General features: G+C 33.1%; 3 protein-coding genes across 6 annotated transcripts; all 3 read left to right on the top strand.

The window, feature by feature from the left end:
- The first annotated feature begins 558 nt into the window (after positions 1-558).
- LOC133671194 (telomere repeat-binding protein 5-like) lies at positions 559-6,958 on the top strand. Its single transcript, XM_062091858.1, has 10 exons — positions 559-1,100; positions 2,400-2,597; positions 2,706-3,561; positions 3,664-3,873; positions 3,971-4,111; positions 4,202-4,281; positions 4,633-4,874; positions 5,385-5,699; positions 5,863-5,926; positions 6,536-6,958. The coding sequence occupies exons 2-10, from the start codon at positions 2,517-2,519 to the stop codon at positions 6,680-6,682; spliced, it is 2,136 nt and encodes a 711-aa protein (XP_061947842.1). The 5' UTR covers positions 559-1,100; positions 2,400-2,516; the 3' UTR covers positions 6,683-6,958.
- Positions 6,959-9,774: 2,816 nt separating this feature from the next.
- LOC133674677 (scarecrow-like protein 14) lies at positions 9,775-13,292 on the top strand. 3 transcript variants are annotated; one of them, XM_062095900.1, is made up of 3 exons: positions 9,775-10,236; positions 10,348-10,366; positions 10,612-13,292. In XM_062095900.1, exon 3 carries the CDS (start codon positions 10,612-10,614, stop codon positions 12,889-12,891), a length of 2,280 nt encoding a protein of 759 aa, XP_061951884.1. In that variant the 5' UTR covers positions 9,775-10,236; positions 10,348-10,366; the 3' UTR covers positions 12,892-13,292. The 3 variants fall into 3 exon arrangements, with proteins under 3 accessions (XP_061951884.1, XP_061951880.1, XP_061951877.1); XM_062095896.1 differs by having other exon boundaries at positions 10,590-13,292; XM_062095893.1 differs by having other exon boundaries at positions 9,775-10,366.
- A 9,371-nt stretch (positions 13,293-22,663) lies between these two features.
- On the top strand, positions 22,664-26,343 carry LOC133706343 (scarecrow-like protein 33). 2 transcript variants are annotated; one of them, XM_062131864.1, is made up of 3 exons: positions 22,664-22,908; positions 23,225-25,730; positions 25,915-26,343. In XM_062131864.1, the coding sequence occupies exon 2, from the start codon at positions 23,254-23,256 to the stop codon at positions 25,639-25,641; it is 2,388 nt and encodes a 795-aa protein (XP_061987848.1). In that variant the 5' UTR covers positions 22,664-22,908; positions 23,225-23,253; the 3' UTR covers positions 25,642-25,730; positions 25,915-26,343. The 2 variants fall into 2 exon arrangements, with proteins under 2 accessions (XP_061987848.1, XP_061987840.1); XM_062131856.1 differs by having other exon boundaries at positions 22,664-23,023.
- The last annotated feature ends 34,605 nt before the right edge of the window (positions 26,344-60,948 follow it).

Below are 60,948 nucleotides of genomic sequence, written 5' to 3'. Positions count from 1 at the left end.
ACAGGTGAAAGGAAAAAAAAATAACAGCCAATTCTTTCTACAAAGTCAAATACAAGATTAAAGAATTTAATATTATCAAACCAATCTTTATCTGAGTAACAACTGATAAACGAGTTTGGTGTTTATATTACTATTCAAGATTCAAATGCTAATAGAAATTGTGGAAAAAAATCTTGCGAGCATACCTGCCCAGATAGCATGAAATTCAGAATTGTATTCAAATCTCATGGAAGAGATACTTTGATTATTGGTTGCGAACTATGAATTTCCTTTTCTGATCCACAATAACAAAACACAGCCAGAAATTGAAGGATTCATCAACCTGAAAGATTCGAGCAATACGCATACTGGATTCATTTGATAATATATTGTTTAGATTTAATATTATTTGGATTTAGTTACACATAACATAATTAGAGGCTATATTTTCAGTGAGTTTCCATCAATATAAATTCTGTATCTGAAGGGATTTTTACGTGGTGACAACTATAGCAATTAGCATGGCCTATATATGTAAACAGAATTCAAATAGATGGGTCAAAAACAACACCACGAAACAAATTCAAAAAGAAAAAAAAATAGCAGAGAGAGAGAGAGAGAGAGAGAGGCCGATGTTTTTCTCAGTCGTGTGGATGATAGAATGCCAAAGAAGGGCAAACCAATCATGAAGAACCGGTCTTTAGGTAGTTTCGATGACTGGCTATAGCAAGTCATTTGGAAGAACTAACCGATAGGTCCCGTGACCAAGGGTCAATGGTATATGAACTGGGGTTTAAGCAAAACTTCGGGTGGTTTTAGAGGGTTTTGCAATCAGAGAGAGAGAGAGAGAGAGAGAGAGAGGAGTTTTTTTTTTTTATATTCTTTAGTAAGAGAGAGAGATAAAATTGGATCAACGTTTTTTTGGTGAAAGGAAAATATGGGATAGAAAATGAGAGAAAGAAAGTGTCGTGTAAGGGACAAGACGATTGTGCTCCTTTTCTTCTTTGATCTTTGCATTCTCTTCTAAATTTTCTCTCAGAATCTTCTTCTTCCTGCAAAGGGAAAAAAAGGGGTCGACTTTGAACCGAAAAAAGAAGAGATTTTTGGCTGTTCAATAAGAGGTGAGTGACCATTTGGATTATTTTGTGGATTTTGTTTCACCAATTGTCTGAAAGTTTGGTGTTTTGAAGAGTTTTTTCTGGTGGAACTGTGCTTTGTTTTGTTTGGTTGATGTAAAATGGGATTTTGACGGAAAACTCGAAGCAAGAATGACTCCTACATTAATCCAAGTTCTGAACTTTTTTTTTCTCTCATTTTCCTCTTGTAATCTTGAAACTTCAAGTGGGTTTCTTTTCTTGCTCTGATCATCTCCCTCCCTCCCTGTTCTTTCATGGATTTGCGTCTCAATCGACAATTCTGTTTTCAACATGTTTTCGATCTGAGATTTCTTGAGTGATTTATTGTTGCGAAATTGTTTTTTTTTTCTTTTTAAAAATACAAAATTTCTCCTTTTAACTTAAGAGGTGATGATAAAGATTCATTTTTTAACAAGTTTTTGGTTCTTAATGGTTGATCCTTGTTGAAGGTCTTAGATCCTCTGGATTCATCTGGTCTGAATAGCTCTCAATTCCTTCTTGAGTGTCTGAATTTCAGTTTTCGGGATTTTGTTACTTGGATTCTTTTTATCAGGGTTTTGTTGTGGTTTTAGTTTATTTTTTTTTTAAAAAAAATTAATCATATTCCTCATCGAACAGTGAAAATTTTGATGTCCCGATTATGACATCAAGTCTCGATTTTTTTTGGTCGTTTTTATGTATAAATCTTGGTTTTAGTTTATTGATCCCTGAGAATTTCTCATGCCTTTTCCTCGTGACAATTTTCCTCAATTTTTTTTCCTGGTTTATCCGGTTAATTTTTTTTGTGTACTTGCTGTTTGTGGTTAGATCATGAGGATATGATTAGGTAATTTTTCCAAGTTTTGTGCTTGTGTGTGGTGGATTCTGTATGGATTGAGTTGGGTTGCAAGGGATAAGAGCCTAAAAATAATGATCAGATGCCAAAATTCTGATGCAAGTTTGCAATTCACAAATCCAGTGTTTATTCATACCAGGACAAAAAATTCTGATTATTGCAAACAGCACCTGTATGCAGTGACCCTTGTTTGTTGAGAATTTGCACGCAGGATTGATCTTTTGTTTGATGCTGGTTTATGGGTTTCATTCTAAACTGTGTATCGTGCGATTTTCTGGTAGAGAGAACTTTTTTCATCATGGCTTTTTTTTTCCCTCTTCTTTTTAAAGTTTAATTTCTGGTGCTGAGTTTGTAGCCATGGGTTTTTGGCTTTGTACCTAATTGTCAGTTTTATATTCTATTCATTGGATAAGTCATCTCTTGATGATCTCATTCATATTTGTTGCCAGGGTTTTATCGTTGGGGTTTGAAAGCTTGAGTGATTGGGCAAATTGTGCATTTTTGAAAATTTGAACCACAAATGCTGTTACTCTGTACGTGATGTGTCCTTGGTATGATCTCTGAGTATGGTGTTGCAGAAGAGATTAGATTACGGATTCAATGGCTATCAGGTTCCTCACATGCCCCGAGCTACCAGATCAGCTAGGGTAACGTACTCTCTACTTTCTTGTGCTGCCAGATGTTCCAATTATGTTTTTCCTTACCTTTTATTTTCCCTCTGTTGCCAAAACTCAGTCTTTTTTTGTTTTGTTTAGAGGAGGCGTTCCTTTAAGAAGAAACATGAAGAGAATCAGATGTGTGCATTTGACTTATTAGCCATCGTAGCTGGAAAGTTATTGCTTGATAAAGAAAGTGCTCCCAGTTCTAGTAATACATCAGCGGACAAAGATCAGTGTGCAGTTGTTAATAGTGCTGTAAAATATGAATGGCAGGATGAAGAAAAACCTTTGAAAGTAGAAGCTTGTGATCAGGGAAGTGCTGCCAGGAATTTCTTTGTTTCTGATCTATCACAAGTTCATGGACAAGGTTGCAGTTCCAAAGAATCTCTTGTCACTCAGAATAACCTCAATTTAAGATTAGCTTCTGCACTAACAAAGTCAGACTGTGTAGGGAGGTCCAATGCTGAGAAGTTGAGTAATGACAAAAGCAAGAATGATATAGGTACTTTTGCCAGCAAAGTAGAGGGAGTTTCCTCTGAGTACAGAGAATTTGGTGACTGTAAATTAGAGGTTGAAACCAAAAGAGCAGTGAAAGATGAGCCTGGTAAGTCTGGGGTGGTGCTAAGCAGCACTGCGGCTAACATGTGCAGTTTAGATGATCCTGTGGTTCTGGATGCAAAACCTCCTGCACTGGCCAGTTTGGACAGTTGCACCAAGGTGCCTCTGTGTAGGAGCCATATTCCCAATAGTTCTTTTCCCACAAATCGGGATGATGTAAATGTAGTTAGTAGAGATGATGACGATAACTCCTCTGGGTGCACTCACCCTATCACCAAAACAAAATTCTTTAGGCCAGCACCACGTATCGGAGATCGAAGAATCAGGAAAATTTTGGCTTCTAAATACTGGAAAGTAGCTCCAAAATTCAAGGATGCTACAGTTTCTAACTCTGGTAAGTAGTTTTATTTACCAGCTGATTTATGTTTCTTGTTTGCATTACAATCCAAGATAAATTGTTTGTTGTTTTTTAATGCAAATCTTCTGATGTGTCTAGATGGGGATTTGAAGCCTGTTTTCCACAAGAGGAAGAACTATTACAGACAACAAAGGTCTGAAAGGCTATATCCTTTCAAAAAAAGGAAGCACTATGCCTATAGTTCACCAGCAAATCTTGACGGGGGACTAAGTTGCGAGTTTGTATCTGATTCACCTCGAAAGGGCAGCAATGGAGATGCTTCTGGTTCCTGTTCAAGGATGCATGGAGGTCTCTTTACTTGATTTTTGTTCTGATATTTGCATCAGATTCTGGGATTTATTGCCCTTTGTTAGCATTTGCTAAAAAAATCCTCGTTCTTAAACAGTGACTGGGGCATCATCTTCATTTGTGGCTCAACACACTTCATTCCAACCCAGGGATTCTCGTGGTATGAGAACCTTTAATGGAGGGGCATCATCTTCATTTGTGGGTCAACGCACTTCATTCCAACCTAGGGATTGTCATGGTATGGGGACCTTTAATGGATTGATTGATATGTACTCTTTTGACTTAATTGGTGAGGATCTTACGAGAAGGTGTCTTTCCTTTTCCTCAGTGAAGCTCAGGATCAAGTCTTTCAGGGTGCCAGAGCTTCTTGTTGAGATTCCAGAAAGTTCAACTGTTGGCTTATTGAGGGTATCAATCATTGACTACAACAATTACGATAATTGCATTTTCCTTGCCCTTCTTAGTTGCATATATAGGTATATGTAGACAAGAAATTGCATATGCACGCTCAAGTTTTACTGTCTGTACAGCCCCGGTGTGCTGTCAAGACTTGCAACATTGTTGGCATGTATCTGTTTTTACGTTTATATATGTGTTTATTCATGCTCTATACCACCCAATCCTCTGATGGGTCATGTGATAACAATTTGCTATGTGAATTGTAGATCTCTTTCATCAGATAACTGACATGTGAATTGTAGATCTCTTTCATCAGATAACTGACCTCTAGTGTGTATTCTAATGATATGTGTTTTGTAGAGGACAGTAATGGAGGCTGTGACTGCTATACTTGGTGGTGGTTTACGTGTTGGTGTACTTCTTCAAGGAAAGAAGGTTAGGGACGACAACAAAACTTTATTGCAGACCGGGATTTCTCACAATAACCAGTTGGATTCTTTGGGTTTTTGCTTGGAGCCTAATCCTTCACAAACCCCCCCTTCTTTGTGTCCTGAAGATTCTCCCTTTCTACTTCAATGTGACACACCAGACCCTATAAGCAGGTAATTGGAAAGTACTCTGACCTACTTAGAAATCAGCCTTTCAGGTTTTAAGAAGTAGCATTTCTTTTTTCTTTAATTTTTGGGAGACAAACCACAAGAAATGAAGACCGAGAAACCCTAGTCAATTTGCACCCAAAACTGTTTTTACCTTAGAGTCAAGAATGCAAAGCTACTTGCTGTCATTGATGTTCCTACGGACCTCAGAGTGGACTTCTGTAGTACTTTCAAATGTGTTAATTGGTGGCTTTGTTCATGATGTTTAAGCAGATTGACATAAGGTAAGTTGATTTGTAAAGAAAGAGTCCGATGCCAAGGAGAGTTAAAGGCAATATTGTTTTTACATTGCATGATAATTATTGGTATAATTTATGTTTCTAATAGGTCTGAAATTTTGGATTGAGACAGTGTAGCAGATTATGGTGTCGTTGAATTCGGACTCTTTGGCTTCACCCAAATCCAAAGAGATCAACTCAATTGCTAATCAGCTTATGGTTTAATGCTCTTTACCAGGTGTCCTCCCACTGCTGGTGTGGTGTGTCAGGGCATTTGTACTGGTTCTCCAGAGCCCCATGCGAACAATTTAGGGAATTGTATTGAAAGTGACCGTGATTCTGCATCCTCTCCTACTGACACTTCAATGGACAAAAGCACAAATTCAAAAGCGCTAGTTGCAGTACCAGCTATGAAAGTAGAGGCGCTAGCTGTGGTTCCAGCACACCAGAAATCCAAACAATCCGAGATTGTGCAGCGCCGAATTCGTCGACCTTTCTCCGTTGCTGAAGTTGAAGCATTGGTTCAAGCAGTTGAGAAACTTGGAACTGGAAGGTATGATTCGATTGATAATGTTTCACTTGGCCTGGTACAGAGCTTGATCAAAATGCTGTCTCAGTCTTAGCACCTTTATGTGCATGCCAGTTTAGAACATGATTCTCTCTTGCATTACAATTCTTTATAAAATGAAAATTTTAATGTTCTTATTGATCTGCAGGTGGCGTGATGTTAAACTGCGAGCCTTTGATAATGCAAAGCATCGGACATATGTGGATTTGAAGGTGGGTTTTATTTTCTCACCTTGATACAAATTTACTACAGTACAGTTTGCGATGGTCTTCGTGCATATTGGACGTTCTGTTTGTTTACTGAATTGGATTTCTTGTCAGATATTTGGTTGTTACTTTGAGGGTGTTTGATTGTTCCTAGATTGCATTATTTCAAGTAAGCTCTTTCAAAATTTAAAAATGTCAGACTTTATGGCCTGGGTCCACCCACAATGGCACGTAGCTAGTTTAATATGTTCAACAAATAGTTGCTTGTATAACAGTTAAATGATCAGTTAGGGCTTTTCACCTTTCTAGGTTTATGTCCCAAGAGGAGTCTCAATTCTAATCTTAGACGATGTCTCTTTGTACACTTTTCTTCTGCTTGTCTCTCCTCTCCTCCTCACCTGTCCTCGTGGCTAACATGCCCTTTGCATAATTACACCCTCTCCACTTTTGTGTTGCACAAGTTTTCGACATCTTAGATGGCCCAATTGAATCGTCCTGGAAAGGAAAAGGTCAACTCGAGAAGCTCTTTGTATTCTAATGGCAGATTGCTTGAAGAGTACTGGTTGTCATGTGCATGTGGTTTTATTTGTTGATGGGTGTTTTTTGATGGTACAGGATAAATGGAAAACACTGGTGCACACGGCAAGAATATCCCCTCAGCAAAGGAGGGGAGAGCCTGTTCCCCAGGAGCTCTTAGACAGGGTCCTAACTGCCCATGCTTACTGGTCCCAGCAGCAAGCCAACCAACAGTTCAAACACTAGCATGCAGAGACTTGCCTTCTCCTCGGAGAGCTGGCGGAACATGTTGAACGAAGCCAGGACTAGTGGATTCAGAAGGATTTCTAATTAATTTTTTTTCTTTATTATGTGTATTTTTGTGATCATCGTGTAAAAAGTTGATGACAAGGGAGAAGTGTTGAAGCAAATCTATGTAATATTCTTGTGCTCTACGCCATTCTTTTCCTGCTTGGGAAGTTTGGCCCTTGTAAATGGTCAATGGAATAAGAGCTTCCTAACACAAATCATTCGGTAAAAGAATGTTATCTCTTCGTAATTTTTATATTTTTTTGGTCTTGGTGGGACTGAAGAATGGAATGGGGATGCCTTGTGATCTCATTATGAAAAAGTAATTTGAGTAATTGTCATTCAACACGATAGAATCGGCACTAAATCACATTCAAATTAAGTTAATTCAATGTGATTAGGAGATGGTTTCAATCCAAATTTATATTAGTAACAAAAAACCAGTAGGTATTTTTTGTTGTGTTGCGTGGATTGACCCGTATTGGCTTCTTCAAATGTTGCAAAATTGGATGATTAATTGGACCTCCATTAAAAGTGTATTTGGTATTCAACTAGTTTTTATAGTTATGGTTTGAAAAAAATTATTTGATAAAAAATATTTTTAATTGAGGTTGGTTTGGTTTAGTGGCTGTTTGGTTAAAACTTTAGTTGAAATTGAGATTAAATAAAAATCAGTTCTGTGACTTTAATTATTTGCAATGTAAAAAATAGATATTCAAACACTATTAATGTATTTTAAAGAGAGAGAAAATTCATGACTTGATATTATAAAAAGAAATTAAAAAAAAATTATGATAGTCAATTCCCAATAATCCAAACATATAAGGATGAAATTAAAAAAAAATAACAAAAATTTTTTTTAAAGAAATAAAGAACCACAAATCCAGGTGACCAAAACTCGCGAACGAGATAACCCAGTAGAAGGATAAACAATGGGTTGACTTGTGACTCGGGCTTAGAGCGGGCTGGTGGGGTTTCAAAAGAAATTTAACGAGAATTAACCCGGTGTAAAACGATTAAAAACACGTGTTGACATGTGACCTGGTCAAACCGTGAAAAACCTAGTTGGAATCATGTCAAAATTCGTTGATTATTTTTCTTATTTTATTTTATTTTAAAATAATATTATTTTTATTTTTTTATAAAATAAAAAAATATTTGACCTGGGTTTACTTGAGTCAACCCACCTGACACATGACTCGATATTCAAGAAAATGAGAGGACAACCTAAAGTTTTGAATTAAATGGAAAAATAAAATAAATCAAATTTGCAAAAGAATCCAAAACAATAATTTAAATCAAGAGAATGTGAATCAAATTTAAAAAATAAAAAATCAAGATCATGGATCCAATGATGATATTGAAAACAAATTAAAAGTTAAGAAAAAGATTAAGAATCAAAATTATAAATTAAAATATTGAGGGCTTAACCTTAAATATCATCAAACTTTAAATTGAAGGGTAAAATTGAAAAGAAAAATAAAATTAACAAAAAAATCCAAAACAAAAAATAAAAATCAAGAAAATGAGAACCAAACTTGAAAAAAAATAAAAACCAAGATTATAGATTAAAGGATGAGGTTGAAACAAATTAAAATTTGATAAAAGAGCTAAGAATCAAACCTTGAAATCAAAACATTGAGGACTAACCGTAAATATCATCAAACTTTGAATTGAATAGTAAAATTAAAAAGAAAAATTAAATTTACAAAAGAATCCGAATAAAAATTAAAAATTAATAAAATAAGAACTAAACTTGAAGAAATTAAAAATTAATATTATAGATCTAATAATAAAATTAAAAATAAATTAAAATATGATAAAAAACTAAGAATCAAACTTAGAAATAAAAAAATTTAGAGCTAAATATAAAATTTAATAAAATAAAAAGAAAATTTTGATTTTTTTTCATGGCCAACATGAAATTCGATGAGGGAGGAGAAAGAGAATACAAAAAAAAAAGGAATGGACAACCGATGACAAATCATTATTGAAAACATCACATGCATCGCCACACGTGGAAGAAAGCATCAAGGAGCTTTAAACACTATAACAGAATATGATGTTTTTCAATCGAACACTGGCTCACATGCATCAATTTCCAGATTAACTAGTTAAGCACTATTCTCAAGTCACAAAGCTAAAATAATATAAAAATTAATAAATAAAATAAATTATAAAATTTAATTATCTATCAACTTAATATTAATTAAAAAAACCCGGAGTTATTCATGTTATTCCACCAAATAAAAACAAAACACACTAAATAAATAATAAATAATGTCCTGTGAGAAGAATAAAAGTAAAACTCACGACTCTTTTAGTTTAGAGATAGGGTGAGAGACTCACGTGTATCAATCGTTAAATTGTCGGCCCCACAAAATACTGGTGGTTTCGTTAACATAATGAATTAATGCTTGCGTGTGTTGGAAAATGGAGTCCTTCGATTCGGGTTTTATGCCCAGCACCTTTATCACAAAAATATGCACACGTTTTGGAATCTTCATCATCATCATTTAGTTATTTGTTTTCCATCAAATTATTTTTTGAGTTTTATATGATATTCCAACTAATTTACTTATATTTTAATTAATTTTATAATTTTTAAAATTAATAATGATATAAATTTTTAATAATCAACATATGAGCAATTACATGGCTAATCTGAAATTACAGAAAAAATAAATTTCTTAATCTCCTCGAAACTTTGAACTTACCGTGGATTTAATTCAAGGTTAAGGAAGATTGGAGCTTGATGTCAATATCCATGACTAAAACTAAGTTTGGAAGTAATGAAACCGACAACATGAGCCTGTTTGTTTTTGCGTTTCAAAAGTATTTTTGATAAAATTTGAAAATTTTTTATTTTTTTATTAACTTCAAATTAATATGTTTTTGATGTTTTCAAATTATTTTGATGTGCTGATATCAAAAATGATTTTTAAAAAATATAAAAATATCATTGACATGTGTTTTGGCACGAAAAATTATTTGAAAAGCAACCACAACTACACTGGCAAACAAACCCTTATCTTCGTATCGATAAGAGAGAAAGTCGAAGATGACGGAAATATATATTTAGAGCCTTATTTAAAGAAAAAAACAAAGTTTGTGGTTTTGTAAAAACGAAACTACATCGTTTGGTTCCCCTGGATTGAAACCTGCAACCCTGGCTGGGTCCGGTGACTGCGCTTATATTATTACCAAACAGAACCGGACGTCCCCATTGCCGCGAAGTCCGTGAAAGCCCGAGAAACGCATCAATCAGTAGAGTGGCTGCTACAAATAACTCATCATCACTCCATTAATGCCCCGTCGGGTCTAATATTGAGCCACGTGTAAAAGACAATGACTCACTTCGGTGTTCATCCTGCTATTGCAAGTTGGTGAAACAAGCAGTTGCTACAACATGGGAGATGTGATTGATGGGCCAAGGAGGCAAGTCTACAGTCATACCGGCAATGGCCGGTATATTTTACATCTTGGGACTCATTTTGTCCGGACCTAAATAGGTAAAGAAGATATTGTAGATTGATTGTCCTCCTCCTTTTATCAAGGAAGGCGCGCCGTCACTCATTTGCCACTCCCTTGATCTTATTCTTCCTTCCTTTCTTTCTTACCAGGGTTGACTCCGTTTCTCAGGTATGTCATATTCTCGCTTTTACTCGTGTTTATTTTAGCTTATTACCTGAGATTTCGGGTCCTGTAATAATTGTATTCTTTATGGGGCTTGTCACTCTTTAAAATTACTGTCCTTCACTGTTTTTTATGTTTTACTTGTGGTTAGTTTTAGTTAATGAAAAAGATTGAAATTTTATATGTTTAAAGAGCTCAAAAGACCACTAATTCTTGTATACTGATTCAGTTGATTTGGGGCTCGATAATAGATGGGTTCGGATTCTCGTTTCACTGAGTTCCCTGGTTCTAATAAATTTGAGGATGAGATCGTGTTTCCGGATTCTAATCAGTATCACAATGTTTCTAATGGATTCAAGTTTGAAGATTTAGACTTCGACTGTGTAGAAAATCCACTTGTTTTGCCTGACCCAGATCCGGGTAGCTCTGCTTTGACGTCGATCACAGCCATCGATGAAGATTCTCCTTCTGATGATAATGACTCGGAGAATCTCCTCAAGTACATAAACCAGATGCTTATGGAAGAGGACATGGAAGAGAAGCCCTGTATGTTTCATGACCCGTTGGCACTTCAAGCTGCTGAGAGATCGCTTTATGATATTCTTGGTGAGAAGAACCAGCCATCCTTACCCCATGACTTTCCTTCGTATGGTGACCAGTTTTTGGTTGATAGCCCGGATGATGGTTTTTGGAGTAGCCGCGGTGATTATAGCAGCAATAAAAGTTCCTTTTCTAATTCTGTCAGCTCGGTAGATCCTCAAGGGAATGGTGAATTTGGGGAATTCAAACCGTTGTTTATGCAAACGCCTCTTCCTAATAATTTTGTTTTTCATTCTGCTGCAAATTTCAGTTCAGAATCATCATTCAAATTACACAATGGGTTAGCAAGTAATGGTGATAGGGCCACGAAGCCCTCTGCGGGTAACATTGTGGCACCAAATTTGTTCAGTGACAGTGATTTGGCGTTACAGTTCAAGAGAGGTGTAGAGGAAGCTAGTAAGTTCCTTCCCAAGGGCAATCCACTGATTATTGATTTGGAGACCAGTGCACTGGCTCCAGAGATGAATAGAGATGTCCCAAAGGTGGCAGTGAAGGCCGAGAAGGAAGACAGGGAGTTTTTCCCTGAATGGTTGACGGGAAAGAAGAATCATGAGCGTGAGGATGAGGATTTTGAGGAAGAAAGAAGTAACAAGCAGTCTGCAGTTGATGTAGATGAGAGCGAACTGTCAGAGATGTTTGATATGTTAGTAGGAGTTGGGGAAGGATGCCGACCTCTTGGGTGTATACTTGATCAGGCTGAACAGTGTGAATCAAGCAAGACAGTGCGGCAGAATTGGCAAACAAAGGGATCCAGTGGTAGCAAGACTCGGGCTAAGAGACAAGGAAATAACAAGGAAGTTGTTGATTTGAGGACTCTTCTAGTTCTATGTGCACAAGCAGTCTCCTCAAATGATTGCAGAGCCGCTAATGAACTACTGAAGCAGATCAGGCAGCACTCTTCACCTCTCGGTGATGGGTCTCAGAGGCTGGCTAATTGTTTTGCTAATGGCCTCGAAGCACGTTTGGCTGGAACTGGTACCCAGATATATACGGCACTGTCTACTGAAAAATGGTCGGCTGTGGATATGTTGAAAGCTTATCAAGCTTATGTTTCAGCTTGCCCATTCAAGAAGATGGCAATCATCTTTGCAAACCATAACATACTGAAAGTAGCCGAGAAGGCATCGACACTTCATATAATAGATTTTGGTATATTGTATGGTTTCCAGTGGCCTCCCCTCATTTATTGCCTCTCAAGGAGATCAGGTGGGCCTCCCATACTGCGCATTACAGGAATAGAGCTTCCCCAAAGTGGTTTCCGGCCAGCAGAGAGAGTTCAAGAGACAGGTCGTCGCTTGGTAAAGTACTGTGAGCGCTATAATGTTCCATTTGAGTACAACCCCATAGCTCAGAAATGGGATACCATCCAAATTGATGACCTGAAGATCAATCAAGATGAAGTTCTCGCTGTAAATTGTCTCTTTGGATTTAAAAATCTGCTTGATGAAACAGTTGTAGTTAACAGTCCCCGGAATGCTGTTCTGAACTTAATCAGTAAGACAAAACCAGATATATTTATCCATGCTATTGTCAATGGATCGTACAATGCTCCTTTTTTTGTCACAAGGTTCAGGGAGACACTGTTCCATTTCTCTGCATTGTTTGATATGTTGGATAGTAATATGCCCCGTGAAGATGAGATGAGGTTGAAGTTTGAAAAAGAGTTCTGTGGTCGGGAGGTAATGAATGTCATAGCATGTGAGGGCTCTGAGAGGGTTGAAAGACCTGAGACTTACAAGCAATGGCAGGTTCGGAACATGAGAGCTGGGCTGAAGCAACTTCCCTTGGACCCTCATGTCATAAAGAATTTGAAGTGTAAGGTGAAGGTAAGGTACCATGAAGATTTTGTGGTCGATGGAGATGACCACTGGATGCTACAGGGATGGAAGGGACGGATTATCATTGCATCCTCTGCCTGGATTCCTGCGTAGGAATGAGACGGCTTGTTTCTGAGAGCTCACCTCCAAAAGTTGGCAGACAAGGGTTTTTCTTAGTTAATGCAGTCCATGCTAGATGAACGGGTAGCCAAAGTTATCCTTGGACATATTCTCTATATGCTGGAGAATATTGGGCTTACCGAGGCTTATAATGAACGGGAGGTAGGACTCATGTAGCAGATTGTGGTTGCCATTTAGGTTTGCAGCATGCTACACCCTACTGTCTGGGAAGTTTCTGTACTACTCAGTGACGTCATAGTGTCTCGTGATTTTCTTGTATATTATAATCCTCTCTCAAGCCTGAACTGTCGAGTTTATTAGCAGCTGGTAGCTTTATCTTATTGTTCTCTGGTACTTTTTAACACAATAGATGGTGAACTGTCATTTAGCCAAAACTTTTGCAGTTTGGTGTGATCTTGCCTTGATAAGCATTTTCTCCTACCTTGTTTCTTTTGCGTGTTACATTCATCACAAATGTATTATGGTTACCTTAAGATTGGAGCTGGCTGTTGCATAAGACCCCGGTTTATTAATTTAACCAAGGTTGCTGGTCATTAGAGAAGTTTTGATATCAGTAACATGTCGGCTGTGTTTGCTGTCCAAAATCCAGGAAATCACGGGCCTTAAGACCCCGGTTTATTAATCCTCAGGGTTATTTGACAAGCTACATGCCCAGAAGCATTCTGTTTTTCGTTCTGTCTGCAGTTATATTGACAGGGCTTTTCCTAATTAGTAATCACTGCTCATTAAATTATTTCTGGTCAATGATTCACAACATTTGCTGGCTTGAATGGTAAGTAAACACTGATGGATCGTTTATCGTTACTTAATTAAGTCAAAAAAATAAATATCCAGAACTACTAAACAATAATGGTCCTAGGAATCGTGATCGATGGCTAAGTCTACCCAGATACAGGGATTACATTCAATGTTTCAGCAATAGTGGAGAGCACTGTCGTGGGATTTTGTATTGTTTAATCAGTAGCTGCTGCCTTCTTTGAACATTCCAAGGTAAAAGAAAATGCTTGAAAGATGACAATCTATTTAATTAATTGAATGCTTCTCTTCCCATCTAATTTATGTGGTTTTACTCGGAAGAGGTCGCCCTCAACAAGCTGCAGAATTCGAAGACTAAACGATCGTCAAAGTGGGGTTGAACAGGGACCAAGCAACCGCATCGATGCTTTTGTCCATAACAGCATTTATTTACATTTTACACGATCGATTTTCGATTTGCTGGACCCATGGAGACTCAAAAGTTCATCCTCGCAAGGTCCGCTGAGCACTAAGCCAATCCTCTCTCTTAATCCAGCAAGGTCTACGGATCTGTTTAGAGCTAAAACTGCTCAGACAGGAACTAGTGTTGGATGTACGTAGGTAAATTCATGCTCCTTCGAGGCAATTGAGCGTGGCTGCAATGATCGAGAAACTAGCAATTAATTATTGTTAGTGCTTGGAATTTAATTGGCAATTAAAATTAATCAACTAAAAAGCAGTATCAGACAAATAATCATGACTCTTGATTAAAGGGATTCACCTGGTTCAAGTTGGACCGCTGAAGTGTCCCAAGGCAGGAGCCGAATCTTTCAATTAATCGTGGATGTGCCCGTGAAGTGGTCCTAGCATATGATCTCATTAAAAGAAACTAAAACCTCCTAAAATAGCTACACTCTCAGAAACACTATTTATTGAAAGAACGTAATAATAGTTTTGTTTTTCAAAAATAAAATAAAATTAACACTGGATATTAAAAGTATTGAAGTCTTTTTATATTGTCATTTGGTATTATCTTAATTGCAATATTATTAGAAGCAACACATTTAAACTTATTATCAAAGGACATTTTTGTATTTGCACAATAATTTTTTTTTTTATTACAATATCAACTAAAAAAAATTTAGTATTCGCATAAATATAAAAAATAATAAAAGATTAATATACATATTGATATTTGGACTTCAATCATTATTTTTTTTATTTTTTATTTTTATTTTTATTTTTAATCCTTTTGTATAAGTTTTATTTATTTTTAATTACATCCTTCAATCTCAATTTACAAATATTATATTTTTCAATTTGGTCCTTATTCTTTTAATTTCTAATTTTTTCCTTAGCCGTTTTGTAAAAGTTTAATTTGTTTTTAATTTCATCCTTCAATTCAAATTGATAATATTATATTTTCCAATTTTATACTCATTGTTTTGATTTCTAATTCTTTTCTTGGTCTTTTTGAAAAAGTTATTTTTTTTTAATTTCACCCTTTAATCATAAGTTTATTTTTATTTTTTATGCTAATTTTGATCCTTATTTTTTTGATTTTTTGATTTGTTTGCTAAATTAATTTTTTTTTCAATTTCACACTTCTCAAATATAAAATTTATTTGGTATTTGAATTTTGATCCTAATTCTTTTAATTGCTATTTTTTAATTCATTTTGTACTGTCAAATGTTTTTTTCAATTTTATACTTTAATATTTGATTTATTGAGAATTGGATTTTAAGGTTTTTCCAAATAGAACGTTTCAGGTATAATGACCTGGATCATAGTTTTAAAAACTTAACAAGGTTTTTTATTTTTTTAAAAAAAGCTTGATAATTCTTTTTAATTTTGTTATCAGGTTATTCCAATCTCATGATCCGAGCAACAGGCTTGGCGGGATATCCTGGGCTGAGTTGGTTTTGATTACCGAGGTTATAAGTTTGTTATGCTAACTTGGGTTAATCAGGATCAATTTTTTATGTCATTTTTTACCCCGTTTTGTTCTTCCATATTTAATGGGTTGTGAATTGAGATACATCGTTTGTCATCTTTTGAAAAAAATATGTTTTCCTTATGTTATCCCTATCACTTTTTTTTTTAATTTGATTCATCTGTTGTTGTTTTCTATTTTCTTTCATTTAATTGAAATTAGGGTTAGCTTATTTAACTCAGTCAAGTTCATGACTCGAATTATGTATTTTTTTTAAAAACATACTTGTGGAAACTGAACATTATTTTTACACATAAAATTTTTTTTCAAACCCACAACAAAGTGTAGACTTGGATGAGACATTATTTTGCATCGTATCCAGGATACAATTATAAACAAGTATTGACTGATTTTAAGCTTATAACTAGTATATTGTCCCGCGGTCCGCAATATGTCAATATCAATTTTTTCTAAATGTCAAAAATATATTAAAAATATAAAGAATGTTTTAAGCTCTTTAGATTTAGTGGTAATGTCAGACCCAAGCGACTTGAGTGCCTGACCCAACAGACTTTGGTCTTGGATCTGGTGGCCTTGCCAGACTCGAGCGGATTGGATCTAGCGGCAATGCTGGACTCAACAAAAATCCTAATTATTTTTTTTATTGTTTTATATATAAAAAATTTAAACTACCCTTAAAGTATCCTAAGCAAAAATGTTAATCAATTTTTTTTATTTTATTATAAAATAATATTTAAACTACCCTTCAAGTATCATAATAGAAATGCTAATCAATTATATTTTTATTTTTTATAACAAAATATTTAAACTACCCTTGAAGTATCCTAAGTAGAAATACTAATCAATTTTTTTATATATAAAAAAGTATTTAAACTATCTTTGAAGTATCCTAAACAGAAATGCTAATCAATTGTTTTTATAATTATTTTTTATTTTTTATAAAAATATATTTAAATTACCCTTAAAGTATCTCAACAAAAATGCTAATTAATTTTTTTTTATAAAAAAATATTTAAACTACCCTTGAAGTATCCCAACATAAACGCTAATTGAGTTTTTTTTATTAAAAATAAACTACCCTTGAAGTATCCCAACAAAAATGCTAAATAATTTTTTTTTTTTAAAAAAAAATTTAAACTACCTTTGAAGTATTCTAAACAGATATGCTAATTAATTATTTTATAATTTTGTTTTATTTTTTATATAAAAAAACATTTAAACTAACCTTGAAGTATCCTAAACAAAAATGTTAATTAATTATTTTAATATTTTTTTTTAATTTTTTATAAAAAATATTTAAACTATCCTAAACAGAAATTCTAATTAATATTTTTTATAAATTATTTTTATTTTTATAGAGATAAATTTAAACTATTTTTGAAATATCCTAAATAAAAATTCTAATTTTTATTTTTATTTTTATTTTTTATAGGCTTTTTAGTCTGGTGGCCATGCCAGACATAATAGATTTGGGTCTAGCGGTCATGCCCAAGAGCCTTAGGTCTAGCAGTGAATCCTAATTATTAATTTTTTATTATAAAAAAGACATTTAAACTACATTTGATGCATCATAAATAGAAATACTAATTAATATTTTTATAATTTTTTTATATAAAAACATTTAAACTATCCTAAATATAAATGCTATTTTTTTTATTTTTTATAAAAATAAATTAACCATGAGGTATCATAAACAGAAATTCTAATTAATAATTTTTATAATGTTTTTTTTTATATATATAATAAACATTTAAACTATCCTTGAAGTATTCTAAACAGAAACCCTAATTATTTTTTTTTATTTTTTTTAATTTTTTTATAAAAAAACATTTAAACTATCATTGAAATATCCTAAATATAAATCTTAATTATTTTTTATTTTTTTTATAGACTCCTGAGTTTGACAACCATGTCAGACCTAAATAAAGAACAAACAAACAGAGGATAATTGTGCACTTTAATTGTCAGAAGAAGAAAAAAACATAAAAAACCTAAGAAACATTTTGCGAAAAGATAAGATAATAAATTGAAAGCAAAACTATTAGTATAATTCATAATAAAAAATAAAAAGTCTCTTGATCTATAATCATTTGATAATATTATTTAGTTTTTGTTATAATAAATTATGAAATCATACGTCTACGTATGGATATACGTGTACTTTGATTCGCCACATCCTTTCAACATTTGTAATTACTTAAAAGGCCGTCCCATAACTTGCTAGCTCTTCCGCCAATGCTTGTTTACAATTAAAATTAGTGAATTAATTGAACAAATTATATACTCTTTTTAACTAATCTTGACAGAACGTGGCTCTCAAAGTCATGCAGATACGTAGGTCTATGCTGCAGTTCAAATAAGAAGAAAAAAAATAATGCAGGTCAATGTTGACATTAACCTGTGATGAGCTCATACTTATTAAATCTGATCCTGTTGGTAGGTTATTCCTGTCTGGATCTGAAATAATTCAAAACTAGACTTATAATTGGTCCAGTGTTGCCGTATGACTTGGATAATTTAACCAAACCCGACAATAACCTTTGTTTTTTCAAGTAACATTTTTCAAGAAACCTGGAAACTAAATCAATGAACCCATGGAACCAAAAAACCAAATCAAGGCTGGTTTGTTTGGTGAAAAATAATTCTTTTTGAAAAGTAAATTCTGAGAAAATAAATTATTTTCTAATGTTCGGTAGTGTAATGAAAAATAAGTTGGAAAACACTTTTTATTGTTTGGTTATGTCAAGAAAAATAAGCTGGAAAATAACTTATTAATGTTTTATTTTTTTTAAGTTTATTAAAATAATGAGAAATAAATATTACAAATTAAAAATTTGAATTAGAATGAAATTAAAAAAATATAATTTCATAAATTATCTAAAATAAAATAAATAATAATCAAAGTAATAGAGATCAAATCTAAAAAATATAAAAATTGAAAGATGAAGAAATTAAAATAATAATAATTAACATTTCATAAATTATTTCAAATAAAATAAGTAACAATCAAAAGAATGAGGACCAAATTTGATAGATAAGAAATTTCAATTAAAAAATGATAAGAGAAAAGCAAATAACAATTATAAAAATGAGGACCAAAGTTAATATAAAAATTAAATTTTAAAGAATAAAATTGAAAAACAAATATTCAAAATAAAATATATATAGCAATCAAAAGTTTGAGGATTAAATTTGATATAATCAGCAAATAATATGATATTTCTAAATTTTTCACAACTCCTAAAAAGTGTTTTCTGTCCAAAATAAAAGGAAAACACTTTCCTGAAAACCAAACTAAATTTTTCTTTAATTAAAAAGTGTTTTTTATTAACCAACTTTTCTAATAATAAATAAATACAAAAAAATTTAAAAATTAATTTTTTAAAAACTACTTTTTAAAAAACAAACACACCCTGAATAATAGGCAAACAGAAATATTAAATCATTGAACCCGTGAAGCACTGTTAGAGAATAGCCAGGTTTACATGTCCTTGATAGGAAGTCCATGGCCACGAAAAATCCCAATTTTGTCAACAAACCGACAATTTTTTTAAACAAATTTTTTACATGGCATGCATGTGAAACAGAAGAAGAGAAAAAATAAATTATCAAGGAAGAAAAAATGTAAAAGGTAAAGTCTGGATAGTATAGGTGTTGTATCGTGCACATAAAAAAAAAAAGGTTTTATCTAGCTTGTTTAAATATTGTGCGTACAAGTCTACTATATATTTTTTTTAGTTAATTATTAATTTATATCAAAATTTATTACATGGGTTTTATCTATCAATCTTTTTTTAAAAAATATAATGTCTTTCTAATATGGGATAAAAAAATATTTTAAAATAATCTTTTAAACTTTATTATTTACAACATGTATAGCCTTATATCTACATAGATCATTTCTTAAATTTTTCATGAGGAATATTAAAATTTCAAATAATTTTTTTAAATTTTTTTTCTAGGTTGACTCAGGTCAACCCATGTAATCCAAAACCCATATTTTTAGCAAGGTCAATCTTGAACTGGGTTTGATAACTATGAATCAACTAATAATATACAGAGTACAAATAAGTTTATTCCTTCAAATAATATGTAATTGTGACTTGGAAAGTGTTGTAAATATGTTTATGAATCATATCCCAATGATGTTTTAAAAAATATTTATCTATAATATTTACATTATTTAATAAACTTGATTTAACCCATAAAAAAAACGTAAATATTGCAAATAATAATACGTAAATAAATATAAAAAATAAAGATCACGGGTTAAGATTTTAAAAACCCGATCAACCTAACCAAACCCATATACCCTATGCTCTTTTTATTTTTATATTTGATAATTTATGAATTAAGTATTTGTTTATATTTTATTTAGAAATATGTAAGCTCCAAATTTCTTGTTATTAGATTTCCCATTTTTTATTTTTTTTATTTTGGGGGGGGGGGATATGTGATTAGAATTTAATAGTAGTGCAAGTATAAAAACTCAAAGTTATTAAACCTGGACCGGACTGATCCGGGTAAGGTAAAAAACTAGAATAAGTAAAAACCCGGTAAAACTCGGTTAAGACTTATTTTTTTTTTAAATATGTTTTTTTTCCTAACTAGAAATCAGTTATATATATATATATATATATATATATATATATATATATATATAGGTTATTAACCTCTTTCAAAGAAGTTGGGTTGGGTTGAATATAATTATGAGCTCAAACCCTATCAAATTATATTTATGACACCTCTACTATGTAGATAAGATAAAGTCTGTAAAGAAACCTTGATATGTTAATCGCATATACTAACAAAAACAATTAAAATATTAGATTTGACTGCTAAATTAAGCTCAAATTTGATTATGAGATTCTACCAATTAAGTTTTATAAGAAATCAAGGGAACATAATTAGTTGAGATATAAATCAAGAGATTCTACAAACCAAGTTTTATAGGAAATCAACTAAACATAAGGTATGATTCGCATTCGAATTAGATCAAAAAGATGTTTTTGCTATTCCAATTAATTTTCTTAGTTAATTTTAGTTTTTGTTTACTTTTACTATGTTATGTTTTTCAAGATTATTAAATTTCAAACTAATCAGGAGAAAATTCTGGAGTCTGGACAAAGAAATAGATATATAATAATCAAACAAGATGACAACAACCATATAAAACGCAGCAACAAAACAAGATTAATTTAATTGCAGTGTAAGCCAGTGTTTCGGTAATTAATTTAATCTGGTACCAAGGGATGGAAAGACTTGCTTCTCAAGTTTTTGTTGACCGTGAATTAAAATAAGGAGGTGCATGGACTTGGGCCGCAAGCTAGCTTGCAAGGCTGGTGGCTTTAGCTCACCGGTGGTTTTGGCTGGCTAGACTCCATCAAAGCTGACTTCTTGAAAGTACTGTTTCCTTAAAAACTGGTCTCCCATCAAATGTTGTTTTGTGAAGAATTCAACAGATCTAGATGATACCAAATTAGTTTCTTATTGCAAGTCTCGTCAAGATATCATTTTCTATACAACTCTTTGATTCCCATTTAATTTAGTGATCGTAACCCCACAATATTATATGAAAAAAAACTGTATGGTACTTTTCAAAAATATCTTTTTCCTTAAATAAAATTATTTTATTTTTGATATTAATATATTAAAATTAAAAAAATATTAAATTGATAATTTTTTTAAAAATATACTCTTAAAACAGACAAAAATAAATAAATTAAAAGTTACTGCATTCCTGAGCCATCATAATTTACTCTCGGGCCACGAGCTACTATTTGTTCTTTAGCTGTAGACTTTTTTGTTTTTATTATTTCAAATGGCCTTTATCAAATTAAATCTAAATTCTCGTCCGCACTAGTGGAGAATATTCTCGGATACGAGTTTCATGAGATTTTTGTGCTCCTAACGCATTTGACCACATGCTCGTTTTTACAATTCGATGGCGGTTCCATTGAGCCGAAGCTTAATTTTTTATTAAAAAAAAAAATCTAATTCAAACCCCTTATTTATAATAATAAAAAAAACTATTCAGCTTTGTATTTTACGTAACGTCATTAACAATCCGTTACATTTGTTTTTAAAGGTTGTTTTAGATAGTGGTATAAAATATTTTTTATATTTTTTTATATTAATACATTAAAATATTTAAAAAATATGAATTTAATTTTTTAAAACTAAAAATACTCTTAAAAAACATCTAAAAATAAAAATAAAAATTATATCAACCAATCATTATCGTAACTAATTTATTAGGTAAAAAAATAATTATAGGTGGCCATGCCATCTCACGCATACTGTAAATCAAGATAATATGAACAATGTAATTCAACTGATTTAGTAATAATAAACATTTTATATTTGTAAAAAACATTTTAAATATATCTGAACTTAAAAATGTACAATTTCTATAGGAGTTCAAGCGCCCTCTCATTTTTATAGTGATAGTCAATTTAGTGAACTGCAAGATTGAATTTATGATATTAAAAAAAAATTTCTTTTATTTTTTCAGTAGTAATGAATTATCAAATTAATTTACTTTTTAATCAAAATCAAATCCTATCTTAAAATATATTTTTTTTAGTTTAACGTGGGTGTTCTGGCCAGTTTGCGCGCACCTCGACTAATCCCACAGGCCCTGAAGTTAACGATCATGTAAGCCTTCAGTGACCATCATATGAGCAACCACAGGGCTCGAATCTGAGACAACAAAAAACACAAAACTTTTGATCCCAAACTCATACAACTGAATCACCGCCTATTTCTATTTTAAAATAATTTTAATAGTACATGTCCACGTAACTAGTTGTTTGAAGCTAATGTTGTGGGATTTGGATAAAAAAAAATTGCTCATGACTCAGTGCTCCAATGGTAACCAGCCATCTATATCACTGGACCCCACATTTGACAGCAATGGGTCACTCTCACATAATTGGACAGGGCCCACATATATGCACGTGGTCCCGAGACCCAATTCCCTACTGGACGGAGTTGACGAAGGGTTTACAGAAAGAAAGCAAAGCAAGGCAATTTTGACCAAACCGGTTATAACCAGTAAAGCATAAATATCAACCGTCACAACATGGCAATCCTCAAACTCCGTCTCTCTTCACTTTATAAAATTTCCGATTTCCATGAAGGTTCCTTTGACGACGGTGAGTGCAAAAAACCAAGATTTCCTTTCCTTTCTCTTCTCGCATCTCAGCTTATATAAACCCAAACCCACCACCTGATCACTTGAATTTCGAGAACCCTTTTCTCCTCTTCCTTCCTTCCCTAGCTGTCTCTTCGTTCCAAGGTACATGCACTACTAATCAAGTCTTCCTTTTACTAGTTACGCGGTTCCACTCGTGGCTACTTTTACCTTTCCTTTTATCAATTCGCTCCCTTACAAATATTTATGGATATCTAAGGTGAAATAATCTTTCTTGCTTGCTTTAGCTTCTTTAATCATTTGATATCTGTATCTTTTCGTGAGTGTTTTAGCTTTACTTAATCAGTTTCCATTTGCTATTTTCTCGAGTTCGTGTAGGCTAATGCTTTAAGTAGAAATTAAGGACTTTTAAGTTTAGACCTGAACTTTGTAGGTTTGACCTTTTCTTTTTTGTTTGTAGGATTTTGAGGGATAGATAGATTGGTGATCATGGATCAAAATTACACAGGACTCCATGATCGTTTCCAAAATGATTCCAAATTTGATGAAACGATCATGCTCCCAAATTCAGAACAATACCCAAATATCGAGTACGGACTTGAATTCAATATCCCTTCTCCTGATCTTAGCTTCATGAATCTTCCTTTCGACCCCCCTGATACAGATCCTGATACTTTTGGTCTATCCTTTAACTCGAGTCCAGGGGTAGAGTCATTTGTCCCCTCGATGAGTTTGAGCCCGGATGGAAAGGCCCTTGGTTCCTCATCGGCTTGGAGTCCCGAGGCAGAAGCCTCCTCTGCTTCTGAGGATAGTGATTCCTCTGACCCGCTTCTCAAGTACATAAGCCAGATGCTTATGGAAGAGAACATGGAGGATCAGCCACACATGTTTCATGATCACTTCGCTCTAAGCACCACTGAGAAGTCATTGTATGATGTACTAGGTGAGCAGTATCCTTCCTCCCTCGATTCGCCCGAGTCTTATGTCAACCTTGAGAGCCCTGACAGTATTTTTTTGGCAAGTGGAAGTAATTGTGGTGATAATACCAGCAAGAGCACAAGCACAGGCACTACCAGTGGTACTATTGATTCTGCTAAAGAAACTCAGTGGGTTGGTGGTGATGTGGGAGGGATGAATCCATCTTTTTCTAGAACCCCTCTTCCCGATGATAACCATCTCCAGTCCAATTTTCAGCCCAATGTGCAATTTACAGGGAATCAGTCAAATGGTTTCACCGACACAGGGGATGGCCTTATGGGTTCTTCTGCAGGTGAGATGGTGCAGAATATGTTTAGCGATGCGGAATCTGTGTTGCAGTTCAAGAGAGGGTTAGAGGAAGCAAGCAAGTTCCTTCCTATTGCCAGTCAACTGGTAATTGATTTGGAGACAAATGCAGTTTCCTCAGGGCAAAAGGAAGATGCTCCTATAGTGGTGGTGAAGGAGGAGAATTCTGAGAGGGATAGCTCGCCTGATGGGTCGAGGGGTAGGAAGAATCATGAGCGAGAGGATCCAGATTTAGAAGAAGGAAGGCGTAGTAAGCAGTCTGCGGTGCATGTGGAAGAGAGTGAGCTATCGGAGATGTTTGATAAGGTATTGCTTTGGACTGGGGGACAATGCTGTGGCGATGATGCTGTTCAGGATGTAGCAAGCAAGAACTCGCAGCCAGATGAACAATCAAATGGATCCAGTGGTGGGAAAACCCGTGCTAAAAGGCAGAACAAAAAGAAGGAAACCGTGGATCTGAGGACTCTCCTGATCCTCTGTGCCCAAGCTGTCTCTGCCAATGATTTCAGGACTGCTAATGAGCTACTGAAACAGATTAGGCAGCACTCTTCACAATTTGGTGATGGGACACAGAGGTTGGCTCATTTCTTCGCCAATGGTCTTGAGGCACGCTTGGCTGGCAGTGGCGACGGAACCCGAAGTTTTTTCACCCATCTTGCTTCAAAGAGGACAACAGCTGCTGATATGCTGAAAGCTTACAAAACCAATCTTCAAGCCTGCCCCTTTAAGAAATTTTCAATTTTCTTTGCAATCAGCATGATTTTGCAAGCTGCTGAGAAAGCAACTACTCTCCATATAGTAGATTTTGGTGTCCTCTATGGTTTTCAATGGCCAATTCTTATCCAGCAACTCTCTCTCCTCCCTAATGGCCCTCCGAAGCTACGCCTTACAGGAATAGAGTTGCCCCAACATGGTTTCAGGCCGTCAGAAAGAATTGAGGAGACAGGACGTCGCTTGGCAAAGTATTGTGAGCGCTTTAAGGTTCCATTTGAATACAATCCCATTGCCGCACAAAACTGGGAAAGAATCCCAATTGAGGACCTCAAGATTAATAGAAATGAGGTGCTTGCTGTGCATTGTCAATGTCGGTTTAAGAATCTATTTGATGAGACAGTTGAAGTGGACTGCCCAAAGAATGCTATTCTTAACTTAATTCGGAAGATGAATCCTGATATTTTTGTTCATACTATTATGAATGGATCATACAATGCTCCCTTCTTCCTCACACGGTTTCGGGAGGCACTATTCCACTTCTCCTCACTATTCGACATGTTTGATTCTACTTTACCACGGGAAGATCAAGCGAGGATAATGTTTGAGGGAGAACTTTATGGCCGGGATGCAATGAATGTGGTAGCATGTGAGGGTCAAGAAAGGGTCGAGAGGCCTGAGACATACAAGCAATGGCAGGCCCGGACTGTGAGGGCAGGGTTCAAGACTCTACCATTGGACCAGAAGCTCATGACAAAGTTTAGGGGTAAGTTGAAGACCTATTACCACAAGGATTTTGTAATTGATGAAGACAACGACTGGATGCTGCAGGGTTGGAAGGGTCGAATTATTTATGCTTCCTCTTGTTGGGTGCCTGCATAGGAGTCTTGGACAGCATTTGAACTTGGAACGGAGAGCTATAAGTATTTTCAAGAGCTGGACAGGAACGAATAATTTCAAATCAGGCAAAGGTATGGATGCCGTGCATGAATTAATCTATTCCATGCCCTGCTCACTTATGACCTGACAATTTTATCCATGTACGCTAGTTTAGTGTTTCTAACTTGGAACATTTCCCTGGTGCTTCTTTAATGCCGTTCAAATTCCGGGCAGAAAGTATCCGAGGTTCTAACTTTGCTCGTTCCATTTTTTCAGATGATCTATGATGCTACCTAGCTCGAGAGGAACCTTATGGAGTTTTAGACTTGCAGTTGTAACTACTGAACCATCACCATCCTTTTATATAATATTATAAAAAATTCGATGGTTGGTGGCTTGTTCATCTTGGTCTGAAGCATCACTTCTCAAAAGCCGGCGTGGAACTACACGAGTGAATGTGCTTCTTTCAGTGAGCTTTTGGAACAAGCTTTAAGCCCTCTTATGCTTAAAGGATGTAATTACACTACTGGAAACTAGTTTTTGTTGGGGAATCTTGTAATCAAGTCATGTAGTTTTTGTGTAGATGATTTTCCGTCTTGGAGTGGTGATCAAAAGGGTTTTGAGACCATGTTCTTATATATAAGTTGATCTTGGTTCAGCTTTTCTCAATATGCAATGAATCAATGGAAGTGGTTTTTTCAATAATTTATTCCCTTGAAACTGATCTAAATGGTTGTTTTATGTATGAACATTTATTGAAACAAAATCAATGAAAGCTGGGGATCTCATTTATTTTCATTATTATTTGCGAATCTGTCGAAATGTTATAGTTGCTCCGTTACATGATCCAATATCATTTCTGCTTTCTTTTTTCACATATCAGCTGTTTCATCGAGTCTAATCCAGAAACATGGAATGATATCATGAAAACAACTACCCCGGGGATTGGGCTGTCAGGGCTTTTTTGTTTTGGTGGCAAAGTGTATATGCCCATTCTATTCAGGCAGATGCAGGATCGTGGAATAAAACTTTTGTACAGGTGAAAGACACAGAATACTTGGCTGGAGTGAGCAAGCAATCATTCAATTACAGAGCCAGACACTAGTTAATTAGATTCATTGTTTAACTAATAGTTAAATCCATATTAGATTATATAGTTAGAGTTATGAATTTTCTTTAAATATAAGAGACAATATATTCTAAATTTTAAGAGTGAATTAATGAATAAAACTTGAAAAAATTACAAATACCGTGTGTTTTATTTTCAATTAGTATTAGAGTTTTTTTTTTTTGGGTAGCGGAGCTTGGATTTAGAGCTTAGGTTAGGTTAATTAGGAGAGAAAACGCAACAGCCTTTTCTACCTTTCACAGTTGAAAAAACGCAGCAGCGTTTACGTCAACAAAAGCTCTTCACGACAACAGGTTTTGTGACCCTTTCTTGCAGCACAGACGAACCAGCAGTAGCATAAATAGTAGCAGCGAACCTCTCCAGCAGCAGCAGACAGCAAATTGCAGCAGCAACAAAAAGTTTTTCGTCCAGTAGCCAAAAGAGCAGTAGCAACTAACCTTTTCAAATTTGAATACGTTTGGCCGTCCAACTATTCAACAACAGCTTGTATCTTTGTTCAGACCCTTCCTCGCGCAGCCTTCCAGCAGCTGTCCAGCATCAGTTTTTTCTTTGTTGCAGATCCTTCCTATATATCACAGCAAGTAGTGGGAGGTCTACACAACAATGGTAGACCACGACAGCCTCCTTTAACACACCAGCTGCAACTCAAAATTGTCCTCTTTGCAGCAGCACTGTGTTTTCTTGTTTCTGAGCAAGTACAGATTCTTCTGCATTGTGCTTCTCTTTCTTGCGCCACTAAAGATTTCTTTGTTCTTGGCAAGAACTTGAAGGTCAACATCTTTTTAAACTTAGTGGAAGTTGACTAATAAAATAAAAGAAGAGTTAAGAAAGCTGAAAGTGTAGTTGAGGACATAGAATTTCTTTCTAGGTTGCTCAAAAATGAGCAAGATAGCCTTAAAATAAAGAAGAAAGCAAATACTTATATCAACATAAGAAAGGTGTTGAGTCACTTAATTGTTAGCTTAAAGATTTCAGGAATAAAATGAGAGTTGAATCAAATAATAAAGATCATGGAAGGTTCAAGTATTTATGTTTTTTGTTTTCTAACAACTAGTATTAGAGCAAAATAAAACGTTAATTTGAATAAAAATGATGATAAATAATCTAATTTTATAGAAAAAGAAGATGAGACCTCTTTATTAATTGCTTGTCATATGAATTAGAAAAATCACAAATAATTATAATATTTAAACACTGAATATAATAATCACATGAGTTGAGATAAATAAGTTTTCTCTGATTTAGATGAATTTTATCAAGATTTTATCAAGTTTGGTGATATTAATGTTAATAAGGAAAAAAATCTACTTTTTGATTGAGTTAAATATGATAGTGCAAATGAATTTTTTTATGATTCTTTATCAAAATTCAATGAGAATGAGAAAGATGATAGTGAAGGAGAAGATTTCAATGTAGAAATCTTGGTATGTGATGACCTTCAATGTGTAAAAGTTTCAAGAGAAGAGAACCAAATTAGATATGATTTCAGAGGTGTTTTGTGATGAAGCTAAATTCTTGGACATGGAGTAATGATGTTGTTATGCAAAATATTCCATGGATTTAAATGGTGAAAGTGATGAGAAAAAGGAGAAGTTAATGGAAGACACCCCATAACTAATATATGATCAAAGCAAATCCAATAGCCAAACATCGCAACATGTTAGAAAAAAGCTCACATGGATGAGTGATTAATACAAGGTAACTATAAGTAATCAATCTAATGAACTATTTATTTATTTTGTTCTATTCTTATATTATGATAATATGACTTCCAATGATACCATAAAAAAAAATAAATAGCAAAAAACTATGAATGATAAAATTGATGTCATTGAGAAAAACAATACATGAAAATTAACAAAACTTTCAAAAAATCAAAAGATCCCTGGTGTAAAATGAACGTTCAAGACAAGATTAAGAAAAATCATTCATTATTAAACACAACAATTTAAGAGAGGGGATTGATATATATTAGTTATAATCATGGTGTGAGTAGGAATCCTTGGTAAATTTTTTTTTATGTTAGACTAGTTAATTAGATTTTTTTATTTAACTAGATAATTGAAATTCTTAATAGATTTTAATAGTTAAATGTGTGATCTCCTTGTAAATATAAGGGTTCGTGTATTCTGAATTTTAAGAATGTGAATTATTCAATAAAGCATGGAAGGTTCCAAATATTTGTATGTTTTATTTTTAACAAAGAACGTGAATATAGAAAGGATATTTTCCCCTTCTCCTCTTCTAATGTTTGAAATTTACTTCAAAATTAATTTTCTTAAAAATTATTTTATATTTTAATTTTATCTCCCAATTAAATACATTTATTTCCTTTTTATCAAGAAATATTAATCATATGCAACCCTATCATGATAGATTGTCACATCTGGTTAGAAACTGAAACCAAAAATCCAAAAGGCTATGTACGAGCTGTGATCCATTGATTTGAAGTTCGTGGAACTTTTATAACAGAAGAAAGTGGCTATAGCCCGTGGATATTGATGGATTCACTTTCATTTACTACGTAACTCATCAAAGATCTAAAAAATCATGTACAAATAAGTGTTGAGGACATGGTTTCGTGCAACGATGATGATAATTGTTTTTTTTTTTTCTTTCTTTCAGGCTAATTAAATAAAGTTTCTTTACCTCTTTTAAGGAACGCATGAATAATTTTTCTTGTAAAAAAAAAAACTAATTATTATTGAAAAATAAAAATGATGATATACTAAAATATCAAAGTAGCACGAGAAAAATTTATATCTTGAATAATTGATTAATTTTTTGATCTTGACAATCTAATCAATTCTTTTTAGCCAAAATGATTGATAGTTGGTACATGATATTTATAAAAGATATTTTTTTATGGATTTCAGGACTTTCCGATGCTTAAATAAATATATTTTTAAAAGAAAAAAAATGATATTTTAGAGAGAAAATTTAAAAATAAATGTAATATCCTAAAAATTCAAATACATGATATTTCATTTATATATTTTATTATTATTGAAAGCACAATAATTTTTTTCTATATCTATTTTTATCAAAATTTCAGCAGAATTTCTTTTATATTTTTCAATACCAAATAATTGACTCAATCAAATTTCACAACTTGCAAATAGAATTTCCTCATATTCCCGTCATCCAGGACTTACACACACATACTTAATTTTATTTACATAAAAAAACTTTTTTTCCCTCCCATATTCTCTCAACAAAATCTATCATTATATTAACTAAGAATATCTCAAGTAATAAAACAATTAACACGATATAATTCCAAACACATATTCAGTTCAGTGAAAATCAAACATGAATTTAGTCTACATATTACAGTCATACGTTTTCAAAGAAACTGATAAAATGCATCATCCAAGGTTAACTTAGATTTATACACTTCTTTAGTTATAAAATTATATTACATAGCGAACCATGCATTGATTACACAAAATACTAATGCAATATCTACTACCAATTACAACGCTATGAATATCAAAAATTTTATAAGATACTTAGCCTAATTAGTTTATGCACAAGGATTATTTATCATTATCATCACTTCTACGTGTGTAATTATCCTAACTCACACAACTTGTATATTTTAAGAATACAATATCTTCTCTTACCAAATTGGCATTTACTTAAATTCTATATTAACGATTTCTTTAATTGCCCATTAATCAGGGTGCTGGTCCCAATAATCCCAAGAGCTGGTTTCTCTAATAACTCATTAATCATGGAATCATTCCATTAATAAAAGAATCATTATCTTCATATACCGATTAATCATGACACTAGTCCCATTAACTAGGGTGCTAGTTTCTTAATTGCCTATTAATCAGGGCATTAGTCCCATTTACTAGGGTAGCTAGTTTCTTCAACAATTTATCGCTTATCAACTAGGATTGCTTTTCATTTAAGGAAGAATTACAAACACAATTAAATAAAGTTCTAGTTGTAAGATATCAAGCATCTACTTGAAGTCTTGGTGCGTGAACCAATCCCTTACTGTTAAGTGGATCCTACAATCTCTTTAGTACTAGCAAGAACAATATCATTTACTATTTCATCTTTGGTTACTTCACATTCTAACTTAATAGACCTTAATATAATTCAATGCTATTCCATATCTTCAAGCTAATCCTTACTTAAAACATAACTAAGACTAAAATTTTAGTTTCATGTATAGTTTGTTTTTTTTAAAAATTGAGTTACATACTACAACTCCATGAAAAGGAAGGAACTCGATTCTTTTCATCTACGTCCAAGACTATTCTTAATTGCAACATCAAAACTATTTAGCCAATTTTAATCCGACCTTCCTTTGGTTTTTAATTTATATCTGGAGTTTTATGACTCCGATTTAAAGAAAATCAATTTCATTGGAAAGATACCATCCCTTACTTCGACTTTCATGTAGGACTTATTCCTGTTTGTAATTACTATTGAGTCCTAAGTCTGACTGGAAGTTGGATAAATGAAGTTAACTAATTTTCTAATTTCTTTCTTTTAGCTTATAACGAAGTATTTTTATTCATTTTTTATTTTTTCATTTTCCTCACCATTCAATGCAATTATGTTTCCTACCTAGATTTCATAATACTTCATCATAATATTGCAAGTTTTTTTTTTCAAAATTCCATAATTCCCATAACTTAAATATTCATAATTCAAGCTTAATTATGTCTTTCCATTACCATTAAACATAAAATTCCTATTTCTTTTCAATTCATTCTCCATGTTTCAACACAAGCTATAATAATCATGACAAAACAATATTCATGCATTTCTTTAAAAACTTCCCAATTTTCTCTTTTTATGGCCGACACCAAACCCTTTACAACAATAGGATTTGTTTTTCAATTATTAATTATTTTAAGTTGTTTTCATCATTTTCCATCCCAATTTCATCAAACAAGGCAAATTCCTAATTTCTCTTAATTTCTCTCATGAACCCTAACTTAGAATTCTTAATTAGAGTATCAATTCTAAATCAAATTCAATATAAATTATGAAATCAAGCTTAAAACCCTTTATATGGTGATAAAGTGAGTTTCAATCCTTAACCGGTCAAATTTTTTGGCACTCTTTTTTTCTCCCTTTTGGCAAGTTCTAAACCCCTTTTATTTTCCAAGTTCTTTCACTTATTCTTCTTTGATTCTTACCTTGATGTTGTTTCCCAACTACCTAGACTAATCTCACTCAAATCCCCTTCAACTTTGATGCATTTTCTCTTAATTTTTGGTGAAAAGATTTGAAACCTTCCCCTCTTTTTTCTTCTTTATGCAGTCGACTCTAAAAGAGTAAGATTTGGAGTTCTTATAGTATTAACTCCAGGTAATTACATATTAGCTCTATTAGTTTAGTTATTTTATTTTTGTCCCCATCTTTGTTTTTTCTAGCAACTTGTGGTATATATATATATTCTTTTGTTTCTTTTAATTTCATCCATTGTCATTTAACTCTATATCATTGATTTAATTTAGCCCATTCTATTTTCGAGTTAATATTTAGGAAATTTTAACCAGGGTTTTTACAATAAATATGCAGTTATGAATAGAGATTGAGAACATTTTCCTTTTCAAGGATCCAATAGGTCTTTATAGCCTATCATTCTTACCCTTTGATGGAGAGGAGGACTAAAAAGTCATCTTCCTCTCATAATAGTAAAAACCCCTTATATATAAAAGAGAGAAACTATCTCTAACTCATTAGAGAGAAAATATCTCGTGGTCAAAATAGAGTTTGACAAGATTTCTAGAATCACATGTATTTGGGCTTAATGCTTAGTTAAGCCCAAGAGTAAAGAGTGTGGCACCTCGCTAGACTCATTTATGTGTGGGCTTAACGTTTGGCTGAGTCCAAGAATGCTAAGTCTGGCAGCTCACCCTACGTATGCTTGAGCCCAATGTTTGGCTGAGCCCAAGGATGTTGGGTCAGATAGCTCACCAAACCTATTTATACTTGAGCTTAGTGGTTAGCTAACCCCAAGAATGCTAGGTCTGATAGTTCGTCAAACCCATATATACTTGGGCTTAATGTTTAACTAACCCCAATGATGTTATGACATGTCACCAGACTTGTATAGTTGAGCCCAGTGGTTAGTTGAGCCAAATGATGCTAGGTCAAATAGTTTACTAGACCTGTATATGCTTGGGCTTAGCGCTTGGATGAGCCCAAGAATATTGGCTTATTACCCCGCCTCTAGTTCCTTTAAATAAGGACCAATGTAAAACTAAAACATGCTGATTCATTAGTAGCCCCCCAAGTCTTTGTGTATTCATTACACAAAGATTTTGAAAGGTTATTAGTAGTAAATGAGAGCCTTCACCTTCCCTACAAGATTTGGCTATCCCACATAGAAATATTGAAATTCTCGTGGCTAGATGACTCGTCTTTATTGAAGAAGGTGTCTTTTAGAAAACAAAATGGTGACATGCATTTAATGCATTAATTGAGTGGATCTTTGGAGATCTAATATGACATGAAAAGTTATTTATCTAATGATGAGGGTAGAAAGATGTTTCCTTTATAACCTTAATCGTTCTTACTTCTATCTTTTCTTTTACTTTCTATAATCTTCGAAAAACTACCCTGTTGAAAACCTTGAATTATTTTTGTTCTAATCTAAGGCGAAAAACTCATTCCAAGTTCTTTTTACCACTAGGTTTTTTCCTTTTTTACTTTAAATATAAATATGGACCTAAAATGAGTCAGATTTATCTTTAAAGGGATGCCACTTTCTCTAAAGAGGAGTTCATGTTCTAACTTAAGACTAGAAGAAAAAGTAGGGGGCAGGGGTCCATCATATTAGTCCACAAAACTAGAGTGGGTGACACCCTGACGTCCACCTTTGGCAGAATGGAAAGTAACCCTATTCATAAGAGTCCTTCTCCTTTAATTACTAGAGAATCTTAAAAGAGAGTGAGGATACCTTAGACCCCTGAGGATGACATTCCTAGCACTTTAGGTGCGGAGGACATAAAGTTTGTTTCTCATGTTTAACCAAGAGATTAAACAACTTATACGCCTAATCAGGCTGGATGTATCAGTCAAGAGACCTTGGGCTCTACCCAAAGTCATTTTAAGATTACGACCCTCTTTTATATGTATGCAATGAGGTAATCCTCCCCTCTCTAAAGATTCATAAGGAAAGTGTTTAGATACTATCAGCTGGGTCTAGATTAGTTGCATCCTAATGGTGGATCACTTTGTTCGCCTTTGATAAGTTTTGTAGGCTTGTTGGAATCAAGTCTACAGTCAATGTCTTAAAACATCATTACCATCTAGTTGCTGGAATCATTGGTGGCAATGCCGTGCATTGATTTTTCACCTTCGCTAAAAAGCCCACAATAGCCATAAAGGGAGCTTTGTGTTGGAAGCCTGCGCAAGTCAAGAAATGGAAGGGGAGATAGATGATAGTAAGGTACAATGAGCTAATCAATCACAGAGGTGAAATGCAGTAATTATGAGGCTGTTCCTATTACTTGAGGGTTTCTCCCTTTAATGTAAATAACAAGCCTTATCTGAGCTCGGACAAGGAGAAAATGTGTGCTGTGCTAGCCTCGATTTCAGCATTTCCTTTGCCTCAACTTCCAGCTTTGCTGATAGAGACTATAGTAGTTGGACCCTCTACCCAGGTTGTTCTTAAGAAGGATGAGTTCAAGGATGCTTTCGCTAACCTCGCTTTTGGTTGAGCTCCCTTTGTTTTCCCTACTCTAATAGAAAATGAGAGGCACCCTATAGAGGCTGTTATTGGTGGAAAAATTTGGCATTGATGAGGCTGGTCTTAAGGTGGTGGTGGACTACTTGAGAGGATCCTCACCATCCCATCAAACATCATAATGATGTCTGATGAGAGCTATAACTACCATTTAGCTTTAATTTCTCACAATGATGGATTTCTTCATTCTATTCCATATACTTGTTGATGTGATCGTCATATAAAACATGTTTAAACTTAATATCATTCAAACATATCATTATTCCATTTTAATTTAATTATTATAATCAAAATACAAGATATTATAAATATTAATATATGACCTATAGATCAACAATCTCCCTCTTTTTTATGATGACAATTAATGTATACTTATACATATAAAGATATGTATCTTCCATTATATTTTGCAATACAGTCCCTTGAAGATTTAAACAATAATATGCAATCTATAAATATATCTGTCCCCTATAATTATTGGTTGGTCGTCAGAACCTTCAAAATATAATTATGACTTCACTATCACATACAAAATAAATTCATAGTATGATTGTGAAAACCAGGTCGAACACAAAGAAAATTTTGTTTAATCTTCCTATAATAAACAAAAATAAATAAAAAGAACATGAGATTTGAATAATTAAAGAAACAAGAGTCTGGAAATAAAAATGGTAAATTGATATGTCGTTAACTCAATTTAAAGGTCTAGACATCTATTTCTACAAATTTGTTGATCATTGAAGTAAAATAAATATCCTTTCAATTTAAGCAAATAAATTCAATGTCCTTTAAAGTTAAGGGAAATCGAGGAGATTATGAGTAAATTAATTAGATAAAGCTTTCTAATCAATCTCTTACCATTAAACAAATTTAATATTGAAAAACAATTTTAATTCACTCGGTAGTAGCCTTAGGAGTAAAGTCTATAAAATTTATTTAAAGCAACCGTTCAAAAGCTTGATCAATTTAACTTAGCTTATTCCTTTATAATAAATTAAAGTGATAGTTGCAGCAATTAAATTAACTCTTTTGCTTCTTATTCTAGTTCTTAACAACAATTACGGATTGAAAGAAATTAGAAAGCACATATATGCCATCTCAGAACAATTAAATAAGTATAAACAGAAATCAATAGTATAATTTTGAAATAAGGATAAATAAGTACTTGAATATTAAAGAATTACAATGATAATGTTACTTCTCACAACTTAATAATGGAGATAGTGTTTATTCCCTTTGAACCAAAATTAGGAATTAACTCATAATTGCTAGAAAATTGACAAAAACAGAGAAGAAAAGAATGTTGCCGAACCCTGTTTCAACCATGTTCTGCTATATTTATTCTCTTTATTGGCTGCCAGATTTCTTTAGGATTCTTAGGCTAATTAAAAGTCCTTATACTATTTAATTCGTTATTTTTTTTAATCTAGTACTTAAATTTGGATAAATCTCTCAGAATTTGTGTTAAAAACTAACTCTGCTGGTATCTCAACTCTGCTGTAATTTAGACTCTGTAGTAACTTAAACTTTGTTTTTGACTTGATTTCTTGCAATATCTGACCATTTCAGCTGTATTCTTTCATGCATGAAATGTTATAGGATTTATTTATACCTTTCTTGGATCCTAAAACCCACCTTTACTATGTCAGACTTTTAGCTGTAGTGGGATGCTCGACGTTATTAGTTTCCTCATCAAATCAGGAGACTAATCTTGTTCTTTAAATTGTGTCCAGATTTTTACCTTCAAAACGGTTTTATCTGACTTGGAGTCCTTTATAAAAGTTGTATTCTTGAATGTGTAGATGAATTTGGGCTTTTGAATTGCCTGATTTCGATAACTAAAGCTCAAGATATGTTTGTTTGAATATCAAGTGTGAGAGTAGAGAATCTTGCTGCAAGGAGGATTCTAGCCCGATTTTGCAGGTCTGATTAGAGGTCCAAATGAGATTGGATTTCTGCGCATAATACCTCCTTGAAAAGCTTGATATGTGTACTTTGACTTAGATTAAGCCCATGTTCTCATTTGGGAACTTTAACTTGTAAAAAAACTTGTCACAAGAACTTAGGTCCGAAACATAAAATGCAGAATTTCTTATGTTTTAGCAATTAATTCACAAAGTCTTTTAGGCATGCCATACTCATAAAAATAACTTTCAATAAACTCAAATAAGCTTAAAATACATTAAAAAGCATAGTGTAAAAGGAATAAAAACATATGTATATTTTGCAGTTATCAAATTCCCCCACACTTAGCTTTTACACATCCTTAGACAAAATTTTAATTTTACTTTTCCAATGTCAAAAATGTAATGCCATCAATGAACAAAAATTAAACTCTCAAAACATCATAACATATCATAAATGAAATTCCAATCAATTTAAAATTGTTTATCAAGCATTTTTACATCAGAATAAAATAACCAAATAGTAGACCTCACAGAAATAATAACTCAATTCTCATGTCTTTGATAGGTTAGTATTTCACCCAAATTCATTCCAATGGAAATGATCTACCATAAGTTTGCGAATCATCTTACTCTCCACCATTTATATTACAAGCATTTAACAAATCATAAGGTTTTTCCAAAGGTTGTAATGTGGCTTGGTTCGAGGTAGGAAATCTTTGGTAAAATAGCTTAAAACCATCAAAACCAATGAAACAAATTACCCCAAAACAAGACATAAAATATTAACACACCCTTTAGCCATTTTGAACTTGGCAAATATTAAAGCTAAATTATCCTTCTTTATTGTAAAATTGATTGTTTAACAAAACAAGATTTTGGTTCAAATTAAAGGATGATCTTTTACCTTTCTAAAACTTCAAACCTTCACTAGATTTGTTTTTAGAGGAATCAAAGATAAAAAAATAAAACAAATTCCTCAATCTGCCATCATAATATAATGTGGCTTGCATTTTTTTTTAAGAGAAACTTGTTCCTCCGCACCTAACCTAGCCCCTCTGAATTTAAGACACCCTCACACTTATTTCATGTATTCCCATGCTTGTATAATGATGTATGATGCTCCATTAGTTTTATGGATTGGGTAACACATTGTGTGGTTATGACTTGTAATGCAGGTTTATAATCAAAGAAAAAGTCCATCAGTTCAAAAGGGGTCTCAAGGGAAATATTTATCCAAAGGTGGGTTGCTAAGTTATATAAGGTACATAACAAAGAATGCCTTAATCATGTTCATGTATGCATGTAAAAGTATGGTCTTGATTAGAATCAGAGCAAGTTCTAGAGAAACAAAACCAATGGAAGAAAATCACACAAGAAAGGAAAATAGAGACCGATATGGATGTGTCAGTCATAAGGCTCAAAGTCTTATAGACTTGTGTCTACTAAATCCAGTTACTTTAGTCTTAAAGAAAATAGCTTGACAAAACAATCCTTAAAAAAGAAGAAGCAAAATCATCATTCAATCATGTTATGATTTTTTTACAAGCTTAATTGAGAATTTGTTAATGATATAGCACTACCACAAAAAAATATTTTAGTCTCACAAATATGAAAAATACGTTTTCAACAAACAAACCATAAATCGTTGATTTTAAAACATGAAGATGCAGTCATATTATAATTACCAAAGTAAAGCATAATGCCACCAACATATAAAGCCCCTATATCCCCCCATACTTAATATGGATATTATCCTCAATGGTCATACTAAAGAGATGGGGAGTAAAGAAAAATGCCCTGAATGTGTTCCGTTTTGAGCAATGTTGTATAGCTAAATCATTGAATGATGATTTAACAATTGAAAAGCAGTATATCCTTCGGTATGCTTTGCAGTTCTAACTAAGGGAATATAGTCTATGAAGAAAATTCAAATTAAACAATACTGAAAATAGAGAAAGTAATAAAATGAACTAAACAAAAAAAATCTTTATTAGTCGTGGTGTAACACCACGCTTGGGGTTGCCTATCAAAAGTGCATTTATTTATTATTTTTGGCTAGGTAACTCAATAGTTTTTCTACTCAAACTTTAGTTAGATCATTTGCATTAATCACCGGTAGGGTTTCATCATTTTCCAAGTACACATACTTCAAATGTTTTAGTAAAGACTTCAATTCCAGCTTAAGGCCTGTTTAATAGAAGGTAAAACCCTTTCATGAGAATTTGGTAGTTGTAAAAGAGAGTTAACTAACCTGTTTGGCATTTGAAATAGTGAATGCAAAGACATAATTACTTCATTTATGTCTTTATTATTCTATAACTTTGCATCTCTATTTGTCTTGCTTTGTTGTAATACAAAGTTCAACTCATCTTGCAAAATTTTTTGTTCAAAATCATCTTGCACAATGGGGTCAATTACATCAACATGAAAAACAAATTCAGAGTCTTCTAGATATTTCATAACATAAAAATATTAAATGTTACTATTTTCCCATGAAACTCAAAAGATAAAGTACCCTTATGCACATCGATCTTAGTTCTTGCTGTTTTCATAAGTGGCCTGCCTGACAATATATGAGTTGGATTTAGAGCAAACTCATCATCCATGTTAATGATGTAAAAATCCATAGGAAAAATTAGTTCATTTGCTCTAATTAGAACATCCTTAACAACATCTTCAGGGTATAAATTAGACCTATCTGCTAATTTAATTATTCCCTTTGTTTCTTTTAAAGGTCCTAAATTCAAATCATTGTAAATTAATAGTGGCATAACATTAATTGATGCTCCCAAATCAAGTGTATCCTTTTTTAACTTATGATTTGCAATCACACAGGATATAGTGAACATATATGAGTTCTTACACTTTTATGGCAATTTCCTTTGTATGACTACGGACACGCTCTCTCCAACCCTTATTTTCTCATCAATATTCAGCCTTCTTTTATTGGTGCACAACTATCTGAGATACTTGGCATATCGTGGACTTTGTTTGATTGCATTCAACAATAGAATGTTCACCTCCACCTTTCGAAAGGTTTCAAAAATATCCTGCTCTATCTTTTCCTTCCTTGCTTTTACTAATCTACTAGGAAATGGAGGTGCAACCAGATTTTTAGTAATAGAAAAGATGAGTTTATTAGTTTCCTCACCAGCTGATGCATCTATCGTTTTAGGGGTTGTCTGTTCTACTCCCTTATTACTATTCTCGATTGCTATTGAACTTGACATTGAATATGGCAAGGTGCTTAGCACCTTAGTTATTCCAGAATCTGGCGTTGAAGCTGGTATGGTAGTTTGCACCTTAGTTGTTCTAGGATCTGACATTGAAGCTGGCATTTGGGTTAACAACTCCTTTCCACATCTATGAGTCATAGCACTTATGTTTTCTTTTGGGTTAATCTCAGGTTGAGATGGCAATCTCCCTTTATTTGCTTCAATACTCCTCATAAATGATGCAAGTTGTGAAATTTAAGTCTCCAAATTCTGAATGTTAGCTCTTGTTTCATGTCGGAACATCTGAGTATTGGTGGCAAAATATTTCACAATTTCTTCTAAAGACATACCTGAGTTTGATGCCTCGTGAGGAGGAAAAGCTGATTTACCATGGATATAGGGCTGAAAGGGTTGTTGGTTTGGATGATGACTGTATTTAAGGTTTGAGTGATCTTTCCAATCGGGGTTGTAATGGTTTGAATATGGTTCATATCTCCTTTGTTGGCTATTAAATCCACTTATGGCATTAACTTGAGGCATGTCATCATCTTGTAATTAAGGGCATCTATCAGTAGACTAGTCTAGGAAAGAGTAGATGCTGTAAACTTTGGCTTGTCTAACCTGTCATAAAGCAACTTGTCTAACGAGATATGTTAATTCTGAAAGTTTTGTCTTAATATTATAATGTATTACCTTATTAATTCTTCTAGATGAATCAACACGGACTCCAAATTGCTGTGAATTTGCTACCATTTTCAAGATTAATTCTCGTGCTTCTTTGAGAGTCTTTTCTAAGAGTGCTCCTTCACTTGCTGCGTCAATCATGCTATAGTACATAGGTAACAATCCCTCATAAAAATATCGCAGTAATAATTAATCAGAAATTTGATGATGAGGGTAGCTTGGGCACAATTGATTGAAACACTCCCAATATTCATACAACGTCTCGCCGGTATTCTGGCGAATTCCACTGATTTCTTTTTTGATGGTACTTGCCCTTGAAGCCAGAAAGAATTTTTCCAAAAACTTCTCATATCATTCCACACGGTAATAGATCCAGATGAAAGGTAATAAAGTCAATCCTTTGCCTTGTCTGCTAACAAAAATGGGAAAGCTCTGAGTTTAATTTGTTCTTCTGTCACTCTATGTGGCTTCATTATAGAGCAAACAACATGGAATTCCTTCAAGTGTTTATGTGGATCCTCACCTGTAAGACCACATAAAGTTGGTAATAAGTGAATCAAACCTGACTTTAATTTAAAAGCTACATCAATAGTAGGAAATTCAATGCATAAAGGTTATTGGTTCATGTTAGGAGTTGCTAACTCCCTTAATGTCCTTTGTTTGGCCATGTCCTCAGTTTTTGGCACTTTTACTTCTAGTTATTTTTTGGAATTTGCACTCAAATTTGATGAGTTTGGTGGTTTATCTTTTTGTCTTTTGGTCTTCCTATTTGCCTTACCTGTTCTTTCAATCTCAGGATCGAATACTAGTGCACCTGCACGGGAAGATCTTGGCATAAATCAGTTCACTATTAAAGGAAAATTAGATAAAAACTTCTCTAGCAATGACACCAAAATTTGGTTGATCGTCAAAACCTCCAAAATATAATTCTGACTTTACTATCACAAACAAAATAAATTCGTATTATGATTGTAAAAACTAGGTCGAACCCAAAGAAAATTTTGTTTAATCTTCCTACAATAAACTGAAATAAATAAAAAAATAGGGGATTTGAATAATTAAAGAAATAGAATTCTGAAAATAAAAATGATAAATCGATGTCGTTAACTCAGTTCAAAGGTCTAGACATCCATTCCTATAAATTTATTGATCATCAAAGTAAAATAAATATCCTTTCAATTCAAGCAAATAAATTCGATGTCTCTTAAAGCTAAGGAAAATTGAGGATATTATGAGTAAATTAATTAGATAGAGCTTTCTAATCAATCTCTTACCATCAAATGAATTTAATATTGAAAAACAATTTTAATTCTCTCGGCAGTGGCCTTAGGAGCAAAGTCTATAAAATTTATTCTAAGTAATCGTTCAAAAACTTGAGCAAGATAACTTAACTTATTCCTCTTTAATAAATTAAAGTGATAGTTGAAGCAATCAAGTTAACTCCTTGGCTTCTTATTTTAGTCCCTAACAACAATTATGGATTGAAAGAAACTAGAAAGCACATATATAATTCAATAAACATGAACAGAAATCAATAGCATAATTCTGAAATAAGGATAAATAAGTACTTGAATATGAAAGAATTGCAATGATAATGTTATTTCTCACAACTTAGTAATGGAGATGGTGTCTCATCCCTTTGCATCTAAATTAGGAATTAGCTCATAGTTGTTGGAAAATTGATAAAAACAGAGCATAAAAGAATGTTATCGAACCCTGTTTCAGCCATATTGTGCTCTATTTATTCTTTTCCTTGGCTGCCAAATTTCTTCTGGATTCTTAGGCTAATTAGAAGTCCTTATGCTACTTAATTCCTTCCTTTTTTTTATCTGGTCCTTAAGGTTGGATAAATATTTTAGAATTTGTGTTGAAAACTAACTTTGCTGCTGTCACAACTCTGCTGTAATTTAGACTCTGCTGTAACTTAGACTTTGTTTCTGACTTGGTTTCTTGCAATATCAGACCATTCCATCTGTATTCTTTTATTTATGGAATGTTATAAGATTGATTTACACCTTTCTTGGATCATAAGGCCCACCGTTTCTATATCAGACTCTCAGCTGTAGTGGGATGCTTGGCACTATTAGTTTCCTCATCGGATCAGGAGACCAATCTCGTCCTTCAGATTGTGTTCGGAGTTTTACCTTCAAAATAAATTTATCTGACTTGGGGTCCTTTATAAAAGTTGTATTCCTGGATGTATAGATGAATTTGGGGTTTTAAATCTCTTGATTTCAATATCTAAAACTTAAGATATACCCATTTGAATATTTAGTGTGAAAGTAGAGGATCCTGCTGCGTGTAGGATTATGACTTGATTTTACAGGTCTGATTAGAGGTCCAATTGAGATCAGATTTCTGCCCATAATATATTTTTGAAAATCTTGATATGTGTACTTCAACTTAGATTAAGCCCAAGTTCTCATTGTGGAACTCTAACTTATCGAAAAACCTATCATAAAAAGCTACATCTGAAACATTAAATTCAGAATTTCTTATCTTTAGCAATTAATTCACAAAGTCTCTTAGGCATGCCAAACTCATAAAAACAACTTCTAATAAACTCAAATAAGCTCAAAATACTCTTAAAAATATAGTGTAAATTGGAAAAGTAAAAAATATTATAGAAACATAACATAATGTTCAAAATATACCATTCATTACATAAAAGGAAAGAAAGCAAAATGAAAAGCATGAAAAACATGAGAAGTTCATGGTACAATCATCTCGGGTGATGGATATTGAGAGAGCAAGCTAGTCATCATATCTTTGATATCTCATATATCGCTAGGAATATGCTCTTGATTAAAGAGGATGTGCGCTTGTGATTCTCAAAGATGACTCACATTAGTTTATGGGCTAGGCAATTATCCATCCAAGATCTCCATGAGCTAGTACCAACATCTTCAGGAGAGGAAGCTGGAGATGGTGTCTCAAACACATTAGCAAATTTATTATCACCAACTTGTTGTTCATCTTTTTCACCATGCTCTTCCTCGCCAACTTGCTCTTTAGAAACCCATGCACTGTCTTTATTTAAGACAAATTTCATATTTGTTAGGGTCCTATTATCTATCTCCAAATATTTGGAATATGGTGTCCGATTTGTATCCGTGAATTCTACATTGAAATGCTTGAAGATAATTGTTAAGCATTAACTATATGGCAAGAACTTTTGTTTTTGATCATTTGCCATTATCAAAAATTTTCATTATAATGTATGGCAAATTAATTGGTCTTATTCTAATCATACAATCGATAAGGCATAAGTCCATAAAATTCATTTCATTAAAGTGCCCCTTCTTGGGCAAAATATTATATGATATGACCTTATAAAGCAATCTAGGTCTTAGCAACAAGTCTTCACTCTTAATCTTTGCATTCGGTGCAAAATTTTCTTTCCCAGTATGCATAATAACTGCCTCATCATATATAAGTCCCTCAATTGCATGGATAACTTTTATCTCAAATACACAAGGCCCATCATTTGAAATACCTAGTATGTTAGCCAACATTTCGCAATTAAACTCAATGGGCCTATTTTGAAGGCTATTTATGATCCTAGGTTCATAGGTTATTTTCATATTTTCAAACAACATTTTAACAAGAGAGGGATATGTAGCCTTTTTTCATATTGTATATGCTACTCTAACCTATTTTCTTAAATAATTTTCTATCATAAAAACATTTAAATAATCACCTACACCTCTTTTAATAGCAATGAACTTATTTGAGAAAGTGGTCATGTACCTTTCTACATTGTTATTTGGAGGAGATTGAGGATCATTGACCCTTTTGCTCCTTGATTCACTTGTTTTTATGCGTTTTTTTGGTGCTATTGATGTTTAAACTTTAATAAATTTACTTGAAAAGGTTTGATTTTGATGAATTTTAAGAGTTTTTATGAAAGGGTTTCAGGTTAGGGTTTTAGAAATTCACTTAGGAAAATTTTCCTTTGTTAGACAGTAAAGACAATATTTTAACTGTTGAGCAACCGATTGGCTAGTTGCTTTAATTAGTTAAATCAATCGACTAGTTTAACCTAAACCTTAAAATTTTCTAAATTTCTCTTTTGATCCTTCTTATACACTTTAAAATGATCCTTTTGTGTAAAAGTTTTGTTCAAAACACAAAGAAATAAGAGGGTAAAAAATTTAATATTTGGGCAGTGGCAAAGGTTTTTGTCCTCTGTTTCATCTAGTCGGCTAGTTGTCCTAAATGTATAATCTGGTTAACCGGTTCATAAGAAAATTATATATTTCAAGTTTTGATTAGAACAAGTGTCTTATGAGACAAAAAAAACCTTTTTGTCCAACTTGTAGTCTCAAAAACTAAACTCAACTTAAACCTCAAAAGCTACTGTTCATCAAGTAGTGAAACCTTTATTTCTCTATTTCAATCGATCAATAAGTTGGAAATTGTATGATGAACTGGTTGGCTGATTCATCCCATATTACACTAACAAAGAATTGTTTTTGCAAAACAAATTTTTTATGCTAAAGGGGATACATTTTATCACTTAAACATGTCTAACTTATATCCACTAATGTATACACACAAACATAAAACCTCAAATATCATTAGTATGTATAAAACTTAGATTCCTTTGTATTTCATAAAAGCAATCCATACCTAATGACTTTGTAAAAATATCTGCAAGTCGATGTTCTTTGTTAATAAACTCAAGTACAATGTCACTTTTCAACATGTGATCTCTTAGGAAGTGATGTCTCACTTTAGTATGCATTGTACATAAGTGTTGTATAAGATTCTTAGATAAACTTATAACATTTATGTTATTACACATAATAGGACATGATCAAAATTAAGTCCAAAGTCTTCTAAGGTTTGTTTTATCCATAAAATATGAGCACAACAACTACTTGTTGCAATATATCCCGCTTCAATTGTTGATAGGGCTATTAAGTTTTATTTCCTGCTAACCCAAGATACTAGTGATGATCTTAGAAAGTGATATGTTTCACTAGTACTTTTTTTTTTATCAACTTTATATCCTGTAAAATCGGTATCCGAATAGCTAATTAAATTCAACTCGTATCCTTTCGGATACCACAACCCTAAGTTTATTGTACCATGTAAATATAAAAAAATATATTTTACGGCACTAACATGGATTCTTTTGGACATACTTGAAAACATGCATATAGACAAACACTAAACATAATATCAGGTCTACTAGTGGTTAAATATAAAAGTGAATCGATCATTCCTCGATATTTGGTGATGTCTACATTTTTACTGTTTTCATCCATATCAAGCTTTGTTGATGTTCCCATGGGTGTGTTAGCTTCCTTGACAAGTTCCATCCTAAATATTTTTAGTAGATCCTTGATGTACTTGCCTTGGTTGATGAAGATGCCATCCTTTGGTTGTTTGATTTGCAATCCTAGAAAGAAATTTAATTCTCCTATCATGCTCATTTTGAACTAATCTTGCATGTAAAATGCAAATTTCTTATAAAGAGATGCATTAGTAGCGCCGAATATAATATCATCAAGATATATTTATACAATCAAGATGTCCTTACCTTTTCTCTTTGTGAAGAGAGTGTTGTTAATTTCGCTAATGTCAAAACCATTTTCTTTAATCTATCATACCATGCTTTTGGTGCTTGTTTAAAACCATATAAAACATTTTTAATTTTGAAAACATGATTGGAAAAATAAAAGTTTTTAAAACCTTAAGGTTGCTCAACATATACTTCTTCCATGATAAAACCATTTAAAAATGCGCTTTTGATATCCATTAAAAAAAAAAATGTAAAATCAGCATGACATGCAAAAGCTAAAAACATTTAAAAATGCGCTTTTTAGTTCTTTTTGGGTTGATACTCTAGACCTATTTTATTGAAGACATACCTTTGACTAGCAAGCATAATATCTAAAATCTTAAAACCTTGAGTGAACTTTGCTAGTGTGGTATTCAACTTCTCCACCTTTTCTTTTAAAGCCTTATTTTTCTCTTCAAGTTGGTTAACCTTGTCACTATCAATAACAATACATGCTTTCTTTTCTAATGCATCTTTTTCAACAAGTAAACATACATAAATTTTTTTCAATGAATTATATTTATGACCTAGCTTTTTAAATCCATTATACAATGATTCAAAGGCATAATGTAGTTCATTATAAGAGTGGTCAGACTCATCATCCAAATAAAGTACATCATTTTTGCTTTTAATTGCCATGAAACACATGTTTGCAATATGATCTTCATCATCACTTGAGCTAGAGTCTGAGTCATTACTCCATGTTCCTTTCATTGCTCATTTATGATGGCAGTTCTTCTTCTTGTTTTGAAGAAGAGGGAAATCCATTTTAATATGTCTCATCTAGTTGCACTTGTAGCATCTAAGTGCCTTCTTGCTAGATTCTTCCATATTTCCATAATTTTTGAAGTTTAAGAACTTTTTATTCTCTTACTTCTTTCTTAGAAAATTTCAGAATTATATTTTTATAAGTGTAATGTCTTCCTCTACTTCATCATTATCACCATCATCACCACTATCAACATAGTGCATGATTTTGAATGCCAAAATCTTCTTTTGCTTCTCATCTAGTTCCTGCTTTTCTATGGTGATTTCATGAGTCATTAGTGAACCAATGAGCTCTTTCAATGGAAGTTTGGTGAGATCCTTAGCTTCTTGGATTGCCGTCACCTTTGCTTCCTAAGAATTTGGCAAGGACCTAAGAATTTTCTCATAATATTGGCATTGGTATAAATCTTACCAAGAGCATCTAAACTATTAGCTCGCCAAACTCATGTATGTTTGGGCTTAGCGTTTAGCTGAGCCCAATGATCCTAAATCTGGTAGGTCACCAGACTCATATATGCTTGGACCCAATGTTTAGCTGAGCCTAAGAATGCTAGTTGTTGCAATTCACCAAACTCGTATATACTTGGGCTCAGCGCTTGGCTGAGTCCAAGGATGTTGGGTTATTACCCCACCTCTGTTTCCATTAAATGAAAACTCAGAAAAAATAAAACATACTGATCTATCAGAAAATGTTTAAAATTCTAAACTTTAATATATTATGAACCTGTTTATGATTTTATTATAGATTTTTTTTTTAATTTTGCTATTTAAGTAAACAAACTTCTCAAGTTGTTTTGATCAAGTGCTTGGATTAGATCAAGGAGTTTATATATTGATGTGGCCATTGGCTAGTGTTAATTAAACTCAAAAGCAGACCCCTACTTAATAGAAGGAAAGTAATGATTAATGCTTGGTAGTGAAAGAGAAAATGATATCTGTTGAAAACTTGAAATTAGGGTAAAAGAAGGAACAAAAACCCCTTGCTGTATTTTTTCACACAAAAGTCTATATATATATATATGGTAGAATTTTTCAATACATTATACCTTTCTTTCCGTTCATCTCATTAAAATAATATCTAGATATACATCCTTTTATTGTTTTTATTTTTATTTTTATTAATGTACCTGATGCGTCATGATTTTTTAAAAGCCTCCCATATTTAAAAGCTATCAAACAAAAGCTATAACAAAAAATGGGGTTATGTTTTCTCTACGCCCAACTCCTCTTGGGTTAAGCCTATAGCTAAACCTAACCACACTTGGGTTCAGTCTACAAGCTGAACCTAAACATATATAGGTTCAGCGTATAGTTGAACCCAACTCCTCTTTGGTTCAGCCTACAGCTGAATCCATATACATTTGGGTTCAGCGTAACGTTGAACCCAACTTCTATTGGGTTAGGCATACTACTGAACCCAAACACACTTGGGTTCAGCGTAACGCTGAACCCAACTCCTATTGGGTTTGGTGTATTGTTGAACTTAAGTATGCTTGGGCTCAACGTACAGCTAAACCCAATTCCTATTGGGTTCGATGTACTGCTAAACCCAATTCCTCTTGGGTCAAATGTAACGTTGAACCCAATTCCTATTGGGTTCGGTATATTGCTGAACCCAACTACACTTGGGCTTAGTGTACAGCTGAACCCAATTCCTCTTGGGTTCAGCGTAACAATGAGCCCAATTCCTATTGGGTTCGGTGTACTACTGAACCCAACTACATTTGGGTTCAGCGTCTAGCTAAAAAGTAACTCCATTGTAAGCTTTTCCTACTCTGGGTCCGGGTTAGTGATTATGATACTCATCACATCCCATTAATTTTGAACAAGCAGCCCATATTTATATTAATGAGATGCGATGACATAAACAATAGAATAATATTATTTTACCATTATGAGATTACATCTTTACCTCTCACATATCATATGAAGCAAGTCAAGACAGGTAATATAAAAGGAAGCTTGAGCACACAGAAAAAAGGTTCGAAACCTTATGCTCTTAGATATAAACGCATTCCCTCTCTTCTTCCCTTACCTCTACATCTTCTTCTTCTTTTTTATCTTCATAAAAGCTCATTAATTCCTTCATTAATGTCTTTCTATCATATAAAATACCTCGTACTGACTTGATCTTTGGAGGGTCCCCTAACAACACCCCCAAGAGTCTCTAAGGGACTTTGTGCAAGTATTCATTTAAGAGAAGATTTACAACCCCTAAAAGTATCCATTAAGAAGGAGGCCGGTATCGTCTCAAAGTGAAGGTCATAGAACACACTGTAAATAATCTACAAGGGTCTCTAGGAATAATTCCTTCCAGAATATTCCCTATGATTTTTGTAGCCTCATTAGTACTAATAAAAAAAAAACAAATGGTGGACCCTTCATTTTATAATTTCAAATTTTAAAGTGACACACCGTGCTGAAACGCAAGCATGAATGAAAGTTAAGTTTTTGAAAATTTTAATAACATCTATCGAGTGCTAAATATATACTTTAAAGTAGTTTTTCATTACTATCTCATTATAAAAAAGACAGAGACAATTAAAATAAAAGAGACAAGACATAAAAGAGAACAAAGATATGATTGTGTTTGATAATGTTATATAAGATAAATGGACTATCTTTATATTACAATTGGTTATAGTGAGCAAGATAAAATAAAATATAAAAAATATATATTACCCCTAATATTTTTTTTTTCAAACTTACATATTAAAAATAATAATAAGATATATATTATTTTTACTTTAGTTTATATTGAGTGTTGAAGTTAATAATATTATAATAACCTTATTTATAAAACCAAGATTAACTTGTCAGGTTGACCCGGGATATGGACTGGCCCAGTTTTAAAAAAGTAGAGGAAGGATTGAATCGAACTCATTCGGTCAAAAACCCAAGTCAACCCGAGATAAAATATAGGCAAAAAACTTGTTGACTTTTTTTTATATATATATATATAAAACTATATGGTCAAAACAATGTTGCTTTGATTATTATTATTTTTTAAAAATTAGGTTAGTAGGGTTGACCATCCTGACCCGTGACCTAAGTCTTGAATTGGGTGGACTCCCGAGTCAGATTTTAAAACTATGATAATAATCATTTTTATTTATATGTTTACTTGGGTCAACCTATGTTGACCCTCTCGACCCGTGACCTCGGCATTGCCCAGGTCAACTCTAAAGCTGAGTTTTAAAACTATAAAAATGATAATTTTTATTTTTATATTGACTTGGGTCAACCCGGATTAACCTTTCTGATCCATGACCCGAGCCTTACCTCGAGTTAACCTTTCTAACATGTGACTCCGGCTTTACCCCTGTACCTTGTGTTTTGAAAATATAGAAATTAAGTCTAAAATTATTTGAAAGACATATTTATTTATATTCCTTTATCTTTGTCTTTTCAATCAAATATATTTTTATTTTTACTCTTTTTGTACTTTTTATTCCACAACAATATTGAAACGTTACTTAAATGTTGGTTTAGTATCCTTAAACAAACCATATTCTACCTGTCCAAATAATAATAATAATAATAATAATAATAATAATAATATGCAATAACCCAATCCAAAAAGTATTGGACTAGAATATTATTAAATACATTAGACTTATTGTCATAGGATAAAGTTTGTAGTATGGCCCATATAACTCCTTATAAAGGGTAAAAAAATGGATGACATAGAGTTTGTTTATTTTATATATATATATATATATATATATATATATATATATATATATATATATATATATATATATATATATATATATATATATATATATATATATATATATATATATATATATATTGACTAAAGAAGTCTAGGTTTTGATTAGGGTTAAATGTCATGAAAGTTATCTAAGATTAACAACAGGTTTTAAGAAAAAATCTAAAAGTAATAATCAAATGTAAATTTCACCAAGCAGGGAAAATACATGAAAAAGCGACATCTCAACTACTATTAAAAGCAGTAGGTTATTTGACAATTTCGCCACAGGGGGTTTCTTGCTGTAAAATTAACTACCCTTTGCATGCTGCATCAAATTTCAAATGGCTGGAAAGCGTGTAACTTTGAATTGCTTGTCTGGTAAGTCGATTTGTTTCCTGAGTCAAAATTATTATATGCATATCTCTACCATGCCGTGCTCTCTGGTTTGTTTTGTCAGTATTTATATTATTATACTTGCCTTAATCCGTGTTTGAATGTACCTAAAAATAGTTGACTGATTCTAGTGTGAACATAAACAGAAAAAGGACTCACTGTCCATAACTTAAAATTACTGCTCCTATTTCAGGAATTTTAAGTGCACATGAATGAGGTTAGGTGTCTGAATTAATCACATCAAAACTGAAGAAATTCAAGGATCCGCTTGTTGCATAATTTCTTCATCCTCAATGATTTAATTAGCTGAGGGTCACCATCCTACAGCAACATGTCTTAATAACAGTACAATCCACCATGGTTTATTGATGGCATTTTGCGACTAGCTGATTTTAGTATAATTAATGGTGGGTATCGGTTCAAACGGTTGGGCTTATATTAAAAAATCCAACATTTCTTTGAATGTGTTAAGTTAATTATATTTAATCAGCCTTAATTTGTTAAATTGCGTTCTGTAACTTGAGCTTTTATATATATATGATATCGAAATATCTTTTGCTAGAGAGCCGGTATTTTATTCACCAGGCAAATGATACTGTGAGCTGAAAACCAGTGATTATTAATTTATTGTTTTGAAAATCAGCCATTGGGAAATTGCCAAGGTTTTCCCCCCCCTTTAAAAAGCTACAGAAACTTGTATTAACCACAAAAGGGAGGATAAATCAGTTTGGAGAAGTGAGCCATTAGTTCAGGCTTAGTTTTTTTTCAATTTCTAAAATATAAAATTAAAATCAAACCAAGATTATTTAAAATTTTCTAACCATCTAGCAAAATTTTAGAAACCGTTCAATTTAATTAATTTCAAGTCATTTTTTCCAAATAACTTGGTTAATGTTTTCACCCCTAAGTATAAATTAGCTTAAGAAATTTTCATTACTAGCTATATGTGCTCAAGATGCTCTATACTACTATGAACTGCGAATTCGACTTGTGAGCCAGTTAGGAGAAAAAATGGAAGGGAATGCTTCACTCAATTGGTTCAACGCAATGCGTTTTTCTCTTTATAACTAACATATATGTACCCATAAGATGACAAAAGATGATCTACAAAGGGGAAACTGGAACCAAAATCTGAATTGAATGACTGAATTGACTGTGTATATTTTTCCACGTAACTTATAGAATAAGACTATAAACCATATTAAATAACTAATAATTAGTTCAACTTTAAAAATTAAATTGTTGGATAAGAGTAGTGCTAATGTCCTACAATCCAAGATGTTTAGAAATAAAGTTGATGTGTTGTATAATTGGTTAATCTCGTAGTTCAAGTAATTTAATCAATTCTTCCTATGCAAGGTGTTTGATGGCTCGATATGGAAAGCTCAAGTGGTTGATAGCCATATTAAACATGTATGTTGAAAATGTTAAGAGTAAAGAGATTGTGAAACTTAAGTGCGAATGATTCATGGTGTAATTATAGCCAATGAGTCTTGTCTTTTTGTGGAGAGAAGGAACTAAAATGTAATTTCACCATTGTGATATTTTGAGTTGTATTATACTCAAAATAATACGTATTGGATTAGCATAAAATTCTAATGGAATGTTATGCTTGGCAAGGTGTATTAGCCCATTAGAGGTGAAAAATGGGTCCAGACACGTTGTTTGGACCCAAGCATGTTGGATTCAGGCTACCTATATGAGTGCCGAGATACATGTCCAACACCAATTGGGTGTGTCACACCCATCTTGCTAAGCATGTCACGCCCACCTTGGGCGTGCTCTCAGCATGGGCTTCAGCTACCATGTTTGAGCCCATGCACTTTGATAGTATATGGGCTTAGGCTACCATGCCCAAGCCTATAAGAATATTTTTTTAAAGTCTTTAAGGGTTTCTTTGAACTCGTTAAATTTCATTTTATTAGTAGCTTCCCAAGTCTTTGTGATATTAATACGCAAAGACTTGTAAAAATATCTAGTAAGATGAGTTTTGTTGATTTTTCTTCGTATGAGAAGAGAGGTGAAAACCCCGAGTAATATACCAGAGAGCTTGTATGTAGAGGCATGCATCATAGTTGAAAAATAATTTTGTAAATAGGTAGAGGGGAACCATGGAGGAACCCATACTTAGAAAATTTCTAAGTGGCTGAGGGGAACTTATGGAGGGAAAGCCTATACTTAGAAAATTTTCTAAAAGGATAAAGGGAATGAACCTACGTTGACGCCCATACTTAGAAAAATTTCTAAAAGACGGAATAAAAACCCATAGAGGAGGAGCTCATACTTAGAAAAATCTTTAAATGGCTAGGGGGATAGATCCATATCAAAGCCCATACATGGAAAAATCTCTAAAGAGCAGAGGGAAAACCCATGGAGGAGAAGCTTATACTTAGAAAAGTCTCTAAGTGCCTAGGAGGTAGACCTATGTTAACGCCTATACATATAAGAATTTATAAGGGATGAAGAGGATGGATCCATGTCGATGCCTATACTTAGAAACATTTTTTAGGGGTGGACGGGATGGACCTATAAAGAGTGGCATTATTGCACTAAAGAGACTAAATCCATCTCTTGGAGAGTGGTCGTATTGGAGTGTGGGAGGTATGTGACCTTTCTAGGATGACATGAGGCATGAAAGCCCCCTACTGAAGAGAAGTTGCACCTAAAGGTGGGGCATGAGAGCCCCACTGAAGAGTCGTGCATGTCCAAGACTGTATTGGAGAAGTGGGAGATCTGAAATTAACCGCTGGTAAATTAGTGAGAAGCCCTTAGGCATCATCTAAAAAATATGACAATCTAGGACTATACTAGAGAATGAGGGATTCAATATCAACCCCTAGCAAATTGGTAAGAGGCTTTTAGACATCACCTAAAGAATGTGCTAGTTCGAGACTATACTGGAGAATGGAGGATCCACGATCAACCCCTGGTTGAGAGACCTTTAGACATCACCTAAAGACTGATGTTATTGCAATAAGGAGACCTCATACCCATCCTTTAAAGATTGTGGGAACTATTTCCCTAGGGAGATCAGTTCAATCCCTTTTAGGAATAGTGGTGTTATTGCACTAGGAAGATCGAGTCAATCATTTCCTTGGAAATTATTCGAAAGCCCCCGTTAGAGATCTATAGATAGGAAATATATGTCAAATATACATTAGTTTTATTTAAAAATAAATTTACTTTTCTATTGAGGATTATGCATTTTAAGGTGATATGAGTGATAGGTATTGGGGGGTTTTAGGAGGAACATGTCTTGGAGGTGACGCCAATGTGTTTGCTTTAATTGCCTTGATAACTTTGAGTGTGTGATCCTATTTTGATTCAAGGGAGTTATAATTCCTTAAGATACACCAAATGCCCATGGGTTGAGCCCTCATGGTTCTTTCTTGATCTTTTATTTCTACTAGGAGAATGATTTTGTTTGGAAGGTCTTTCATAGTGGTTATCCTTGTAAAAATAAGGAGGCCCATTTTATAGTAAATTGGTTTCTTCTACCCGTATATAATTTTCCATTACTTGTTTTATATTGAGCAAAATTCTGTTTAGTAAGGCATAAAGTTTTCTCAAGAGGACATGTTCTTTTACCCCTCTTATTAAGGCCTCTAAGGTTATTAGCTCAAACAATTCTTTCACCTTGAGCATCTTCTCATTGAACCTCTTTAAATATGATCGTGTAGACTATCCCTCTTATAGAGTAACACCAAATAACTTCATGGAGCTTTTCATGGTGGGTACGCTGGTACTGAAGTGTGCCACTAGCTTGACACAAATTGAACCCTTCAATGGAGCTTAGCTCTAAACTATTGTATCATGCACTCACAGACCTCTAAAAGGTTATGGGGAAGATTTGCACATTGAGTCACTGTCTTGGATGACCAATTCTAAGCTACCATGCATATTCAGTACATGCTCCCTCGGGTCGGCTAGGCCATCATAGTTGTCCAAACATATTTTTATGGAAATATAGTCCTTAACGAGTAGAGTGTTCAATATACTTTTGAACAAGGGAGAACCCCCCATTGATGAGGGTTGTAGACACACTCCAGGGTATGCTTATGTAAAAACCATCTCTTAGTCCTTTGTTTGTTAGGCTCTTAGAAGCCCAAGGAGTTTGACATGAAATGACGATTACAATAACTAGTTTCCATCTCATAATAGTTAGGGGGAGTACATTTAGAGTACCGGCTCTATACATGGGTATCACGATGACACAAGTGAACCCTTGAGAGACTTAGGAATGTCATTTTACCTACTTTCCTCAAGGTAGTGTAATCATCTATAGGGGCCTGGTATGACCGATGGTCGTGGAGCTAGGGTGTTGTGTGTTGCCGAAGGTGTCAAGACTTGTTGGGGTGGAAATGCCTGATTTTGCCATTGAGTTACCAACACGACTTGAGTGAGGAGTTGTATATGACTGGTAAGTTGTTGAAGGTCTATTTGGGTAGAAATGTTCGCAATAAAAGATAAATTTTTCTTGTGTTCTGGCCCATGTGTGTCTTGGTTGTGTGTGGTCTAGAAATGTCAATAAGAAGTTTTAGAAACTGATGGCTTTTTAATCAGTTTCCTATAGATGACACCACTACTGATGTTCTAAAATCCTAGATGCTTAGGAATAAGGTTGATGTGTTGGATAATCGGTTAATCTCTTAGTTCAATCAATTTGATCCATTCTCCTTATCCAAGGTCTTTGGTGGCTTGAAATGGAAAGCCTAGATGGTTGGTAGCTGGTGGTGCGTGGTAAGCTAAGGTGGATGGTAAAAGCTCTTCTTTGATGGATGTGGGGACTCTTAAATGCTTACATCAGTAACTTTGTACAGAGAAAAAATACAATGATATTTTAGAGATAGGTTTTGAAAACATGTACGCTGAAAATGTTAAGACTAAAGAGATTGTAAACTTTGAGTTTAAAGGACTAATGATATATTTATAGCTCACGAGTCTTGTCTTTTTTGTGGAGAGGAGGAGCTAAAGTGTAATTTCACTCTTGTGATATTTTGAGTTATATTCTACTCAAAATAATATGTATTAGATAAATATAAAATATTGAGGGACCTGCATAGGGTCCTGAAAAAATCTCAATAAAGTGTTGGACTTGGACAAGGTTCTTGAGCCCATTAAAGATGAAAATGGATCCATACAAGCTCTTGAACCTATGTATGTTGGGCTCTGGTATAACAGCTTGAACTCATGTGAGAGCTGAGGTGCAAGCCCAACACGACTAGCATAGGCTCATGCTACTATGCACCTTGGTAGTGGTTATGCTCAGGCTACCATACCCGAGCCTATAAATATTGTTTTTGGTTTTTTTTATATTTTCAAGCATTTTAAGGGGTTTTTGGGCTTGTTAAATTTAGGTTTATCAAGTAGAGAGTGATTTTACGTTATTTTCTACATTTAAGAGTTCATGCATTAATATTATTGTAACCCAATTTTTTACCTCTCTTTTTATACATGTTTCAAAAATTAGAAAAAAGATCCAAAAAATGTCTCTTAAATAATTTTAATCATTTCATTATTTTCTTTATTTTTATTTAATTTTTGTGAGAGAAAAATTTTGAAAATCATAAAAATACAAAAAATACAAAAAAAATATAGTCGAGGTTGAAAATTGGACCAGTTATTAAGTATTACAGGCAAAAATTTAGTTAGTAAATTTTTTGTGTCATAATTAAGGTTTAGAGAAAATAACTTAATTTAATTTGGCTAAGAGTGAAAGAAATTTGAAGTTTAAGGATGACTTTGAAACAAATAGCCAAATTAGAAATCAATGAAGAGTTTAATTGAAGAAGAAAAATAGAATTCGGAGTTAGATTGATCAAAATTGTATAATTTTAGGAATCAAAGATGAATTTGCAACAAGTTGTTAAATGTAAAGGTCTAAATTGATCCAATTAGGGATGCAATTGAAAAAAAAAGTGATTTAGGATAAATCCGGTTGAAATTGTAAGAATTTGGAAAACAATGACTAAATTGAAAAGAGACTAACCTAGAAAGATTTGATTTAAGGATTAAATTGAGAGAGAATTCAAGATTTAAAGCCCTAATTTAATGAAATTGGAAAATTCAAAAGTAAAGGATTGTAATGAAAAGGAAGAAACATCTTGAGGACTAATTAATCTCTTTATATAACTTCATTTCGGTTCTATTTGTTTCAATCCAGTTAATTCAATCCAATTTATTCCAATTAAGTCCACTTCAACTAATTTAATTCAATTTAGTCTAAAATTAATTCCAGTTATTTAAACTAGAGAATGTAATCTCTCATTTATAGCCAGATTCTTCAGCAATTAAAACAAAGATCCCAACATTTATGTATTTCAATCTTTTAATCCTAGATTTTCAGCCTAATAAATCTTCATCAAACCAAATTCTTAAATTTCAGCCCATTTATGTTTTATTAACACTAGAATTTCTGTCCAAATCTTCATTCAATCCCTCATATTAGGCCTAGAAGGTATTTTCAAACAAGACACTTTTTTTTTTTAGCATTTTAGGTAACAATTCAAAAAGGGTAGGAATTAACCTAGACAAGAGCTAGGGGGGAATTCTAAAGAGAAACCATCTCATCTCTTTCCAAGGAATTCACCATCACCATACACAACCTGGAAAAAAAAATACCTAAAGATCCACATCACTAAGCAAACCATAATCCAAAACCTATAATCTTCCCAATCCTTTCCTAATCCAACAACTCATTCACCATCACAACTTCCTTTATCTTAGAACCAGAAACACCAGCATAATCAAGAAGGGACCAAGGAAAAAAACTTGTAACACCGAATAAAAAAATCAGAAACAAGCCAACACGGAGACAACCTCTCATGGATAAAAAAAACACAACATTTGATCAACCCATACTACATGTTCCTCAAACATAAAACAACATCCACCCTTATCCCACCATCAATCAAAATACCCAAGATTCTTAACTCTGTTTCGACCACCATTGAATCAACCACCACTCACTAGCCAACAACCAATATTCCACCAATAAACACCATTTTCACTCAACTCGAGACTAGCATTATTGCCTCTAAGCACTAGCCTTCTTTCCAGCCTCACGACCAACAACCAGCAACTAAATCATAGCCTAAACTAAACTCCATACCCTTAGCCACTTAAAGCCCTTGGAAAACCCTTAATCCAAAGAAAATCAACTCCAAATCAATCCAGTAATAGAGAAACAATACCACCATCGACCACCATACAAACAAACTCACGATAACCCTTTTACTGTACTATCGCTGCCATCTACCTTCGACCACCAACAATAGTATAGGAGCAACAACGACATCACTTCCAGGTGACTTAGCAATGAAAATCTCTCCTCTATGCCAAATCAGCTATCGTGAGCCACCATCCCATGATTAGCAATAACCAGCCTACCATAAACCTCTCCAACCTATCCTCTTATCCACGACCACCTAAAGAAACCAAGAGACATGAAATATTGGAACAAAAAAAATCAAAGAAAGATAATTTCTATTACTTTGTGTTTTCTTATTCATTTTGCAGGTATTGGTGCATAATGAGCATACGTGCTTAATCCAAAAGAATTAGGTAGTCCATGCATGGACTACATGCGCTCCACATGGCCCACTCATAATTTTTCAACATTGTTTGGTGTTTTTCCAAATTTCAAACCCTAGATAAATTTTTTTTGTGATTTATGTGTTTAAATTTAATGTTTATTGATATTTTTGTTTTATTATTATTGTGAAAGTTCAAACCTTTTTTTTGTTTTGTTGGTAGTGAAATCCTTATAAAGAAAATGAAATAAAACAAAATATAATAAAATGATTCATTTATCATTTTATAATATTTTACAACATAATAATTTAGGCTGGGTCAACATATTCCTATTAAAGTTTATAAATAATAATGATGACTTTCAGGTTTGTTTTGCAATTCACCAAAATGAGTAGGCCAAAGCCCAATTTAAGTTTTACTATCTTTACGTGTCCAACGTTCACTTAAAAAAACAAGACATCTTAATTGACACGTCTCCCTTTTATGGGGAGTAATATCAAAATCTTAGGTAAGATAGGTCTGTTTTTTATGGGAATAATGATATTTTTTTTAGAACCAAAACAATAAGTCTCCTTTTAAAAGAGATTAATGTCAATATTTTTGTGACTAGATCATTGAATCTTCTATCTTTAGAGACTGATGTCAACATTTTTCTCATAAAATGATTAAAAAGATAATAAAACTAAAAAACTAAAAACTATTATGATAATTAATGGCAATCAAAAAGACAAATTTAGGAGAAAAAACATAGTAAAGATAACCTTTTGTAAGAAAGAATGTTGTAACCAAAAGATCTCTTATTTGCCCCCAGTATGGTGTGTGATCCAGGTCATGGTTTTTTTTTCGAAAGAAAGATTCCAATCTCATTGTAAGGGATATATATTTTAAGAATTGTGAAAAGAATAAACAAATATGGCCTTTTCTCATTTCAAACAAAGTCATAATCAATAAATTTTAACCTCGTCCAACGTAATAATTTAGACTTACAAAGAACCATCATTCACGAGTCCATAACTACTGAATCCATTACATGTTATTATGCAAACTTAGATCCATGATGTGTGGTTTAATTTTATATGTGAGCTCAAAATGGTTTAGTCACTTTATATTGTTTGTCAAGTTATTTTAACAAACGTTGAATCATTTCTGCAATCAAAACACTTTTACTCTTTCATGATTGATTAGTCTTAATTTCACATGTTGAAGTTTGATCAAAATATTATAGTTAATAATAAAATGCTAATCATCTCTTGATTTTTAAACAACAAAAAGAAAGAGAAAATGCATATTTCATTAAAAAGATGATTTAATCCCAAAACAAAGTGCAGAATAGCAAAATTCCATAGCAAAAACGTTTACAATGTAACACCGTAATGAGGTAAGGTTCTCCAGCAACATCAATGTTTTGTCATTGCTTATCAACCTTTGTTATGCTCATGATGATCTAGTAACTATATGGTAGATGACATTATCCTTTGCAAATTCAACTTGCCTTTTGCTGACCAACTTTCGGACTTGATACTTGAAATTCTTGTAACTATTAACATCTCTCATCTGAATTATACCACATAAGGAATAATGGTATGGGGAAATTGTTCTTGAAGGCATGCATGGCAATTACAATGTTGTGTCCAACTATGCTCCTTCCTTGGCAATAAAAGTGGATTGAAATTGGAAGCATCCATTGAGTAAACTCTTCTCTAATCGCAACATATCAATGCTTCTGGTCTTGAAGTTGAAAAATGTGACGTCAATAAAATATTTTCCCATCAGCACAATGTCAGCATTGCAGAAGGCCAAATGACTTACATAAGATTCTTTCCTTATTAAAACTCCTATGTTTATTGAATGTCTTTTATTCCATTGTCTTCCATTGTAACTTTTCATAATCCATACTTCCATGAAATCACTCTCCCTATCAATACAGGTCATGGCAAGTCTTCCTTTGTATTTGACAAGCTCAACATCTTTACCATCATTTCCCTTGAAGATCGGTGGAGAAAGTGGAAACAAGCAATAACTCTCCCTCTTCACATCAAATGCAAATATGTTTCTCTTCTAAGTAAGCCAATAAAATGAACCATTCACGGATACTTTTTTTATACAAAAAAGGAACTCTTATTGTGGCAACTTTACTTCATCTAATGGCTTCCATCTCCAAGTTTTAAAGTCAAACAACTTGACTCTAACGTTGTGGTATATATAGAATTATTTATCAAACGGGCAAAACTTAGGCTTCGAGAATCTCACAATGTTATAGTGTAAAGGCTTTGATATTTCAACCATCATGCCAAATTCTATAGTATCATATCATGTCTTTGGATTTAGGATCTTCTGTCATTATTTGGTAGTAAGGTTGCCCACATAATGTCCATAGTATGCATAGCAAAGTAACACTTCTTAATTTATTTATGCCATAATCTCCACATGGTTAGGAACGAAATCAAATGACATTTCAGGATAGGGTTTCAGAGTGTCAATTGTGTTAGAGAATAATATAAATCATATATTGGGACCTCATCTAATAGCTTAAGCTTTTGTGTTGAATTGGTTCTTTGACATGGTATTAGAGCCTTGATGACCAAGCGGTCACCATCCCCATTTATTTGATAAAAAAAAATTAAGCACAAGGTAATGTGAGCCTGTGCAAGTTTTAAGCCCAAAGAGCTTTCAC

This window comes from Populus nigra, chromosome 1 (assembly GCF_951802175.1).
Source record: "Populus nigra chromosome 1, ddPopNigr1.1, whole genome shotgun sequence".
Classification (NCBI taxonomy): Eukaryota; Viridiplantae; Streptophyta; class Magnoliopsida; order Malpighiales; family Salicaceae; genus Populus; species Populus nigra.
This window is presented reverse-complemented; position numbering and strand designations above follow the sequence as displayed.

What these genes read in the sequence shown, in the direction of transcription:
- LOC133671194 (XM_062091858.1), top strand. Translation starts at nt 2,517, where the DNA reads ATGGTGTTGCAGAAGAGATTAGATTACGGATTCAATGGCTATCAGGTT. An exon ending in CTGTTCAAGGATGCATGGAG is followed by an intron (nt 3,874 to 3,970) that starts GTCTCTTTACTT and finishes GTTCTTAAACAG; the next exon opens with TGACTGGGGCATCATCTTCA. An exon ending in GGACATATGTGGATTTGAAG is followed by an intron (nt 5,927 to 6,535) that starts GTGGGTTTTATT and finishes TTGATGGTACAG; the next exon opens with GATAAATGGAAAACACTGGT.
- LOC133674677 (XM_062095900.1), top strand. Translation starts at nt 10,612, where the DNA reads ATGGGTTCGGATTCTCGTTTCACTGAGTTCCCTGGTTCTAATAAATTT.
- LOC133706343 (XM_062131864.1), top strand. Translation starts at nt 23,254, where the DNA reads ATGGATCAAAATTACACAGGACTCCATGATCGTTTCCAAAATGATTCC.